General features: G+C 42.5%; 1 protein-coding gene across 1 annotated transcript; it reads right to left on the minus strand.

Moving 5' to 3' along the window:
- Positions 1-20,250: 20,250 nt before the first annotated feature.
- On the minus strand, positions 20,251-47,724 carry KIAA1210 (KIAA1210 ortholog). The gene is given in 11 exon segments (XM_057495384.1): positions 20,251-21,100; positions 21,103-21,435; positions 22,054-22,577; positions 22,579-23,628; positions 23,630-23,798; positions 25,541-25,649; positions 30,764-30,919; positions 32,472-32,540; positions 35,096-35,209; positions 35,497-35,623; positions 47,690-47,724. Coding segments are annotated over 11 exon segments (2,895 nt in total). The 3' UTR covers positions 20,251-20,891.
- Positions 47,725-72,089: the final 24,365 nt, after the last annotated feature.

The following is a 72,089-nucleotide window of genomic DNA, read 5'->3' on the forward strand; positions in this document are numbered from 1 at the left end:
AGTCAAGGGGTTTAAAGGACTTTAGGCCTCTATTGCTAGGTCACAGGCTAGGTGAGTATTGGGTACAGCCATGTGGTTTCCAGCTTAAGACTCCACCAGCAGCTTGAGCTCTGATCGTTCCATATACTCACCAGTAGTTGGGATAATCAGATTTCTTAACATTGCCATTTTAGTGCGTGTAAAATCACACGGGGGTGGGGCAAAGGTCCTCTTTTGCATTTCTCCGAAGGCTAATGGGATTGAGCTCCTTTTTACGCTGATGGGCCATTTCAGTGTGCCTCTGCATGACGTACCTACGTGGGTGTCATGACCATTTTACAGTTGGGCAGGGTGAACTTCCTCACACCTTTGTGGAAGCGTTTCATATATTCCAGATATCAGTGTTTATGACACCATTCTCCTTTGCCTTTTTATTTTCACTATTCTGTTTTTTTCTTCCCTTTTTTATTAAAGTATCGTTGATATACAATCTTATGGTGGTTTCACATACACAACACAGTGGTTCAACATTCACCCAAAGTATCAAGTCCTCACCCCTTCCATTGTGGTCACTGTCTATCAACTAGCAAGATGTTACAGAGTCACTAATTGCATTGTCCGTGCTGTACTGCCATCCCTGTGACCTACCTACATTGTGATTGCTAACTGTAGTGCCCCTTAATCCCCTTCTCCTTCCCCACCCACCCTCCCCAACCCCTCCCCTTTGGTAACCACTAGTCCTTTCTCAGTATCTGTGAGCCTACTGGTACTTTGTTCCTTCTGTTTTGTTTTGTTTTCATACTCCACAAATGAGGGAAGTCATTTGGTATCTGTCTTTCTCTGCGTGGCTTTTTTCACTGAGCATAATACCCTCTAGATCCATCCATGTTGCTGCAAATGGCAGGATTTCTTTTCTTTTTATGGCTGAATAATATTCCATTGTGCACATGTACCACGTCTTCCTTATCCATTCATCTATTGATGGACACTTAGGTTGTTGCTTCCATATCTTGGCTATTGCAAATAGTGCAGCAATAAACATACAGGTGCATATGTCTTTTCGAGTCAGGAATCTTGTTTCCTTTGTGTAAACTCTTAGGAGTGGAATTACTGGGTCAAATGGTATTTCCATTTTCAGTTTTTTTGAGGAACCTCCATACTGCTTTCCACAATGGTTGAACCAATTTACATTGCCACCAACAGCGTAAGGGGCATTCCCTTTCTCCACATCCTTACCACCATTTGTTGTTTCTTGTCTTTTGGAGAGTGTCCATCCTAACAGGTGTGAGGTGATATCTCATTGTGGTTTTAATTAGCATTTCCCTGGTGATTAGCATCAGTAGGACCATGATGTGGAGCATCTTTTCCTGAGCCTGTTGGCCATCCCCATTTTTTCTTTGGAGAAGTGTCTGTTTGGGTATTCCGCCCATTTTTTAATCGGGTTATTTGTTTTTTGGGTGTTGAGGCCTGTGAGTTCTTTATGTATTTTGGATGTCAACCCCTTATCGGATATGTCATTTAAGAATATATTCTCTCATACTGTAGGATGCCTTTTTGTTCTACTGATGATGTCCTTTGCTGTACAGAAGGTTTTCAGTTTGGTGTAGTCCCGCTTGTTCATATTTTTTTTTTGTTTTCCTTGCCCGAGGAAACGTGTGTTCAGGAAAGAGTTTCTCATGTTTATATTCCAAGAGATTTTTGCCTGTGTTTTCTTCTGAGAGTTCTATGGTTTCATGACTTACATTCAGGTCTTTGATCCATTTCAAGCTTACTTTTCTGTATGGAGTTAGACAATAATCAGTTTCGTTCTCTTACACATAGTTGTCCAGTTTTGCCAGCACCAGTTGTTCAAGAGGCTGTCTTTTCCCCATTGCATGTCCATGGCTCCTTTATCACATATTAATCGACCATATATGTGTGTGTTTTTATTTGGGCTCTCTAGTCTGTTCCATTGATCTATGGGTCTGTTCCTGTGCCAGCACCAAATTGTCTTGATTACTGTGGCTTTGTAGTAAAGCTTGAAGTCGGGGAGCATAATCCCCCCAGCTTTATTCTTCCTTCTCAGGATTGCTTTGGCTATTCAGGATCTTTTGTGGTTCCATATGAATTTTAGAACTATTTTCTCTACTTCGTTGAATAATGCTGTTGGTATTTTGATATGGATTGCATTGAATCTGTAGATTTCTTTAGGCAGGATGGCCATTCTGACAATATTAATTCTTCCTATCCATGAGCATGGGATAGATTTCCATTTGTTGTTGCCTTCTTTAATTTATCTCATGAGTTTCAGAGTAAAGGTCTTTCATTTCCTCGGATAGGTTTATTCGTAGGTATCTTATTCTTTTCGATGCAATTGTAAATTGAGTTGTGTTCTTGATTTCTCTTTCTGCTAATTCGTTGTTAGCATATATATAGGAATGCAACAGATTTCTGTGCATTAATTTTGCATCCTGCAACTTTGCTGAATTCACTTATTAGTTCCAATAGTTTTTCGGTGGAGTCTTTAGGATTTTCTATGTATAATATCATGTTGTCTGCAAATACTGACAGTTTAACTTCTTCCTTACCAATGTGGATGCCTTTTATCTCTTTGTGTTGTCCAATTGCCATGACTAGGACCTCCAGTACTGTGTTGAATAAGAGTGGTGAGAGTGGGTATCCTTGCCTTGTTCCTGATGCCTTTGCCTTTTTATTGCAATAAAATAAGTAATGCAAAGATTACCTTTTTAACCATTTTTAGGCATACAATGCAGTGGCATTCCAGTACATTCCCACCATTGTGCAGCCATCACTACCATCCATCTCTAGAACTTTTTCATCTTTTGAAACTGAACCTCTGTACCCCCATTATATGCTTGTTCCCCATTCCTTCCTCCTCCCAACCCCTGGCAGCCACCCTTTTGCTCTCAGTCTCTGTGAACTTGACTACCTCTGCATGCCTCATATATACACTCTTTGTCCTTTAATGACGAGCATATTTCACAGAGCATGATGTCTTCAAGATTCATCTGTAGTGCAGTCTGTGTCAGAATGTCCTTCCTTTTCTTTTTTTTTTATTTTTTATTTTTCTTTTTATTTTTTATTTTTACTTTTTTATTGAAGGGTAGTTGACAACAGTATTACATTACATTAGTTTCAGGTGTACAACACAGTGATTCAACATTTATATACATGATAATTCTAGGTACCAGCTATCACCATACCAAGTTGTTACAATATTTTGACTATATTCCTTATGCTATACATTACATCCCGGTTACTTATTTATTTTACAATTGCAAGTGTGTTTATATATATATATATGTATATATATATTTTGTGAGGGCATCTCTCATATTTATTGATCAAATAGTTGTTAACCACAATAAATTTCTGTATAGGGGGGTCAATACTCAATGCACAATCATTAATCCACCCCAAGCCTAATTTTCGTCAGTCTCCAATCTTCTGATGCATAACGAACAAATTCTTACATGGAGCACAAATTCTTACATAGTGAATAAGTTACATGGTGAACAGTGCAAGGGCAGTCATCACAGAAGCTTTCGGTTTTGTTCATGCATTATGAACTATACACAGTCAGTTCAAATATGAATATTCATTTGATTTTTAAACTTGATTCATATGTGGATACCACATTTCTCTATTATTATTATTTTTAATAAAATGCTGAAGTGGTAGGTAGATACGAGATAAAGGTAGAAAACCGAGTTTAGTGTTGTAAGAGAGCAAATGTAGATGATCAGGTGTGTGCCTGTAGACTATGTGTTAATCCGAGCTAGACGAGGGCAATAAACATCTATGTATGCAGAAGATTTCTCTCAGAACATGAGGGGGGAGGTTCTAAGCCTCACCTCTGCTGCTCCCCATTTTCTCACCAGATGGCCCCCTGCGACTGTGCCTGTCTTAGGTTGTTCCTCCCTTGAGGAATCTTACCCGTCTCTGGCTAACCAGTCATCTTCCGGGGCCATACAGGGAAATGTGAAGTTGGTAAGTGAGAGAGAAGCCTTATTGTTTGAAAAGGTTAGCTTTTTACTTCTTTGCATATTTATGTCCTGTGGCTTCTATGCCCAGCATTTGTCTTGAGGTGTCTTTACCACTTGGAAGAATTATGATACTCGGTAAATTCGACATGTGGCACGAGTTCTATTTAAAGGTTGTGATTAGGTAGGAAGAAGAAAAGCTATAGAAGTAGCAGGCAGAAGAAAACCTGGGAAGATTGATTATTTCTTTGACATATCTTCTTGTAGAGTAACTTCAGCATGGATAGGTTTTAAACTACTAATTAAATTGTGCACACACATTAACATAATAGGAATATAGTTACCTAACCAAAGCATACCTGTAATTACCAGCCATCTCCAGTGAAACCAAGAAAACCAGTTAGGCACCTTAGGCATTTGTGAAAACTTATCTATGATATGGTGGATATTGTCCGACTGAACTTAAACAGTCTGAGAGAATTCAGATAAACTAGAACAACCCATTCCTGGGGACTGTTCATATCCCATATGTTCTTTTAACGATAAATAGTCTGTGGTTGTAAGATTTTGGAGTGCTACAATTTGCACTTCTCCTAATTCTTGGTTGAGTTCCAACAGTATAGATCCAGTCCAATTTGTTGTTTTACTGTATGCACAGGCCAGCTTAGATATCTCCTTCATCATTCCCATGGCAAGTCCAGGAACTGGTGGGATGAGTGCATCTACACCTGTGGCAGTGCGTGGATCTTTGTTGGAGTTTTTTTTTTGCTGATCATCTTCTGTCATGAGTCTTCCCGAGAGTGCTGGTGTTGGAAGTTCTTTTTCATATCGTATCTTAGTTCATTTTCGGGGTAGCCAAATTAGGCTTTGATCCTCTGTATAAACACAAACAGACCCTTTGCCTACACTTTTATATGCCCTTTATATCACTGTGTAGAACTCATTAGAGGTCACCACATAGGAACTGCTTTTTTTTTTTTTTAATCATTAATCTACACTTACATGACGAATACTTTGTTTACTAGGCTCTCCCCTATACCAGGTCCCCCCTATATACTCCTTTACAGTCACTGTCCATCAGCGTAGCAAACTGTTGTAGAATCACTACTTGTCTTCTCTGTGTTGTACAGCCCTCCCCTTTCTCCCACCCCGCTATGGATGCTAATCTTAATACCCCTCTTTTTCTGCCCCCCCTTATCCCTCCCTACCCACCCATCCTCCCCAGTCCCTTTCCCTTTGGTACCTGTTAGTCCATTCTTGAGTTCTGTGATTCTGCTGCTGTTTTGTTCCTTCAGTTTTTCCTTTGTTCTTATATTCCACAGATGAGTGAAATCATTTGGTATTTCTCTTTCTCTGCTTGGCTTGTTTCACTGAGCATAATACCCTCCAGCTCCATCCATGTTGCTGCAAATGGTTGGATTTGCCCTTTTCTTATGGCTGAGTAGTATTCCATTGTGTATATGTACCACATCTTCTTTATCCATTCATCTATCGATGGACATTTAGGTTGCTTCCAATTCTTGGCTATTGTAAATAGTGCTGCGATAAACATAGGGGTACATTGGTCTTTCTCATACTTGATTGCTGCATTCTTAGGGTAAATTCCTAGGAGTGCAATTCCTGGGTCAAATGGTATGTCTGTTTTGAGCATTTTGATGTACCTCCATACTGCTTTCCACAATGGTTGAACAAGTTTACATTCCCACCAGCAGTGTAGGAGGGTTCCCCTTTCTCCACAGCCTCGCCAACATTTGTTGTTGTTTGTCTTTTGGATGGCAGCCATCCTTACTGGTGTGAGGTGATACCTCATTGTAGTTTTAATTTGCATTTCTCTGATAATTAGCGATGTGGAGCATCTTTTCATGTGTCTGTTGGCCATCTGTATTTCTTTTTTGGAGAACCGTCTGTTCAGTTCCTTTGCCCATTTTTTAATTGGGTTATTTGTTTTTTGTTTGTTGAGGCGTGTGAGCTCTTTATATATTCTGGAGGTCAAGCCTTTATCGGATGTGTCATTTTCAAAGATATTCTCCCATACTGTAGGGTTCCTTTTTGTTCTATTGATGGTGTCTTTTGCTGTACAGAAGCTTTTCAGCTTAATATAGTCCCACTTGTTCATTTTTGCTGTTGTTTTCCTTGCCCGGGGAGATATGTTCAAGAAGAGGTCACTCATGTTTATGTCTAAGAGGTTTGTGCCTATGTTTTCTTCCAAGAGTTTAATGGTTTCGTGACTTACATTCAGGTCTTTGATCCATTTTGAGTTTACTTTTGTATATGGGGTTAGACAATGGTCCAGTTTCATTCTCCTACATGTAGCTGTCCAGTTTTGCCAGCACCATCTGTTGAAGAGACTGTCATTTCGCCATTGTATGTCCATGGCTCCTTTATCAAATATTAATTGACCATATATGTCTGGGTTAATGTCTGGATTGTCTAGTCTGTTCCATTGGTCTGTGGCTCTGTTCTTGTGCCAGTACCATATTGTCTTGATTACTATGGCTTTATAATAGAGCTTGAAGTTGGGAAGTGAGATCCCCCCTACTTTATTCTTCTTTCTCAGGATTGCTTTGGCTATTCGGGGTCTTTGGTGGTTCCATATGAATTTTTGAATTATTTGTTCCAGTTCATTGAAGAATGTTGCTGGTAGTTTCATAGGGATTGCATCAAATCTGTATATTGCTTTGGGCAGGATGGCCATTTTGACAATATTAATTCTTCCTAGCCATGAGCATGGGATGCGTTTCCATCTGTTAGTGTCCCCTTTAATTTCTTTTAAGAGTGACTTGTAGTTTTCAGAATATAAGTCTTTCACTTCTTTGGTTAGGTTTATTCCTAGGTATTTTATTTTTTTTGATGCAATTGTGAATGGAGTTGTTTTCCTGATTTCTCTTTCTGTTGGTTCATTGTTGGTATATAGGAAAGCCACAGATTTCTGTGTGTTGATTTTGTATCCTGCAACTTTGCTGTATTCCGATATCAGTTCTAGTAGTTCTGGGGTGAAGTCTTTAGGGTTTTTTATGTACAGTATCATGTCATCTGCAAATAGTGAGAATGTCCTTCCTTTTCAAGAGACAAGTAATAATCCCCTGTAGGCATATACCATGTTTGTGGTGGTGGAGTGGGTGGGAGGGATGTTGGCTTTTTGTTTTTTGTGTTCTTTTCCATGTTTTTGTTTTGCCCAGTCATCTGTTGACAGACACTTGGATTGCTTCTGCTTTGACCTATTGCAAATAATGCTGCTTGAACACAGGCATGCAGACATCTGTTTGACTCTCTATATCTGTTGAACTCTCTTTTGTCACTTCTTTTGGGTAGATACCTGGAAGTGGAATTGCTGGATCCGATGGTAGTTCTAGTTTTAAGTTTTTTGACGACTCTTATACAGTTCTCCATAGTGGCTCTACCAGTTTACAATCCCTCCAACAGTGCACAGGAGGGACCTTTTCTCACATCCATGCCAACACTTGTTATTGTGGGCTTTCTGATTGCAGCCATCCTAATGAGCTTCAAATGGTATGTCACTGTGGTTTTGATTTGCATATCCCTGATGGTTAGTCATGTTGAGCCTCTTTTCCTGTGCTTCCTCACCATTTGTATACTGCTTTGGAGAAATATCCATTTAAGTCCATTGCCAATTGTTCAATCAGGTTGTTTACTTCTTGTTCGAAATGGTGGTTGGGGTTGATTTGTAGGGGTTCTGTATATGCTCAGGATTTTGATCACATAACAGATAGGTTAATTGCAATTATTCTCCTCCATTCCAAGGATTTCCTGTTCTCTCTGCAGATAATGTCCTTTCATGCACAAAAGTTTTCAGTTTTGATGTAATCCAATTTATCTTTTCATTTTTTTCCATTTTTCTTTTCTTGCCTCCAGGACCTTTCAAAATAAAGAGGTATAAACCCTAAGGTTTTCTTGTTTTTATTTTTGTATTAAGGTATTATTAATATACACTCTTACAAAGGTTTTGCATGAAAAAACAATGTGGTTACTACACTCACCCATATCATCAAGTCCCCCCCATAGCCCATTGCAGTCACTGTCCATCAGTGTAGTAAGATACCACAGAGTTATTACTTGTCTTCTCTGTGTCTTCCCCATGATCCCCCACCCACCATGTGTGCCAATCATAATACCCCTCAATACCCTTCTCCCTCCCTCCCCACCTGCGCTCCCATCTCCCTTCCCTTTGGTAACCACTAGTCCCTTCTTGGAGTCTTTGAGTCTGTTGCTGTTTGGTCCTCCAGTTTTGCTTTGCTGTTACACTCCACAAATGAGGGAAATCATTTGGTACTTGTCTTTCTCCACCTGGCTTATTTCACTGAGCATAATATCTTCCAGCTCCATCCGTGTTGTTGCAAATGGTAGGATTTGTTTCTTTCCTATGGCTGAATAGTATTCCATTGTGTATATGTACCACATCTTCTTTGCCCACTCATCTACTGATGGACACTTAGGTTGCTTCCATATCTTGGCTATTGTAAATAGTGCTGCAGTAAACATAAGGGTGCATATGTCTTTTTGAATCTGATAAATTATGTTCTTTGAGTAAATTCCTAAGAGTGGAATTCCTGGGTCAAATTATATTTCTATTTTTAGTTTTTTGAGGAACCTCCACATTGCTTTCCACAATGGCTGAACTAGCTTACATTCCCACCAGCAGTGTAGGAGGGTTCCTCTTTCTCTGCATCCTCGTCAGCATTTGTTGTTCCCATTCTTTTCCATACTGGCCATCCTAACTGGTGTGAGGTGATATCTCATTGTGGTTTTTATTTGCATTTCCCTGAGAATTAGTGAAGTGGAGCATCTTTTCATGTGTCTGTTGGCCATCTGAATTTCTTCTTTGGAGAAATGTCTGTTCATATCTTCTACCCATTTTTTAATCAGGTTATTTGCTTTTTGGTTGTTGAGGCATGTGAGTTCTTTTTATATTTTGGATGTTAACCCCTTGTTGGATATGTCACTTACAAATATATTCTCCCATAATGTAGGATGCCTTTTTGTTCTGTTAATGGTGTCCTTTGCTGTACTGAAGCTTTTTGGTTTGATGCAGTCCCATGTGTTCATTTTTGCTTTTGTTTCCCCTGCTTGAGGAGATGCATTCAGGAAAAGGTTGCTCATGTTTATATTCAGGAGATTTTTGCCTATTTTGTCTTCTAAGAATTTTATGGTTTCATGACTTACATTCAGGTCTTTGATCTATTTTGAGTTTACTTTTGTGTATGGGGTGAGACTATAATCCAGTTTCATTCTCTTGCATGTAGCTGTCCAGTTTTGACAACACCAGCTGTTGAAGAGGCTGACATTTCCCCACTGTATGTCCATGGCTCCTTTATCATGTATTAATTGACCATATATGGTTGGGCTTATACCTGGGCTCTCTATTCTGTTCCATTGGTCTATTGTTCTGTTCTTGTGCCAAGAATTATCTTGATTACTGTGGCTTTGTAGTATAGCTGGAAGTTGGGGAGTGTAATCCCCCCACCTTTATTCTTCCTTCTCAGGATTGCATTGGCTATTTGGGGTCTTTTGTGGTTCCATATGAATTTCAGAACGATTTGCTCTAGTTTGTTGAAGAATGCTGTTGTATGTTGATAGGGATTGCATTGAATCTGTAGATTGCTTTAGGCAGGATGGCCATTCTGTTTACATTTATTCTTCCTAGCCATGAGCACAGGATGTGTTTCCATTTATTGGTGTCTTCTTTAATTTCTCTCATGAGTGTCTTGTAGTATTCAGAGTATAAGTCTTTTACTTCCTTGGTTAGGTTTATTCCTAGATATTTTATTCTTCTTGATGCAATTGTGAATGGAATCATTTTCCTGATTTCTCTTTCTGTTAGTTCATTGTTAAAGTATAGAAATGCAACAGATTTCTGTGTATTAATTTTGTATCCTGCAGGTTTGCTGAGTTCAGTTATTACATCTAGTACTTTTGGAGTGGATTCTTTAGGGTTTTTTATGTACAATATCATGTCATCTGCAAAGAGTGACAGTTTAACTTCCTCTCTACCAATCTGGATGCCTTTTATTTCTTTGTTTTGTCTGATTGCCATGGAGAGGACCTCCAGAAGTATGTTGAATAAAAGTGGAGAGAGTGGGCATCCTTGTCTTGTTCCCGATCTTAAAGGAAAGCCTTTCAGCTTCTCGCTGTTAAATATGATGTTGGCTGTGGGTTTGTCATATAATGCCTTTATTATGTTAACCCTAATGTTTTCGTAAAAAATTTCCCCTCTATCTTCTTATAATGGTTTGAATATGTTATTTTGCAATTTTGAATTTCGTTCATGTGGAGTTGTCTTTTGTTCTTGCTCTCAGATATAGATCCAGTTGTGCTTTCCTCCCATGGAGAAAAATTACTGTACCATCCTCATTCAGTGAATGGAGTACAGCTCCCCCACTACCAGCTATGCCAAGTCTGTCATAGATCAAGTAGCTCTATGTCCCCCATTCTGCTTCTGTAGCCTATTCCACCAGTCAACTTATTTACCCTGTGCCAAAACCACAGCCTGTAATAGAATGAAGATTGCAAGTCAGATCTGTCAAACTCTGAATCCTCAGACGTTAGCCTACACTATGATGCCTAAGACCCCTCAGTGACCACAATGGAAGGGGTGAGGACTTGATAATATGAGTTTCCTCAAGTGCACTACTGCTGTTTCATGCCACTGAGCCTTTGAACAAGCTCAGCCGACTTCTCCGTTCAACTCTTGGTTGGCACTCTTTCCTTTGCCTACCACTGTGACTTGTGCAACCCCTCTCCTCTCACGGCGCTGTATTAACCAATCATCTGTGTACTAATGGGACTGTACTATTTCGCCCCAGTTTGACCAGGCTGGAAACCCGTATAATTCTACAAAGCAGATTTAGAATTCATAATTCAAAGTGATCAGTGTGTACGCCTGCTTCTTTATAATTTAAGAGACTGGGGATCAAAGGGTGCAAATGTTTACCCAAGCTCACAGAGCTCCCCAGTAGATCAAGGGTCAGACCTCTGGCATTTTGACCCATTGCTCTCCCCTGTCACTGTTCTGTCTTACTTGGCTGCTTAGGAAATAAAGCGCATCTTCAGCTGTGAATCATGATCTCTAGTGGTGTTTGCATCTTCCAGTAACGCAGAGAATGCTTCATAGAGTGTGATGTAGACACTGAAGTCTCTTGTAAAGTTGTCGTTTCCACTGTAAATTTCCAAACCAGCTACCCAAGGAAGGTACTACCTTTGCCATTCTGGAGTGCAACTAAACGTTACGAAACGATGGAAGTTATGAAGCCCATGGAAGAGTTTGTGCAGACCAGGCCAGATGAACAGTAAAAGGAGCCGTCCTCGATAGAGTACAGATCAGTAGTTTGACAACCTGAAAGAAGCATGCATCCGAATTTTCAGGAATATTCTGATTCTTTATGTCTGGAGTGAGGACAGGGATCTGGATTTGTAAGAAGCTCCCACCAGGGATTTGGGTAATTAATAAAGGCAATGTGTAAGGTGCGTGCCGTGGCAGGTCCTGTATCTACCTAACCATTCTGTCCCTCCCCCTTCCATCCTTACTGACAAAGCCTTGATCCCTTTGCACAGAGAGGTGGGCACGTGACCCAGTTCAGCCCCTGGGATGGCCATGATACATGTCCCAGATGATGCTGGTGGCATTTCTGGGTAAGCTTCATGAACTGACTCCCCCCTTTGAACTTTCCCCTTTGTCCTGCCGGAATACAGATACAACGGTTGTGACCTTGGAGGCAAGAGCCACGTTTAGGGATGGAGAGGCAAGAAGGGGAGAACTTGGCTCCGTGAGCTGTAGTATCAGCTCTGAATTGTCTCTTCTGCCCATGTGTTAACTGGAATACATGAAACCCCTGTTTGTCTAAGCCTCTATGCGAAGTGCAATCAAATGCAATTCATAATAATATAGCAGAGCATAACCGAAATTTATTTTCACCCGGCTTGCTTCAAGTATGTTGGACTATCACTGTAACGTTTAAACCCAAACATGTTTAATGAATCAAAACTCGTTCATTTATTTCTCCTGCAACACTACCGGGAAAGTGAACAGGTCCTCTTAGTGGGCTTTATCCATGCACTCCGACAGGCAGGGACCCCGGCTGTTGGAAACTCTGCCACCTCCAACGTGGGTCTTCCACAGGAGCCCTGAAGGTGGCCTGCCTTGCAGTTTGGTGGAAGGAGGAAAGAGCACGGAGGTGCACTAGGTGCGAGGGGTTTAATGACCTTGGCCTGGCAGTGGCACACGTCATTTCCGCTGATATCCCATTGTCTAGGTTTCAGTCACATGGTCACACCTAACAGCAAGGAAAGCTGGGAAATGATGCCTAGATGGGGGCCCAGGAAGGAGAGGTGAACAAGGATTTAAGTGAGGAGCTAGGAGTCCCTGGGATCTATGCCTTTCCAAAATTAATGTAAAATTAGACTTTGGCGGTGGGTCTTTTTAAAGAGAAACTCACAAAGATGCTCTAAGCATGAACTGAAAATCCAGCAAGAAATTAAACAAGGTCTTGCCACTAATTAACTGTGAGATGTTGAGTGAATTGCTTGACTTCTCTAAGCAGCTTTCTTGCTATCTTAAAGGCGTAATTACAGTATTTGTCTCATAATGTTTTGGATGAAATGAAGTGAAATAACACATAAAAGCTCTTATAGGCACTCAATAATGTAGAGCCAGCATTCAGTCATTAATAATAGTACAATTATATTAATGTTTATGCTTAATCACATCAAATCATAGGCATGATTATACTATAATAATTATTGTATGGTCATTCTTATGGCCACTGTTTTAGCCACTGATGTACAATTTCCTGAATACCAAGTACAGAATGCAAACTAGGGCCTCCTGTACATGTGACAGCATGAAAAACTAGTGTTTCAATCACTAGGAACTACATACAATATTTTATTAATAAATGTGTATTTGGGATAGGACATGTAACATATCTTTCAAATGTAAGATTTACTTAGAATATGTCACATTTCACAAGGCATTCTTATTCTTTAAGGCAATATTTCTTCAATAGAAAATGACAGATATTTGAACAAAAGGAAGACACTGTGTGAAGTCTGGTTGACCACTCTCTCTTGTTTTTCTTTCCCCTCCCTCTGTCCATCTATCTTCCTTTGGCTTCCATAACTGCCTATTTCTCCTGCTATCCTCTTCCGTTCTGGCAACTTCTCAGTACCTTTGCTTGCTTCTTCTCATCAAATGAACCCTCACATGATGGCTTTCCTCAGGACTTGGTTCTCTTCTCAGTTTTCACCCTTTCCCTAAACATTTCCATATAAGCCCATGGTTTCAATTAGCACTTACATCACAGTTTCTCAACGTGTGGCGCTTGGTTCCACACACTTTATCAGGAACACGGGAAGGGGAGTGTTAAAATCCAGATTCCTTGGCTCTATCCAAGTCCTGCCCAATCAGCTCAGTGGGTAGGCCCTGGGAATGTGCACTGATAATTAAATAAATCCTCCAGGTTACTCTCAACCCCACTAAAGTTGGAACCACTGCATCTGTCAAGGAGGGCCTGGCTGACATTAACAATGGCAGCTCAACATTGCCATCTGGTGGCTTCCTGGCACCATTGCCTTAGTTTTGCAAGCGCAGCCCATGGATGTTGGGAAACTACTAAAAACCCGAAAAAAAAGGAAAGAAATAGGGACCAAGGACATTAATGGAATATCTGATCCAGGAATAACCAAGATTGAGTTATAACACCTTTTGACTTTTCTAACACCAAAGTTGAACTTGTCTGTATTAAACTTTTAAGGGGGAATCAAATTGACACCTTTCGATTCTCATCCAACTGCCTGAAAACCCAGGTGTTGGATGACAACTGTCTGTAGATGATTACACCATGCTTTGATTTCTCACAGTGGTACCAAGAGGACTTAAATGAATTTTCAAGCTGTCCTTCCAGAGGCTAGCCAATGAGGAGCATTCCACTTTCCAAAAATAGTTTAATATGGAGCATTCTTAGTTAACTTAAATTCTACTGTTAAGTCTCTCATTTAGTCATAAAAGTGATAAATGCCCACAGCGAAATAATTTTTATAAAAAAATATTTTTGCAGGAGATGAAACCCATGCTTCATTCCACTACTCAGACATGCTGTACAATTTGACATGGGGGAGGAATATCCTTCTCCCTCCCTCTCTCTCCCTCCCCCGTACATTATTTTTAAATTTTTGATATTTCAGGTTTTTGTACCTGCCTTAATTTGCTGCCAGCTCTACAATATTCTTTCCCCTGTTTTTACTCACGCATTTTGCTTCTTTCAGCCAGGACTTGGGAGCAAAGCTTCAATATTTCATTCAGTCTGATCACACTTTCACACTGCCTACTTCAAGTAATAAGTTAATGCTAAGCCAACAGTTGGTGTTTTACTTCCAATTCTCTTCCTTGTAATGCTCAACATATCATTGGCTCTTGCAAGCACACCAACATATTTGGGTGATGGGTGATGGATGATGACCACTCAGTGGGGTAAGAACAGTCTCTTCGACAAGAGCCTCTGGGACAACTGTACATCCACACGCAAATGAATAATGTGGGACACCAGGGTCACACCATACACAAAAAGTCACTCACTCAAAATGGATCCAAACACCTAAATGTAAGAGCTAAAATTCTAAAACTGCTGGAAGGAAACATAGGAGAAAAGCTCCATGGACCTTGAACTGGGCAATGATTTCTTAAATATTAGCCCAAAAGCAAAAGCAACAAAAGAAAAAATTAGACAAATTGGCCTTGGTCATGCAAAATGAAAATCTTTTTTGCATTACAAGGCACAACCAAGGGCCAAGGGGGAGGAAAGGTCTCCCACAAAGTGGGAGAAAACATTGGCAAATTGTATATCCAGTGAGAGTCTAGTACCCAGGATATATATTAAGAGGCCTTACAACTCCAAACAAGTGACCAAAACACCCAGTAAAAATCGATAAATGACCTGATTGTACATTTCTCCAAGGAAGATAAACAAATAGGCATCAATCACATGATAATATGCTCAACACCATTAGCCATTAAGAAATGCAAATCAAAACCACAATAATAGGTGTTAACACCCATGAGGATGTCTAAAACTTTTAAAAAGGAAAATAACACATTGTTATTGAGAATGCGGAGGAATCAGAAGCCATTTTTATATGTTGCTGGTGGGGATATTAAGTTGGACACAAGACTGTTGAAAACAGTTTGGTGGATCCTCAAACACATGAGCCTAAAATTAGCATAGGATGCAGCAATTCTGCTCCTGGAGATATACGCCTCCAAATTTAAAACAGGCATGCAAACAACACATGAACATGCAGGTTCACAGTAACGCTATTCAAAACAGCCACAGGTGGAAGCAACCCAATTTTCTATCAACAGATGAGTGGATAAAAATAAGGTGGAATACCCATGAGATGGAATACTACACAGGCAGGAACAGGAATGCTACAACGTGGATGAACTTTGAAGTCATAATTCTAAGTGAAATAGGCCAGACACAAAAGGTTACATATGGTGCGATTCCCTCCATATGAAATGTTCAGAGCAAGCCAACCCAGAAAGACAGAAGATAGATTAGGGGTTGCAAGGTAGATGGGAATGAGGAGTGACTTCTTAGTGGGTATAAAATTTCCTTTAGAACTTATGGAAATGTTTTGCAAGAAGATAAAGGTGGTAGTTTCACAATATTGTGAATTTACTTGATGCCACTGAATGGCATGCTTTAAAATGTTCAATTTTATGGATGTGAATCTCAATTCAATAAAGCTTTTTTAAATAAAAAAAGAATGACACTTGTTGGACCACTGTAATAAAATATTCAAGTATTTTGAAAAAAATGGAACACATAATTTAAATGTATTTATTTAAAACAATACTAAGCCCATTGTTGCTTACATGTAAACAAGCTTTGTGAAAAAATTGTGATATTTTTTAAAACAAAGGGTATTGAAAGTGTGGCACAGTTTTACATTTTTAAAAACCTATTCCATAGCCACAGGAACAGGAAAGATCTGAATTTTCTTACCTGCTTCTCCATTCCACCTCTTACCATCTGTTGTTTCAATGGAAGGGAACCAAGCAATCCGGATTCGCTGATACTGAGTAGAGGAAAGGAAGCCATCACTGGTCCCCCAACAGGTTCTCAGGGACCACCTACCCACCCAGGGTTCCCGGAATGACCACTGGGCACTGCTGAAGTCCAGTGTTCTTCCATGACACTCTCAAATCAACCCACTGAGAGCAGAGACACTGTTGATCGATCTAACAAAAATGGAGACGAAGCAACAGGGACCTCAGGGCACAGTGTGAAAGGCACACAGCTGAGGAGAGGCAGAGTCGAGACTCAAGCCCACATCCGTCTTTCAGAAAGCCTCTCTGATTTGAAAAGATCAACCATGAATGCACCCCACTATTTGCCCTCCCCAGAAACTACATAGGCTAGATGATGGGTCTTGATACCTCTCTCCCTTCCCTCCACCCTGAGAACCTGTTGAAAGGGGTTGGAAGGTAGGTGGGAATGAGGAGGCACACAGTTGGCACACAGTTACAGAAAAATCCAGCTTGTCCTTCTCTTGTGGATTACATGCAGAATGGGAAGGCTCTGTCTTGCTCTAGAATCTGGGGTCCAGGGCTGTGCTGGGTCTGGCTGAAACCATCACCTCATGAGAGATGGTTTGGGGCATCACTTGCCAAACCAGCATCCAGTGACATCGTGTTGGTGGCTTGAAATTGGCCATGACAGGGGTATTTACATCGTGGAAATAAGAAATCCCTGGAAATCAGAACTGCGCTGTCCCCTCCCGAGGCCCTGTTTCCCAGTACATCATGGCCCAAGGCTGACCACAGAAGGCCCTCCTGGAGCTCATTAAACAGGAGGAAGAGCTGCATCACAGGGCAGCTCTGTCCCCTAAATGTGGATGACTATGAGAGAGGAGGTGTGTTCTGTGTGACCTCACAATAGAGCATAGAGTTTCTCTGAGCATAGACTTCATTAGCAGTGTGGTCCTGCCACAGACTGGATTTCTGGTTTGCCTTCCTCTGACATCTATGTGCTTTGTCCTCACAACTTTTCCCTTCTCTGGGTCATTGTAAATTGAGAGAACCTAGCACAAATGCACCTGGCCTCATGTGTCCTGGCAGGTTGAAAGGAGGAGGCACTTAACAGGACCTGGCCTCTGGGAGAGAGAGAGAGAGAGAGAGAGAGAGAGAGTGCTCTCAAGGGAGAATAGAAGCTGTTATCTTTTTACTTTATTTCCTCCATAATCCACTTTGTGAAAACTCCCCTGCCCCCAATGCCTATTCTATGAGAACATTGGGTATTGTCTCTAATATTTCACTCATTCATCCATCAAATTGGCCGGGGTGTAAATGACTGAGTGAGAGATCAATGCTGTGCATCTGAGGATGTATTAGTATTTCCTGGTTTCCATAGAAAGCTAACATCAGGGAGAATGTTTTGATGACATTCTGGTTTCCATGAAAACTGGGGTAAGCCATTCTTTCCTGGAGGCAGAAACACTTAACAAGGATACTTACAGACTAGAGAGATGGAGTAACTGTAGAAACTCGAGACTAGTCGGTGACTGCTATCAGTGTGAGTTTGTGCGCGTGTATGTGGTATGTTGTGCTGCAGTGTGTGGTCTTTGGCTGGACATTAAGAGCTCTGGTCCTTCTTGTTTTATAAGGAAGGATGGCAGCTTCTCCTGTGGGGGGCTGAGATGGTTGAATAGTCTTTCATACCAGCGCTGTTGCAGTGTCCTGAGGTGGCCACTGTTGCGTGAGGGCATACTCACCTGAGTCCTTGAAAGCGGAGATCCCCAGGTATTTCTCACTGCATACCTCTGCTTACGATGAGGTGCTGAACCCTTAATGATGTAAGTCTACTCAGTTACTCCTACTTATAGTGAAGTTACTATGTGTACGATTTGGTGGAGAAAATTTGAAATCAGCAAATGAGATAAATGGGTGGGATTGGAAGATCTAATGTTACTTTGTGTAACCCAGGTAATGATAGAGTGCTCACCCTGAGTAGCTGACAGACAGGAACTAAGGAACATCTCTAAAAGACAAATTCTCTGTTGTCACATCACTAATTACAGTTAGGTGAACGGAATGCGAGTCAGTAAGTGGCTCCTCCTTTATTATGGTAGCATAAATAATGACTTACTTCTCAAAGGTTCTGGGTTTTTTGGTTGTATGTTTGGAGTTGAATGCCACTGGTGGTACAGTATTTGTGTGCTTATTGTGTTTCTAAAGAAAAAGACAGTGTTTATAGGACGTACTGTTGTATTCTTCATCAGGGACGTGCCTTCAGAAGAAGCAGGTTCTAGGTGAAGGAGAGCCACAGGATGGTGCTGAGACCCGGCTGTACCAATACCATTCTCCATCTACCATCTGACTGCCTGTGAGGCTCAGTCAGTGGGGTCTCCAGAAGGTGACAGGAGGTCTGGAAGTGAGACCGCTGGCTGTACCTTCCTCTCTGTCCGTGCTCCTTTCAGGCTCTCCCCAGTAGTAGTGCCCCACCCAACATGTGACTTCATCAGGGATAGTCGGTCCTTAAAGTGAATTTCCTCCAAACTCCAAGGGCCCTCTCCATCAGTACCTGCAGAAAGACCAGCGGCAGCAGACTGGTGAACTCTCTCCTAAGAGATCAGAGTCCCAGGCTGCCGGGGACCTCCTCTCAGATCCTGACACTGTGGCATGCGAGCTCCACAGTTTTCCCCATCCTGACTGGGAGGGGTCTCGGGTTTCATGGATCCCTCCCCTGCCCTCCTTTACGAGCTGCATAGTGCTGGGCAGCCCCCTTTCCTCAGAAGCCAGAGCCCAAGCTCTGAGGTCTCCTCCTCCCAGGAGGTCATGGGTTCTCAGCACCACTATATGTTCCCTGGGTGGTCTTTCCAGAATTACAAGTGCATGCTCTTCCTACCGTGGTGCCCTTCTTCTTGTGTCATTGCTCCCTTTTTGCCTTTTTCTGGTCTCTGAATAATTCTATCAAGACCTCTCTAATTAAAATATCAAGAGGACACTGCCTAATAATCATGGTGTTTTTCTGTCTTTGCTTTTAAGGTCCTTCCTTTCACGTTGGTTTCTAGAAGTTTTATTGTATGAGTGTAGGCTTGCTTGTATTTGTGTTTCCATGTCTGTGTGCATATGTGTGTGTGTGTGTGTGTGTGTGTGAGAAGAGAGAAAGAAGAGAGAGGAGAAGACAGGGGAGAGAGAGAGAGAACTATGCTTGTGCTTTGGCACATCAAATATACCACCTGATATTTTTCTTTGTTTTGGACAATTGTTTGGTATTGTTACTTCATGTGTTCTGCATCTGCTCTCTCTCTTCTTGGATGGCAATTGAGTATCTCTTGTGCAGTTAGGTACATACATTTCAATACTTTGACCAATACAAGATACACCTCGAAGACTTTTAAAACATTTCCGATACATCCTCACTGCATTCTGTGCAATGGTATGTTACCATTTTGCTCCACGTGCTTTCTTTTGGTTCACTTACATCCAATATTTCATTTCATACCTCCTTAGCGTCTCTTCGAAGTAAGGTTTGGGTGCACGTGGATGTATGAATGTGCTCTCCCTGTAGTGTTTAACAACATGACTTGAAAAATAACGTCTACCTTCACCACCCACTTCCATCCTTGTTCTCTTTTTTCACCCATCCATTTTTCTCTTCTCAATGAAACCATGTCATGACATTTCTGTTTACCCTTCTAGACTTTCTCCCTGCCGTTTACATGCTTTTTGTAACCTAAGATAAAATATGTGGTCTTGTTCTCCATGTGAATGTGGGCCTTATGTAAAGCATTTTATTTGTACTTAATTGGTCTCTAGCCAGACTTTTTTGCCTGAGTTTTTTCCATGTCAGTGCATGAGGGTCTTCATCAGTCTTTGTGCTCAATACATAACATGCCCTCCTTAGTCTTTGCCCCATGGGTAGCAAGGGCCTGACCTAGGCCCACGGCTGTTGTGGTGACCTACAGGGTGATAACCTATCTTGTGATCAAGGGCACCTCTTTCTCCTTGTGCACCAGGGAAACCAATAGGTTCTGAAATACACATCTCGTTCACTCTCCTGGATGTTAGTGATTACGGAGGTCTCACCTGCAGGAAGGGGGAGGCTGCCCTTGTCTTTTACCCCTAACAGCATGGGTGACTCCATTAGTGTTGTGGAGGATACTGGAGGTCTCCCTGTGGCAGGTAATAGGGACTGGAGGGGTAACAGCATCTTGGAAGGAAAAGTTGGCCTGCTGGACAGAAGGAACCACCTGGGTTTGCAAAAGGAACAGGAGAGAATTCGAAGCAGTTTGTACTGCGGAAGTACAAACGTTCACAGTAACTTAAGATTTCAAGCCGAGAGGCTGAACATAGTGCTTTATTAATGAGTTGGCTTTGAAAGTATACTTGGTGTTGGGGGAAGCATAATACATGAAAAATACAGTTGAGAAAAGCATAAAATCCCATCTAAATGTAAGGTATACAGAGGGTGGGAGTTGAGTGAATGGGGAGATGGTCCTGTGCCCATTGCAGAATATGGATAGATGTCCAGAGGAGACCCCCTTGAGAAGTGGAAGACTCAAAATTAACCACCTCCAAATCCACTAATCTAGAATGAACCACTATGCTGCCCCTAAATCCACAAGCCAGCCCTATCAAAGCAACAGCTCAGCAGGCAAGGCTAGGACAGACTGCCTCTCATTCAAGACTGATTTCCAGTTTTCCCTCCACTTGGTGCCTACTTGCCATCTGCAAAGATAAAGTCTTTCCTGGGATCTGGTAAGCAGGCTGCTTCTTGGCCATGCTTTCAGATCTGGACCTGCTGTGTTGCTACTCTGCAAGGCCAGATATCATGGGGCAATCCTCTGTGGTGCTCAGGAGCCCCTGCGAAGCACTTCTTCTGATTTGCTGTTCACTACCTAAGGAGAATGACTTCAGGCCCAAGGAGAATGAAGGAAATTCGGTAAATTTTTTCTTGTTTCATCTTGTTTCTCACACCTGTACCTCTGCGAGGAAGGGACGTTTCTCAATTGGGCTCCAAAAAGGTTTTCAATATCAGAACAATTGGTAGATAAGCTTGAGTGGCTGTTATCTTGATCACTACTCTCAACAACGTCCTTCTGAGAGTCAGTGCCCACAGAAGTGGACTTTGCCAGGCAGGGGTGGTGGTGAACGATTCGGTAGCAGAAGCTGGGATGTTCTCAGTGAGCTCTCTGAAGCCTTGGCTGTGTTTCTTGGTTCTGTCTGGAGAAGCTGGGCCTCTTGGTAGGGGCCAGCTGCTGGGATTGCTCTCAAAAATGGTTCCCTCAGCAGCAGCAGTCACAGACCTTGAATAAACCTGTTGCTGATATTCAGGGTCTGCCAAAGCCTGAAAAGGGTGTCTGGGAGGCAGACGCTCCTTAGAACTGCTCCACTTTACAGGTGCACTCGCTGAGCTTGTTGAGGAAATCTGTGGCTGGAAGTTAGCCCCATCCCTGGCTTAGAAAGGGTCTCTGGAAGGCAGCTGCTCTTCAGAACTCCTCCACTCTTAAGGAGAGCTATCAGAAAGCGAGGGGGCTTCTTGCTGGTACTCATGCTTCCCCAGGGCCTGGGAAAGGTGTCTGGGAGGCAGTTACTCTTCAGATCTCCTCTGCTTCACAGGAGCACTCTCTCACTGTGAGAAGACTTCTTGCGGGCCTTCAGGCCACTGCAGGGACTGGGAAGGGCATTTTGTAGGCAGCAGCTTCAAAGAAATGCCTCCCTCCATACTGGCACTCTCCCCACCTGCAAAAACTTGGTGCTCAGCTTTAGGCTTGGACAAAGATTTGGGAGGTTGATTTGAAGACAGAGGATCTGCATAAGTTCCTCCCTCAGTAGCAGGTTTCTCTGAGATCTGTTGTGCCATAAACTTCACGAACCACTGGGAAGGAGCCCTGGAAACTAGCAGTTTCTTAGGCATGCCTCTTTCCGCAGCAGTGTTCTCTAGACATGAGGACATTTCCTGAACCTTAGGTCCCATTGAGAACTGGATAGGACATTTGGGAAGAGGTGGCTTCCCAGAAACGCCCGCCTCAACAGCAGCACTCTAAAAACTAGAGCACAGTTGCTGGACTTTACACCTCACAGTGGTTGGGGAAAGCTCTTTAGAAGCACCCTCCTCAATGGCGACACTCTCTGGACCTGCAGAGGTTGGTTGGTGGACTACTGGTTCCATCCGTGACTGAGAAGGCATTCTGGGAGGCCTCTGCTCCATAGAAATGCTCCTCTTAGCCGCGATGCTCTCTGGACCCACAAAGGCTAGGCGCTCAAAGTGGCAGCTCCCCCAGGGCTGGAAAGCATATGTGCGAGGCCTGCGCTCCACAGGACCATGCCATTCTGCAGGAGCACTCACTGGACATGAATAGACTCCCTGCTTGGCTACTGGTCTCATGAGGGGCTGAGAAGGCTCTCTGGGTGGCAGCGGTTCCACAGAAATGCACCACTCCATGGCGGCACTCTCTGGACCTACAGAGACTTGTTGCTCCAATATAGGGCTCTCCCAGGCCTGGAAAGGGCATCTAGGAGGCTGCACCTCCACAGAAATGCTCTCCTCAGCCTTGGCATTCTCTGGAGCAGCAGAGGCTTGTTGCTCAACTTTGGGGCTGGAAGGTGTATCTGGGATGCACTGGCTCCACAGGACCACTCCATCTGACTGAAGCACTCACTGAGTCAAGGGTCCTAGTCTGTGGCTGGAATTTAGGCCTAACCAAGGGCTGGGAAGGGCATCTGGGAGTCAGCTGCTCATCAGAACTCAATTCCACAAAACGTTTTGATTTTGTGAAGACTTCTTGACCATCTTCAGGCTTCACCAAGGACTAGAAAGAGTCTCTGGGAGCCGCATCCTCTTCTGATGCACTCTCTGAACCTGAGGAGACTTCTTGTTCCTCTCCAGGGTCCTCCAAGGACTGGAAAGAGTCTCTGGGAGCCATCTGCTGCTCAGAAACACTCCCTGCCTCTGACATGCTCTCTGAACCTGAGGCGACTTCAGCTTTGGACTTTTCCAAAGACCGAGAAAGGCTTCTGGGAGGCAGCCTCTCTGCAGAAATGCCTCCCTCCACCAAAACATTTGCCATACCTGAAATGCTTGCAGTAAAGTCTTGGAGAACATGCCCAGGAGGCTGTTCTTTGCAGCCAGTTGGGATGTCTTAAACCGACTCCACTTTCAACTGGACACTTGCTGAATCAAGGCAGGAAGCTCCTTCCTCTTCTGCCTGACTACGAGAAGGATCCATAAACCCCTGAGCCCCCACTGCCACCGGAAAAACAACATCTTCCTGGGTTGTAGAAGGGCTTTCCACCACTGGTAAAAGAGAAGTTCTGGCTTCTGTCTTCTCGGCCCCAGAAGCCCCATCTTCGTGGTATGGTGATGGGCCACTAGCCAGGGATTCTTCTATGTCTGCAGGTATGGCTTGTGATGCTGATGCTTCTCTGGCTTCAAAATCAGTACCAGCATCTCTCCTTCCCATGTTGTCTTTATCTGAAAGCAAATGCTGGGGAACAGCGGTTTCTGTTTGTGGAGTTGTGGGCTGCCCCACAACTTGCTCCTCCAAGGGCTGGTGATAGAAAAAGCACTTCTGGGCAGTCTTTTCAGAAGATAGGGACCCAGCTCCCTCAACCAGGCCAAACCCTGGGCTGCACTGCTTAAAACTCCTTCTGCTGGCCACTCATTCCTGAAGTGCTCCATCCTTTCCTTCCACGTCGTTTTCTGTATGTTGCACAGAGTGGGTAGCCCCGGCTGCCGGCAGCATCTGTGCTCGCAGCCTGAGCTGTTGTCTTCTTATCACAAATCTCAGTTTTGTTGTTCTCCTCGGGGCTTGAAGGACCTATACCAAATAGAAATAAGGAAGTGTGTGCTTTTGACTTCCTAAAATAAGAATACTCTGTCCTGGCCCAAAGAGTACCAGTTTGCTCTCAAATTCTCTAGTACATTGAAGTAGCTATTCAGAAGCTAGGAACTTGGTCACCATTAGCCTTCTGCAGCTGGATATTTTTAAATCAAAGTGAAATCCCAGCTTTATGAACTGATTCCAAGGTTGGCTCATCACCATTGTTATCAATGGTCTGGTCCACAGTTGGATGTGAGACATGTCAAAAGGCACTTTCTGAACTTGTAATGATTACCTTTTAGGAAACTGACTGGGGCAGGGTAAAGGGAAATTTTGCTTTCTACTTCATATGCATATTTTTCTACTTCATTCTACTTAATTTTCATATGTGCAGAAATTTTTTATTTGTTAGAAAAATGTCAACGGGGGTTATCTGGGAGGTAGGGACCCAGATATATCTGGGCTATCTGGAACCCCTTTTCTTCTGCCTTTTACTCTCTTGTATTAAAATAATCTGATGAAATACACATGCAAAGCCATTCTTGGAAGGCCTTAACAATTGCCATCAGTCTATGGCCTTCATTCAGGTCAAGCACAAGGCAGCAGTTGTACGGATAGCTCCTCTTCTCTCTAGTACTTTTACTAAGGAACTCAGTTTGATTCCAGGTGGGAGGGCCCTCGCTGCCTTTCCTCCCTTATCATCCACTGCACCCCTAACTCCACCTAGTGGTTTCATATCCAGCATTCAGCACTGAGTATAGCTGCCTGCACCCCAAACCACTCCCATTATATGGAAAACCAATCAAAGTATCTGAACCAGTCTTATCATCTGTCCAAAAAAGGGACAACTATTAAAAGTAAATATGAAAAAAGATTAAGTAAATTAGTATTATCCATTTCCTTCCTTTCTTTTTATAGAACAGTTGTGTGGTTTGGTTAGATTTCATAGAAAACTGTGTTTAGGAATACCCGGTCTTTGGACCCATGTGAGAAATCCTTTGTGGGCAAAAACGTGAAGTAACTATTCGATTTAATGTGTAGAATACAGGAATTTTGTTTTATCATGTATTGCTTGGAATTAGGTTGCCATCAGCTGGAGCCAACATCCGCATCCACACACGCACATGCACATGCACATGCACAGATTTTTGCTCCAGTGGTATTTGTGATTTAGGGATTGGATGCTGTTGGCTGCCAAGGACAACTGTCTGCAGCTGCCCAAGTCCTCTTTGTCCATGGGTATGGGAACTGGTCTCACTGTAACACAAGACCTTTCCTTTCTATATAAAGCAACTATAAAAAAACTAGCTTTGGCCAATTCTGTTATTATAGTCTGGTTCTATTGCTAAGGGACAATGTTGAAGGGGAAATCCCTGGCTGCGCTCAAATATCTGGGCTCATTGAGGAGCTCAACATGTACATTAGCCTTAAAGAGGATCGAAGAAACTTAAAACCAGACAAGCACAAAAATCTCTCTCTGGTTGGGAATTCAGTTAGAGAAAACAGGGATCCAAGTGTGAGTGATCCTTTTCCCAAATCCCACACAAGTGGCGATTGTATAAAATAGGCAGTTTATATGGAGAAACCTGGACCACGATAGTGTGCATCTTCAACTGAAAGCTCCCTGAGGACCAAAGACAGCAGGCCTGGGTAATTCTCCTTACACAGCTCCTATCACACAGCACTGTGCAATTAGCTCCTAATAACGTGTTTCTGGAGGAGGGTGCAGCTGTGCCAACCTGTGCTGCCTATTTTCAGCTTCTTTTGGTCAGCTTGTTTTCCTTTGGTTATACTCTTCTTTTCTTCAGAAACCCATGGAAAGCTTGGTTCCCCCTGCTTTGGTTCCACCTGAAAGAGGAAAAGAAAGCCCTTGAATCAGACTGACGTGCTCTCTACCCAGCCCTGCATTGTTGCCAAAGAGAAAAGCACCAACAAAAAAGTCCTTGATATCCAAATGGCATGCACTGGGAGCGTAACAGTACCATTAGCGATGATAATTATGTCCGAAGGCATCGGTCACCTGGTGATCATTTCATCTACTGGAAGTGGTTCACCTAGATTTGAAGTTGCTGATCTCTGAGTGATTTGCTACAGGGACTCTCTGAAACATGCTGAAAGCCAGTGAACCACACTGCAAGCTCATAAACCTGAAATTGGGGTTGTTAGGCCTGACAGTAGTCATGTTCTTGGCAGCGCTGGAATTTCCAAACTTGTTTCACTAGACTTGGGAGCTGAACTAAAATCCTGTTTGGCTTCTTTGCAGGGATTCTAGTGGAAGCATGAATTATGCCTTTCCAGCCCCAAAGAAGAAAGACAGTGGGGTTTTGGCGGGGGTTGGGGACAGAGAGAAAAAGATGAAGGGTTCAGCCCTTACATTGAAAGGGTTGAAAGTGGTTTAGTGTAAACAAGGTTTGCAGATCATTACAGTGCAGCTTTGGAAATGTCAGAGTAGCACTGGACTGAATAGTGTCCAGAATATGCTTAGTGCAAGCCTTTATGACATGCATCCAAAGGTAAATATACAACTCTTTATGCTCATACATTGGTGTGGATAAAATGAGAGTTCCTGTGGCCAGGATTCTCACCTGGCCCTGGTTGACTAGCTCACTGCACACCTGTGGGAAATACATGGCTGTTGACTCTATATAAAGAGCTCCACCCAGTGCTCTAGGCATGACATGGTGGCAGGGCTACAAGGCTGCAGGAGAGCAGAGCAGAGGCTGGAGTGGTGGCAGTGCTGAGGACAGAGGCCCAGAGGCCCAGAGGACGGCCGTGCAGGACGACTGTGCAGAGAGGCCCAGAGGACAACTGTGCAGACAGAGGGGCCTAGAGGCAAGGGGAGAGGCCAGTTTCCTGCATGCAGACTCGCTCTGAGTGAATGGGATTTTAGTGACTGACCTGGCACCTGGAAATAAAGTTGGGTATAACCCTTTCATCCCAAGAACGTTTTGCTCTCAATTTCTTTGGTCACATTGAATCCATAGCGAACTTGCCTGGGGCTGAAACCCATTGGCACGACAATTGGTTTCAAGTATACAGCGTAGTGATTCAACAGGTAAGTACATTTTTTAAAATTTTGTTATCATTAATCTACAATTACATGCAGAACATTATGTTTACTAGGCACCCCCTTCACCAAGTACCCCCCACAATCCCCATTACAGTCACTGACCATCAGCATAGTAAGATGCTGTAGAATCACTACTTGTCTTCTCTGTGTTGTACAGCCCTCCCCATGCTCCCCAACATTATACATGCTAATCGTGATGCCCCCTTTCTTTTTTCCCACCCTTATCCCTCCCTTCCCACCCATCCTCCCCAGTCCCTTTCCCTTTGGTAACTGTTAGTCCATTCTTGGGTATGTACATTATTAAATCCTCCCCCAAACTCGTGAGGTTACTATCTGTGAACATAGAAATGTTACAGAACTACAGACTATATTCACCATGCTGCACTTCCTTCCCCATGACTAATTTCCATTATGATTGAGATTTTGTGCCTCTTTATTCCCTGCACCTATTTCTCCCACCCTCCCCAACCCACCCTCCAGTCACTTCTCAGTGTCTATGGGTCTACTGCTGTTTTGTTGGTTTTGTTTTGCTTTTGTCTTAGATTCCACATGTAAGTCAGTCATGTGGTATTTGTCTTTCTCCACCTGGCTTATTTCACTTAGCATGGTACCCTCTAGGTCCATCCATGTTGTTGCAAATGGCAGGATTCCTTTCTTTTTTGTGGCTGAATAATATTCCATTGTGTGTGTGTGCCTCTTCTTCTTTATCCATTCGTCTGTTGATGGACACTTTGGTTGCTTCCATACTGTGGCTACTGTAAATAACGCAGCAGTAAGCATAGGGGTGCATATATCTTTTCCAATCAGAGTCAAAATGATTTATTTTTCAAGTGAATGAGGTCAGATAGATCTGGGTTCAAATCCCTGCTCCATCACTCACTTACCATGTGACCTTGGGCAAGTTATTCTCTCATTCTCCACATCCACTTCTATAAATTAGGGATAAGGTGAAATCTCCTAGGACTTGCAGACCTAAGAAAATCCAAAGCAGGGACCAAGTGGCAGCAGCCCATGTCACAAATGATTCTGGACCCTTTTCTATTCATCCGTGTGTCAGAGAGAGAGAGTCACAATGTGAAAAAAAGTGATTAAAAGATTGTCAAAAAATTTAAATTCGAAGTAATCCTCATAAATTGATTAGCGCTAATAAACAAATTAACCAAGTTGAGAGAGATGCAAGATCAACACATGTAAATCAGTTGCATTTCTATGTACTTGGATTGAACAATCCAAAAAAGCAGTTAAGAAAACACACCCATTCACAATAGCATCAAAATGAATAAAATACTTGCAAATAAATTTAATCAAGAAGGTGCAAGACTTGCACACTGTAAACTACAAAACATGACTGAGAGGAATTAAAGACCTAATTTGAAGACCTAAATTGAAGAAATAAATGGAAAGACAGTCCATGTTCATGTATTGGAAAACCTAATGCTAAAATGTGACACTCCACAGTGATCTACACATACAATGAAATCCCTAGCAAAATCCCAATGTGCGTCTTGAAGATATGGAAAAACTGATTGTAAAATCCATATGGAATTGCAAGGGACCCCAAATAGCCAAAACAATCTTGGAAAAGAAGACCAAATTGGTGGGCTCACACTTCCTGATTTCAAACCCTATTGCAGAGCTACAGTCATCAGAGCAGTGTCGTACTGGTGTAAGGACAGACATATATAGATCAGTGGAATAAAACGGAGCATCCAGAAATAAACCCACAGATGGCTAGTTGATTTACAACAAGGATGACAAGACCATTAAATGGAGGAAAGTCTTTGCAACAAATGGGACTGGGATAACTGGATAGTGATTTGCAAAAGAATGGACTTAGACCCTTGCCTCACAGCATATATGAAAATTAACTCAAAAGGGATCAAAGGCCTAAATATAAGAGCTAAAACATTTAGAAGAAAACATAGGGATAAGTGCTCATGTTCTTATATTTGGTTCCTTAGGTATGACACTAAAAGCACAAGTACCAAAAGAAAAAAAATCAATAAATTGGATTTCACCAAAATTTTTTAAATTTCCATCAGTTTTGTTCTCTTGCTAGAGTTTAAAGACAACCAACCAAATGGAGAAAACATCTATAAATCGTGTATCTGATAAGGATCTGGCATCTGGAATATATAAAGAACTCTTACAACTCAACAAAATAAACCCAAACAACTCAATTTAAAAGGGTACAGAGGACTTGAACAGACATTTCTCCAAAGAAGATATGGCCAATGAGCACATGCAAAGATGCTTTAACATCATTAGTCACTAGGAAAGTGCAAATCAAAACCACGGTGAGATGCCACTTCACACCCACCAGAATGACTACGTTTTCTAAAAGTAGAAAACAACAAATGTTGGCCAGAATGTGGAGATACTGGAACCCTCATACATAGCTGGTGGGAATGTAAAAGGGAGTAGCTGCTGGGGAAAACAGTTTGGTGGTTCCTCAGAGAGCTAAACGTAGAATTACCATATGACCCAGCAATTCCACTCCCAGGTATACACCCAAAAGAACAGAAAACAGGTGCTCAAACAAAGACTTGTATATGAATGTCCACAGCAGCACTTTTCACAATAGCCAATAGGTGGATAGGACCCAAATGCCCATCAATGGATGAATAGTTAAGCCAACGATGGTACATCCTACAGTGGAGTATTATTCAGCCATTAGAAAGGATTGGAGTACTGATATGTGCTGCAATACAGATGAACTTCAAAAACATTTTTTTAAGTGAAAGGCAGACCCAAAAGGCCACAGAGCACTTGATTATATGTGTATGAAGTACCCAGAATAGGCAAATCCAGCAGTAGAAAGTGGATTAGTGGTTGCCAAGGGCTGAGAGGTGTTAGGAATAATGAGTGATTCCTTAACGGGTATGGGGATTCTGTCTGTGGGAACCAAAACTGTTTCTGGAACTAGGTAGTACTGATGGTTGCACAACACTGTGAATGTACCTAAGGCCACTGAATTGCATGTTTTCACTAAATGTTACGTTATATGTATCTTACAACAGTGAAAAGCGTTATCTAATTCAATCCTTCCACCAACTCAGACTCTGTCCTAATTCATCCTACTTAGTGGTATCCCACAGAAAATACTTGGTCATAGCCTAAATCCATAAACCAGTGAGCATCGGTAGCCACCCACCACCAGCCTGTGCTTTAACTTTGGTGCTAACCTAATTGCTTTCGTTTTTGGCTAACATACCTAACTGAAGGCCACTTCCCTCCATAGGATCTTTTAACATCAAAACAGAGCTTTGTGCTCACTGGCTAATTATCTTCATTATCAACTGCTTTTGTTTAATTTTTAGTTCCCAAGGTTAATTGTTCCAGTCTGTGCTTTACTCTAAAAAGCCCTCTCAGTATTCAACAGCGACCCATCAGATTAACCACACATTAGTTTGAGAATGGATATGTTATTCTGGGAGACAATCTACTAGTTTTCCAGTTGCTGATGGATGTTATTTGGTTGACAAACCTACATGTATGAAATACACATACATGCCCTCTCATGTGTCAAGTCATTTTTCATGTGGGTAGGTGTCTAGCCAACGATACTACACACCTTAACCTTTGAGATTTTGGCATTTGAAACTGCAGAGGCTTTATTCCCATGAAAGTCTCTACTCTTTTCTTCCTGAAATAACGGAAAACATCTGCAGATGACTATTTTTTTTGTGAAATACCGTCTTCCATCGCTTATAAATGAAAGTGCTGATTATTCGGTGTGTAAAATGGGACACAGCCTGTAAACTGCTATGCAAATCAAAAGGCAAGAATGGCAGTTCCTTCCCCTATTATGGAGCTATATCAGGAGAAAAAGAGAGTGCAAAAAGAAATTACACCTCTAACCTGTGCCACTTAGGACGCAGCTAACACTCACCTTCTTCACAGTTGAGAACTTGTGTGGTGAAGCCTTCTTTTGTGGGCTCTTCCATGACTTATCACCAATTGAGAGTTCTTCAAAAACCTTGGAGACTGAATCAAATCGGATACGAGGTGGGCTGATGCTAGGTGGGCGTGGGCGCCGTGGTGGGATCTGTCAATGAGGAGGACGGAAGGAAAAACGGTAAAACTCGTGTGCTTTCCTCAAATTACTGGTGTTCTCTTGTTGCTTTAATGGTCGAAGGACTAGGAATCCGAAGTGAAAAAATGTGAAGGGAGGAAAGACTCTCCTACCTCCCTGCCTTCCCTTCTAGTACCTACTCAAACCAAAGACCAACAGCTTTGTTTCACACTCTGGGCTGCTGCACACCTTTGCCAATCCCCAAAGACAGAAACTTCAGATTGTTTGTTTGATTAGAGCCAGGTTTCTGGTGTTACTCCCTGCTGGTGTTAACTATATGTCTTCCTTGAGTCTGATCTTTATTTTGATTTTGGCTCTGCCTTTGAAAGTCCAGTTCTAGTGGGGCTGGGGGGAGTCTTTGGGTTCTGATCTGGGCGTGGCATCCAAAGTACAATCCTTGCTCCTGTCATTACAGGAATTGGCTGGATCGGGTCTTGTCTAACCAACTGTGTTGGTTGCTTATCTTAATCCTGTTCAGACCGATTTTCTTGGATTTTTAGAAAATCTGCAGAACTAGTCCTGGTTAGAACTGCTTTACTAGTCCTGAAGGGATGAAACTGATCATTTGTGTTTTCCTTGGGCTTCAGTAGACTAGTTTAGTTCATTCCCGTGGGAAGCTCATGGTACACTTGAATTTGAGGCACTTGTCCCTGCCCTGGTCCTCTTGGTGAAGATCAGAATCCCTGATTTGATCTTTAACTAGTACTAGCTAACCATCTACAATGTGCCACCTCATTCTTGGCACTGGGCCTACAGCACTGAACAAAACAAAGTCCGTGCTGTCATGGAGCTCACGTGTTTGCTCCTGTCATAGGCTCTGCTCCTCCTCAGGACAGATGGCCTTCAAACTCTCAGAGCCAACAACGAGAGGCCGCAATGAGGATTTGCCAAGGTTCTACCCCTGGGGTACCCCTGGCCAGTGTCTAAGGAGCCCCCTTAGTACTACCAAGCACCACTGGGGGCTCTTGAGAATAGGCCCTGGGGATTCAGCATCCCCAAGGCCAATTCTAATACTAATAGCTACAGTACTGCCAACTGAGTGACTGAAGGCTTCACTCTGTTTTAATCTGTATTATGTCCTTCTTCATGCTACCTTTGGGTTTAGTTTGCTCTTCTCTTTCTAGTTCCCTATGGTGGAGAGTTAGGTGATTGATTTGAAATCTTTCTCCTTGCCAGGCAGGGAGTGCTCTCCATAGATATATTTCATTTGGACCTTACAGCAATTCATTGAAGCATTTGATCTTGGGGTCTCCATGTCACAGAGGGGAGAAACTGTGTCTGACAGGTGACATGACTGTCCCTAATTGTCACAGTGACAGAGCAAGCATTGGAAAGTTCTGCTTGTCCTTATAGCCTATGTGCTTTTTAAATATTTCTCTCCTCACGTAAGCACCTCATCAACAACCTGTTCTTTAATCCTCACCTCACCTCTCTGCTCCCTCAGTAAAACACGTCTGGGTGAAGAAATAACAGATTTGGAGTCTGAAGACTGTTAGACTATCTCTTAGGAAGGGGTCCCAGGTACCTTCAGCAGATGCCTCTGAAGAACATCTGAAGTATCTGAAGGGCTGTCACTTAGGCTACCTGTGTGTTCCTGCAACATAGGACTGGGCCAATCAGTAGGAGCTCCAGGAAGCAGATTTGAAGTGTCCTAACAGCTGCCTTGCAAGACAGCACTTGTCCCAGAGATTTCAAGAGCTTGCTTGAGCACTGGCTCCTGAGTGTTTTAAAATATATATATGGATACTTGGGCCCTATTCCAGAGCCACAGTCTCAGATTCGGAGAGCTGCAGGCAAGAGATCACAGAAAATTGTGTGAGAGAACAGATACTCAAGGCCATTCTCTCACACTTACTAAAAGAGTTGCTAGAACTCAGAGCTTTGCTTTTCTCACTGCTAAAATGGAGCTAATGACACCAACTCTACAGAGTTGCTAGAAGAAGTGATCCTCAGTTCTATGTGCTCAACAAGTGTTCATTTTTTAAATAGCTAACTCAATCAATGGAATTCACATTTAGGCACTACTAGAATAAGTCAGAAGGCTGACGACACCTGTAGACTTAACAAGGGCCCCCAAGAAAAGTGGTCCTATATCTGTCTAAATCAATAGCAGCTAAAGAGTGGATTTTTCTTTCTTTATTCCAATTCATGTTTGTTTATTTTCCAATTTGTCACATCTCTTCACTTTATTTATTTTTATTTAAAAAGTGTTTTACATTGAGGTACTTTATAGCCCACGTTCTTAAACATTGTGCACGCCTGTCTCCTAACTACAAGGGCCAGGAAGTGGATGCCCCATACTCAAGTTCAGGAAGTTTAAAGGCAACCACCAGACGAGATGGTGTGCCTGCTTCCTTAAGAAGGGCTGCAAAGGGGCAGTCGGGCCTGTGATCAGTGAGAAAAACTCCTTTGCCTCGGTTTCTTAAGTTACTGAATTCACTTTGATTCAACAAAATGCTAAGAATCTGCTATTACATCTTTGTATCTACTTGTCCTCAAATAGAACATGAAATTCTGTGGAGAGTAATCTAGGCACCCACACCCCTAACACTTGCAATAGGACATCAGATCAAAGTTTGGCAGTGGTAAAAACTGGTTCAGTCTTGGCACTTCTAATAGAAAACTGTATCCTGAATTTCTGCTCCCGCAGTCTCCCAGTTGCTCCGAATGTCATTTAATCCGTTAAGAATCCTGTCCTTTCAAGGGACCCAACCACTGGCCAATTCCATACATGCCCAGGTTGTGTGCAGCTCTGGGTATCAGGACCCTTGACTTAATGCTGTCAACTACCCTGTTATTTAGGGTTGTCACTTTGGCACTTAAGGTTTCCCATGCGAAGATTAATCTGTTGTTGATGATTCAGGTTCTGCTAACACCCAACACTCTCTTCAGCCCTGTTTCCCAGGGGAGGGAATAATGGAGCAGGCCAAAGGTGTGAGGTATGGGCCCAAACCAGACGTTGAAGAAAACTGGCCTTTAGGCTATTGTAGCTTTCCCCATCCCCTTCATTGTGAGAGGAAGTGCCCCTAGAATTTTTACCTTTAATTTTCGCAAAAAAAAAAAATAGCCTTAAAAAAAATAGGACTGTGCTGTAAGAATATCTCTGTTGCTGGGACTAAGATAGGAGGAAACGAGGGAGGAGTCCAGGAAACAAGTTTCCCCTTTCTGAAAATAAGAAATAACCCTGTGCATGTGGTCATGTGTACCTGGATTTTTGCCACTAGGTGGCAAGGGAGTATAGCTGTGGAGACAAGTGACAACTGGACTTGATACTTAAAATCGAAGACTGAAAAGTTCACAGAAATGACTTTTCTTGCTGTGGTGCAAGAGGGCAGAGAATGCTGACCTAGGGGCTGCTTTAAAACCGTAAGGTCAGCACCACTGGTGACCGTCTCAGTGTTCACTTCTCCACCCTTCGTGGCTACTGTACCCAGCAGAACTTCCACACACAGTACGGAAACTAGAGTAAGAGATGTGGTCTGAAGCAGTCATGTCAGAAATAAGTGCCAATTACATTTTGCTAAGGGCAAAATAGCTCCCCAGTGGAGAAAGGGTCTCCTCCTTATGTGGCCTTCCCAGTTGCACAGGGATCTTTGGGTATAATCCCACCCACAGACTGAAAGGAGGAAAGTAGCCACTAAGGGTTATCTCCCTGGCAGTATCTCCAGGTCCCCGTGGAGTTTTCCTAGATCAGAGCTCCAGGAGAGTCTAACTGAGCAATGGTTAAGAGTAGCTGGAGGTAAGAGACTGTCCGATGTACTATATTTTATGGAGACCAAAAGGATACCCTTCTCCCTGTTGAGGCAGGTACGAAGAAGCTGAGCATCTTACAGACTGCAATAATGGAAAAGCCGTGGGCTTTGCGGTCAGACAACACATCTGGGTCAGATTTCCAGGGTCTACCACTTGCTATCTGGATGAGCTCAAGCCATTCCTTTAATGTCTCTGAGTCTTTATTTAATCCTCAAAAGAAACCCTTTGAAGTAGATATGAATATTATGGCCACTGTAGATGGGAAAGGAAGATTCAAAGAGAGTAAGCAATCAACTCAAGGTCACAGAGCCAGTAAGTAGCAGAGAAAGAATTCAAGCACAGCTTTGCGTGTTGTCTGACTCAGCTGCCATACTTTGAACAATACCACTCTGTTACCCCAGAGAACTTGGAGCCTGCAATCCAGATTCCACTTCCAGGCACGTATCGGGTCATAGCTCCAGGTGCTCTACTAGTCTCAGCTGCAGACCAAGTTCTGGAAAGATGCGATCTCTGTAGAAGAAGAAAAAAACATGGGAGTTGGAATGCCTGCACATTAACAGTGGAATATCAGTGTCATAAAGTGAATATGGTAATACTGGCCAAAACTGTATGCTGGACACTAGATTAGCACATCATATATTCATACATTCCCTTATCTAATGTTTACAAGAGCCCTGTCAGGTGGAATCAGCTGAGAAGCAGAGCCAAATCCCTCCACCTTGTCTTCTGGCAGGGTAGGAGTAGGGAATGGAAGTGTAGTAGTCCATTTACGCTCTGACGCTGGAGTTCTCTGTTACCTGCAGAGGCCTGTCTCTCTGGGGCTTCAGAGAGGAGTGTATTTTACTTGCTGATCTTTCAGGCTGAGGCTCCACCATGAAAAAGCTGTCAGAGGACAGGACTCTGTTCCCCATGCTGCTCTTGGGCCTGGACAGGAAGGAAAAGGTCTTATAAAAGCAGCCAAGGGCCATAGGAACCAAAGACACATATATAATCCATAGTATGACCGACCATAGACATTCCAGAAGGAGGGCAGGGATGCATATGCACTGGCATAGAAAATTGTCCACGACATAGTAAATGATAAAATAAAGAATGGTATGGTCCATATATATATGCATATTACATACGTACACAGTTTACGTCCATAGAAAAAAGTCTGGAGGGATAACCACCAAATTGTTAGTGGTGGTTTCCACTGAAGAATGGCACTAGGGACAGAACGGGGGCTTTCATATTCCACTTTATGTACTTCTGTAGGATTTTAATTTTTTAAATGATCAACACGTCTTTTTTATATAATAGTTTCACCGAGGTATGGCTTACATACCATACAATTCACCCATTTAACATGTACAATTCAACAATGGCAACCCTGTAGAATGGGAGGGAAGCCCTTGAGTCTTTCTATTATTAAGGTGAGAGTCATAAAATATCTTTCACACCCAAATTTCTCTCTAGTGTCTTTGTTCTGATTTACAATATCAACTATATGCCCAGATCCTGGAGACCTTCATTCACCAGGTCCTTTCCTCTTTCATACAAGGATTCTGTGATACATCTGTCCTAATTTCAAAATCATCTTATGCACCCATCCCACTCCACCCCCACCCCCAGCTTGGTAAACACAGATGGAAATACCTTCTGATCGGGAATGGAGCCAGGTTGATGACAATCAATTAAGACAAATCAGGGGAAAGTTAGAAACAAACGAAAGGCTAGAAACACAAAAGACTCCTTTGGGGATGTGGCAATATATGTTACCTTTCAAAAACGTCAACCAAACATGTCACAAGAAAAGAAACTTACAGACCAGTGTCTCATACGAATATAAATACAAAGTTCTTCAATAAAATACTAGCAATCCAAACCCAGCAATGTATAAAAAGAATTATATGCTACGGCCAAGGAGGACTTGCAAGGAATGGTAGGTTACTGTAACACATGAAAATCAATTAACGTAACATACCATATCAATAAAGACAAAAACCACATGGTCATTTCAATAGATGCAGAAAAAGCACTTGTAACATCTAACATCCTCTCTGATAAACACACTCAACCTTGACAGAGGACATCTCTGACACACCAAGAGCTAATATCATACTTAATGATGAAAGACTGGATGCTTTCTCCCTCAGATTAGGACCAAGACAAGGATGTCTGCTCTTGCCACTTCTATTCAACATTGTGCTGGGGGTGCTAACCAAGGAAATTAGGTAAGAAAATGAAATAGAAGGCATCCTGTTGAACACGAAAAAGTGAAATTATCTCTAATCACAGATGATATGATCTTCTGTATAAAACTCTGAAAGAATCCATTAAAAACTACTAGAACTGGAGGGGATTAAAGATGGCGGCATGAGAGGTACAATAGAAACCTCCTCCCAAAACCACATATAATATAGCAAATTCATCAAATCCTGAAAAAGCAACAGGAAAGATGGATGTGGCAGACTGTCTACACCTCAGGAAACAAGCAGACCTCAAGAAAAGGGTAATGTACCAAAGCTGTGATCCATAGGGAACCAAAGCCCTTCCCCCACCCCAGCTCACCAGAGGGAGGAAGAGAAACAGAGCAGGGAAGGGGTGGAGGCCTAGGACTGCTGAACACCCAGCCCTGGAGATCTGCTCTGCGAGCATGAACCTACATTACATGGTGCTCTGGAGATTAGTGGGGTTGGAAAGCTAAGACAGGCAGAATACTTGGAGAGACTGAGATTCCAGCTGCTTGTGGAAAACAGGGATCCACATCTGGCTGCTCTGGGATAAAAGAAAGGTGGGCAGTCTGAGAGACTTCCTAACAGCGAGAGGGCTGCTGAAGGGGCAACGACTGCACAGAGCTTACTGCTCAGGAGAAATGACAGGTGGACAAAATTGCCTGGGTCCACTCTTCCCAGCCATTTGGGATCTTTCAGGAGCTTCAGGTGCTCCATGCACCTGACTGGCCAAGCAAATCTGAGGCCCCCCCACCATGATACCCAGCCTGCTGCACCTTCCTCCCAGCCAGCAACAGCTTGCAAACTGGCTACCCCCACCATTGTGCCAGGCCAGCCAGAGGGCAACCCCACCTATGGTAGCTAGAAGTGCAAAGCACAGAGGCTTCTCCCTGCATGCTCAGCCCACTGGCCCTGGCAGTGGAGATAGGCACTGCAGCTGAGAAGCAGGAAAGACCTCTTTCCTCCCAAAAGATACCAACACTACTCCCCTGTGACCCCACCATCCCTCTAGGAGCTGAGCAGCTCCACAGAGTAGAGATTTCGAATATGAAACGTCAAAGGAACTTGGTTCAAACCAAAATCCCACAAAAAATAGAAAGAGGGCCAAGTGAAACTGAACTCATCGATCTTCCTGAGAGAGATTTCAAAATAAAAATCATAAATGTGCTCATGGCACTACAGAAAAATATTCAAGAACTCAGGGAGGAATTCAGAAATGAGATACAAACATTGAAGAATACAGTATCTGAAATGAAACATACAGCAGAGGGATTTAAAAGCACATTAGATGAAGCGCAGGAGACATTAAATGAAATAGAAATTAGGGAACAAGAACACAAAGAAGCTGAGGCAGAGAAAGAAAAAAGGACCTCTAGGAATGAAAGAATATTGAGAGAACTGTGTGACCAATCCAAATGGAACAATGTTCACATTATAGGGGTACCAGAAGAAGAAGAGAGAAAAGAGGTATAAAGTGTCTTTGAGGAAGTAATTGCTGAAAACTTCCCCAGTCTGTGGAAGAAGATAGTCTCTCAGGCCATGGAGGTGCACAGATCACCCACCACAAGGGACCCAAGGAAGACAACATCAAGACACATAATAATTAAAATGGCAAAGATCAAGGATAAAGACAGAGTTTTAAAAGCAGCCAGAGAGAGAAAAAAGATTACCTACAAAGGAAAACCCATCAAGCTATCATCAGACTTCTCAACAGAAACCTTACAGGCCAGAAGGGAGTGGCATGATATATTTAATGCAATGAAGCAGAAGGGCCTCAAACCAAGAATACTCTACCCAGCAGGATTATCATTTAAATTTGAGGGAGGGATTAAACAATTTCAGATGAGCAAAAGCTGAGATAATTTATGTCCCCAAAACAGTCTCTACAGTGTATTTTAGAGGGACTACTATAGGTGGAAGCATTCCTAAGCCTAAATAGCTATCACCTGAAGAAATAGAACCACAGTAAAGAAAGTAGACCAATTAATTACTAAGCAGATGCAAAATCAAATCAACCACCCCCAAAGACAGTCAAGGGATAGACAAAGAGTACAGATTATGATATCTAATATATAAAAATGGAGAAGGAAGAAAAAGGAGAAAAAAAGAACCTTTAGATTCTGTTGGTAATAGTATACTAAGTGAGTTAAATTTGACTGTTAGATAGTAAGGAACGTACCCTTCAACCTTTGGTAACCACAATCTAAAGCCTGCAATGGCAATAAGTACATACCTATTGATAATCACCCTAAATGTAAATGGTCTGAATGCACCAATCAAAAGACACAGAGTTACAGAATGGACAAAAAAAACAAGAACCTTCTATATGCTGCCTACAAGAGACTCACTTCAAACCCAAAGGCATACACAGACTAAAAGTGAAGGGATGGAAAAAGATATTTCATGCAACTGATAGGGGAAAAAAAGCAGGAGTTGCGCTACTTGTATCAGAAAAAATAGACTTCAAAACAAAGAAAGTAACAAGAGACAGAGAAAAACATTACATAATGATAAAGGGGTCAGTCCAACAAGAGGTAATGAGCATTATAAATATTTATGCACCCAGCACAGGAGCACCTATATATGTGAAACAAATACTACCAGAATTAAAGGGGGAAATAGACTGCAATGCATTCATTTTAGGAGACTTCAACACACCACTCACTCCAAAGGACAGATCAACTGGACAGAAAATGAGTAAGGAGACAGAGGCACTGAACAGCACATTTGAATAGATGGACCTAACAGACATCTATAGAACATTCCACCCAAAATCAGCAGGGTACACATTCTTCTCAAGTACACATGGAACATTTTCAAGAATAAATCATATACCAGGCCACGAAAAGAGCCTCAGTAAATTCAAAAAGATGGATATTGTACCAACCAGCTTCTCAGACCACAAAGGTATGAAACAGGAAATAAATTACACAAAGAAAACAAAAAATCCCACAAACACTTGGAGGCTTAACAACATGCTCCTACATAACCAATGGATCAATGACCACATAAAAGCAGAGATCAAGTAATATATGGAGATGAATTAAAACAATAATTCAACACTGCAAAACCTGTGGGACACAGCAAAGGCCATGCTAAGAAGGAAGTATATTGCAACACAGGCTTACTTCAGGAAAGAAGAATAACCCCATATGAACAGTCTAAACCCACAATTAATGAAACTAGAAAAAGAAGAACACATGAGGCCCAAAGTCAGGAGAAGGAGAGACATAACAAAGATGAGAGCAGAAATAAATAAAATCGAGAAGAATAAAACAATAGAAAGAATCAATGAAAGCAGGAGCTGATTCTTTGAGAAAATAAACAAAATAGGTAAGCCCCTGGCCAAACTTACCAAGAAAAAGAGAGAGTCTACATACAGAAACAGATTCAGAAATGAGAAAGGAAAAATCACTACGGACACCACTGAAATACAAAGAATTATTAGAGAATACTATGAAAAATTATATGCTAACAAACTGGATAACCTAGAAGAAATGGACAGCTTTCTCGAAAAATACAACCTTCCAAGGCTGACCCATGAAGAAACAGAAAATCTGAACAGAACAATTTTGAATACCAGCAACAAAATTAAATTGGTAATAAAAAAATTACCTAAGAACAAAACTCCTGGACCAAATGGCTTCTGCGCTGAATTTTACCAAACATTTAGTGAAGAATAATACCCATCCTCCTCAAAGTTCTCCAAAAAGTAGAAGAGAAAGAAATCCTTCCAAACTCATTCTATGAGGCCAGCATCACTCTAATACCAAAACCAGACAAAGACACCACAAAAAAAAGAAAATTACAGACCAATATTCCTGATGATAATATATGCAAAAATATTCAACAAAACATTAGCAAACCGAATTCAAAACTACATCAAAAAGATCATCAATTATGATCAAGTAGGATTTATTGGAGGGATGCAAGGATGGTGCAATATTAGAAAGCCCATCAACATCATCCACCACATCAACAAAAAAGGACAAAAACCACATGATCATCTCCATAGATGCTGAAAAAGCATTCGACAAACTTCAACATCCGTTCATGATAAAAAATCTCAACAAAATGGGTATAGAGGGAAAGTACCTCAACATAATAAAGGCCATATATGACAAACCCACAGCCAACATCATACTTAACAGCGAGAAGCTGAAAGATTTTCCTTTAAGATATGGAACAAGACAAGGATGTCCCCTCTCCCCACTTTTATTCAACATAGTTCTGGAGGTCCTAGCCATGGCAATCAGACAAGACAAAGAAATAAAAGGCATCCAGATTGGTAAGGAAGAAGTTAAACTATCACTGTTTTCAGATGACATGATATACGTAGAAAACCCTAAAGAATCCACCTCAAAGCAATGAGAACTAATAAATGAATTCAGCAAAGTTGCAGGATACAAAATTAATACACAGAAATCTGTTCAATTCCTATATACTAACAATGAACTAGCAGAAATAGAAATCAGGAAAACAATTCCATTTACAATTGCATCAGAAAGAATAAAAAACCTAGAAATAAACCTAAGGAAGTGAAAGACCTATACCCTGAAAACTACAAGACACTCATGAAAGAAATTAAAGAAGATACCAATAAATGGAAATACATCCTATGCTCATGAATAGGAAAAATTAATATTGTCAAAATGGCCATCCTGCCTAAAGCAATCTTCAGATTCAGTGCAATCCCTATCAAAATACCAATGGCATTCTTCAATGAACTAGAGAAAATAGTTCTAAAATTCATATGGAACCACTAAAGAACTTGAAGAGTCAAAGCAATCCTGAGAAGGAAGAATAAAGCTGGGAGGATCACGCTACTCGACTTCAAGCTCTACTACAAAGCCACAGTAATCAAGACAATTTGGTACTGGCACAAGAACAGACCCATAGATCAATGGAACACAATACAGAGCCCAGATATAAACACAATCATATATGGTCAATTAATATACTATAGAGGAGCCATGGACACACAATGGGGAAATGACAGCCTCTTCAACAACTGTTGTAGGCAAAACTGGACAGCTACATGTAAGAGAATGAAACTGGATTATTGTCTAACTCCATACACAAAAGTAAACTAGAAATGGATCAAAGACCTGAATGTAAGTCATGAAGACATAAAACTCTTAGAAGACAACATAGACGAAACTCTTTTGAATATAAACATGAGCAACTTTTTCCTGAACACATCTCCTCAGGCAAGGGAAACAAAAGCAAAAATGAACATATGGGACTACACCAAACTAAAATGTGTCTCTACAGCAAAGGACACCATCAGCAGAACAAAATGGCATCCTATAGTATGGGGAATATATTTGTAAATGACATATCCGACAAGGGGTTAGCATCCAAATATATAAAGAACTCACATGCCTCAACACCCAAAAAGGAAAATAACCCCATTAAAAAATGGGTGGAGGATATGCACAGACAATTCTCCACAGAAGAAATTCAGATGGCCAACAGGCACATGAAAAGATGCTCCACATGGCTAATTATCAGGGAAATGCAAATATAAACCACAATGAGATATCACCTCATTTCAGTTAGAATAGCCAACATCAAAAAGACTAGGAACAACAAATGCTAGTGAGGATGTGGAGAAAGGAGAACCCTCCTACACTGCTGGTGGGAATGTAAACTAGTTCAACCATTGTGGAAAGCAATATGGATGTTCCTCAAGAAACTAAAAATAGAAATACCATTCGACCCGGGAATTCCACTCCTAGGAATTTACCCAAAGAAAACATGTTCTCAGATTCAAAAAGACATATACACCCCTATGTTTATTGCAGCACTATTTGCAATAGCCAAGGTATGGAAGCAACCTAAGTGTCCATCAGTAAATGAGTGGATGAAGAAGATGTGGTACATATACACAATGGAATACTATTCAGCCATAAGAAGAAAACAAATCCTACCATTTGCAACAACATGGATGGAGCTAGAGGGTATTATGCTCAGTGAAATAAGCCAGGTGAAGAAAGACAAATACCAAATGATTTCCCTCATTTGTGGAGTATAACAATGAAGCAAAACTGAAGGAACAAAACAGCAGCAGACTCACAGACTCCAAGAAGGGACTAAAGGAAGGGACTCCAAAGGAGAGGGGTGGGGGAGGGCGGGTGGGGAGGGAGGGAGAAGGGGATTGAGGGATATTAGGTTTAGTACACATGGTGTGTGGAGGAGTCATGGGGAAAACAGTGTAGCACAGAGAAGACAAGTAGTGACTCTGTGGCATCTTACTACACTAATGGACAGTGACTGCAATGGGGTATGGGGTGGACTCAATTATATGGGTGAATGTAGTAACCACATTGGTTTTCATGTGAAACCTTCATAAGAGTGCATATCAATGATACCTTAATAAAAATAAAAAATGACAAAAACCCACTAGAACTAATAAACAAGCTCAGCAAGGTTTCAAGGTACAAGATCAATATGCAAAAATTGATTCTTTCTATATACTTGCAATGAACAATCCAACAAGTAAATTACAAAAAACTCTCCACCTACAATGGCATTGAAAAGAATAAAATACTTAGGAATAAATTTAATAAAAGGTGTATAATACATATATTCCAAAAGCTCTAAGGCACAAGTGAAAGAAATTAAAGAAGACCTCAGTAAATGTTAAGACAGTCCATGTTCATGGCTTACAAGACTTAATCCTGTCAACATCCCAATACTCCTCAAATTGATCTACTGATTTAACGCAATCCCTATGGAAATCCCAGCTGTCTTTAGTTTTTATTTTTTTCCAGAATCTTACAACTTTTTGCTGATTTCCAACTTTGTAGTGAAGAGCAAGGGATCACAAACAGCCAAAAAATCTTGAAAAAGAATGACAAAGTTGAGGACTCACACCTGAGAATTTCAAAGCTTACTACAAAGCGACAGTAATCAAGACAGTGTAGTACTGGCATGAGGATAGATAAGTAGATCAATGGAATAGAATCGAAAGTCCACCAGTAAACCCATTCATCTATGGTTACTTGATTGGCAACAAATGTGCCAAGATCATTCAATGGGGGTAAGAATACTTTTTACAACAATAATGTAGGGGCAACTGGATAGCTAAATGCAAAAGAATGAAGTTAGACTCTTAGCTCACACCACATATAAAAATAAGTTCAAAATGGATGAAAGACCTAATAGAAGAGCTAAAATTCTTAGGAGAAAACAGGGGGATATTGTCATGACCTAGACTTACATATGACACCAAAAGCTTAAACAATGAAAGAAGAAAAAAGAGAGGAATAGATTTCATCAAAATTAAAAACTCTTCTGCTTCAAAGGATACTGGCAAGAAAATGAAAAGACAGCCCACATAATGAGAGAAAATATTTGTAAATTGTATATCTGACAAGGGACTTGTATCTAGAATACATAAGGAACTCTAATAATTCAATAATAAAAAGACAAATAACTCACTTAAAAATGGGCAAAAGATCTCAGTAGATGTTTCTCCAAGGTAGATATGCAAATGACCAACAGCACAAAAAGATTGCACCATCATTAGGAGGGAGTTACAAATGCAAACCATGAGATGCCACTTCACACCCACCAGAATAGATAGAAACAAAAAGTTAGGTAATAACAAGTGTCAACAAGGTTATGGAGAAACTGGAATCCCCATACACTACTGGTGGGAATGTAAAAGGGTCTGCACACTTGAGAAAACAGTCTGGTGGTTCCTCGAAAAGTCAACATTAAATTACCATATGACCCAGCAACTTCACTCCTACGTATATACCCAAAAGAAATAAAAACATATATCCACCCAAAAACTTTACACAAATGTATACATTCTTCATAATAGCCAAGAGGTGGAAACCCAAATATCTGTCAACTGATGAACAGATAAAATGTGGTCTCTCCATGCCATGGAGTGGTACACACTCAGTAGTATAAAGGAGGAAAGTTACTGACACATGCTACAACATGGACAACCCTTGAAAACATGCTGAGGAAAACAAGCCAGTCACAAAAGGCCGCATACTGTGTGATTCCATTTACATGAAATATCCATAATAAGCAAATTTACAGAGACAGAAAGTAGATAAGTGGTGACCTAAGGCTAGGGGGCAGGTAGGGGTACATGGAGAGTGATTGCTCATGGATACAGGGTTTCTTGTAAAGGATCGAAATGCTTTTAAATAAGATGAGATTATTTTTAATTTCAAGTACTTTTTCTGCACTTATTGCCTTTATTACAAAGCAGTGCATGTAAGCTGGCACTTTGAAAACATCTTTAAATTGTAACTAGAGGAGCAGCTTGGGCACTGTAGAGCTAGCAACCACCCTGTCATTGTGAGCCTGTCTGGCTGCGGGACATGCACATGTGTTATGGGGATTAACATGGCACCCATACTAAAGTGACTTGTAGGCCAGAAAGAGAGGAGAGGAAGCAAATGCCTGCCACTTTGTAGTAAACTCCTGCCCACCTTTTCCCCATAAAAGTCTGCTGCCCGGCAGCCCTGCTGGTGAAGGCAACATGCTCTGCTTTCTTTAAACAGCAGTCCAGCAGAAACTTAATGTGACTCTAGATAAACAGCTAATGGGCATACATGATTAAAGCAGCACTGAGAGAGCAACGTTTCCAGACATCTCCATACACACGCATTTGCTCACTGTGCACACATACATGCTTTCATTCACTGCTTCTCTATGACCTGCTGGTCCAAATCAGACTTGGGACCAGCGTAGCATCTGTTACTCCCTTGGCTCCCAGCTTTGTGCAGAAAAACTGCAATAAAATCTTAGACCACGAGTGGGCTTAGAAACTCTGTCGTCATTTCCACGCTGTGCATCAGCCAGGTTGCAGCTGTTGAATTGGCTCTCTAATGCCGAGCCCTCCTGATCAAAGGATTACGGTAGCACCAGCTGTGACCAAGTTTGTCAGAAACCAAACCTCCTGTCCACTGAATGTATCTACCACTTACTGATCTACTCCCTGGAGGCAGAAAGAAGAAAACACATCCCGAGCTCCAAACAGAATCTAGGCCTTAATTAAAGGCAACAAAGCACATTGCATCAGCACCCATGAAAGAATCAAATGAAGGAATGGAATTTGTCCTACCAGGTACAGCTTAATACAGTCTTGGAGATAGACACTAGTCCTATTGTACAGACCAGGGGAGGGCTGGCTGTAAGTTTTGTTGTGATCGATTGCTTCAGTGGAGGAAGAGAGCTGATCTCCCTTCTTAACTCCTGAGTGACACCCTCAAGGGTTTCTCCCCTAGCACATTAAGCAAGAGACTGGAGTCAGAGGTGGTCTTCCGGCTTCCTAAGTAATACTCTTAATTACTTGCAATAAAAACGTCTATCTCAGGTCCTTAGAAGAGCACACTTCCTCATATATGGACTAGCTCACGCACTTAGACACCCACCCTCTCCCTCTCTCCCCTCCCGCTGCCCCTCCCTCCCTCCCTTTCCACCACTCACCTCAGAGAGGTGTGCATGCACACACTTTCTTAGTATGGAGAGTGCACTGGACTAAATGGACCATTTTGGAAGGGGAGGGACAAGTAAGAAGAGGAAATGTAGAACTTTCTGAAAGACAGTCCTTGCCAATTTGTAGCGACAAAGCAGAGTAAACCCCATTTCCCCTTCCCTATCCCACACTGGGTTTTTAGCAGGGCTAGATTTTGTCTTAGAGCTATGAGGCAATGGTCTGTGGTGGTATGATTTGTGAGCTATGAAACAAGGCCCTCTGCCCTCCTCTTACCCCCGCTAGCAAAGCTACCTGAAATTCCTCAAATTCAATACGTGTATTGAAATTCCTTAGTGCATGTATTAAGGTCCTTTTTAAGGAGGCCTGTTAGGGAGCAGTATAGGACATGTTTGCTACCTTTCCCATTTCTACCAACAAAGCCTTGAGCAGCACAGGTGAGCTCTGTGGGGAGTCTGGGTAAATCTGGAGTTTAAGGCCAGGGGAACAGGCCCAAATAGAACTCTATAGAAGGGGATCTGATTGATCCAGGAACAGCTGGGGGTACTGGATGTCCAGATTTTCCACAATAGGATGTGGAAGTTGGGGCATCACAGATGAAAGTTTGAATAGGGTGGCAGCATTACTAAAAAAAAACAACGTCTTCTCCATACCTTCTGTGACCAATCACAGCATTTCCCCCAGTCTCCAGAGATTGAGGGACAAAGAGCTTTGGGCTCTTTCTTTGTCTGCCTGCTCATTTGTTTTCACATTAACCCAGTGATTTCATGCTTATGCCCTAACCGAGAGAGATGGCTTCACTACGTGAGACTTTAATCACACATTACCAGATCTAGCTTCCCTCACCAGATAATCATAAATCTGTAGTCGGAGCACTGGGCAAGCAAGCCACACCAAGCTTCCTGAATGATGGAGGCCATCCATCCTTACCCTGTGAAACAGAGGCCTCCAGCTCCTCACTAGAGGTAGGCCCCATGTCTCAAGTTATTGTAGCTATGACAGGGAAGGGCTTCCCTGATCTATCTGCACACCCTCACCCACTGCTTCTGGAGAATGGAGTGTGCGTTTGCCATGCTCCAGCCCACTGAACCTTGCAACCCAGACAACAACCATGCATATGGGCACAGAGAAAGGTCCCCGGGACGTGGCTGCATTGGCAATGGCTGCAGCCCCAGCAACCACAGGCAGGGAGGCTGAGAGTCCCTGGGACCAAATGCTCATTGGCATTTTGGCTGCCAAAGGGGAACCTAGTTCTAGCTGTCTGCCCCTTGCCCTGTCCCCAGCACCCTCCACCCCACCTGAGCTTACCTGGACTCAAGTGGCTTTAGAGAAGCGATATCCATATGGCCGCTGGACAAGCTTGTTTTCATCATCCTCCCTCCCTGTGAGTCATCAGGCTCTCTTTTCTTTTTCTTGCCAAAAAAGCTCTTAAAGTCTTTAAATTTGAATTTCTTCTTTCCTGGAAGTTAGACATGAAAGTGAGGCAGGGTGTGATGGTGGAAGGGAAGACAAGAGAGGAAACAGGAGCTTTATGACACGTATGAAGACTGTGACCCCAGGTGACTTGCAGGTCTTGGACCTCAGCCTCACTGCCCACAGCACCATTCACTGGTTTATTCTCTCCTTAACAACCCAGTCACAGAGTGATTTTCTGGTGAAAACAGAAGCTCACACCCCAGCTCATGGTCTTTGGGCAGCCTCTCTTCAGGCCTAACTCACTGGGCACTCACCTGCCGCTCTATTTCCACTACCAACATGCCCCTCTTTCCTGGCCCTAAGAAGTTCACTTATATGTAGCAATTATTGAGCCAAAGTAAGTATTTGTGACCCTCCTGACTTCACCCTGGTGCTAGAATCATTGCAATTACATGGGGGGGAGCCAAGATTCACATGTGAAAAACAATTCAGCACCCTTGGAAATCTATGTGAGAGTTGGTACCGTGCACTGAAAGGATGCAGACCCAAGGAGTGAGTGCAGTCAGGTTGGAGCACATAGAGGAAGATGTCCCCAGAGAAGGAATTTATGAGCAAGGGAGAAGGCTGGGAAACTGGAAAGAAAGGAGTGCTGGGCAAAGAAGCTGCCTATGCAAAAAGCATGACAAAATCCGTTTGCAAAGGGTTTTTCAAGGTGTGTGTGTGTGTGTGTGTGTGTGTGTGTGTGTGTGTGTGTGTGTTATATGCATTGCATGTGCTCTTTGATTATTGCCAAATGGTTTGGATTATCTAGAGAGCTGCTGCCCTATGCATATGCAGATAATTGAAAGGTTGCTCTACCTATGGTAACTACCAGGACAGTAATGTGGGATGTAGGTGCTCCTAAGGCTCTGTTTGGGCTTTCTTTAGCTTCCTAGGAAGCATGTGTATCTTTTATCGGGACTCAGCATAAGAGGGGAAAGGGGAGGGGAGTTCATGCTACTTTCTTCAGAGGGCAGGAATCAGCTCTTACTGCTTTCACATGCAATCATTTACCAACTCTGGTTTCTCACTGCAATTCCCAATAGTCTTGTCTCTGGAAGGCTTCTTGCCAGCACAGTGATGCTGTACTGGCAGTGAAGGGCCCAGGCAAGGGAGTTGCTGAGGGGGCTGACATTAGAAAGTCTCAGTAGTATACTGAATAGCACCACCCAAGGACCAGAAAACTCTGGAATCCTTGTCTTGGCTCTGCTATGAGTTAGCTCTGTGGGCTTGGGTAAGTCACTCACACTCTCTGAGGCTCAGCAGGAAAATGAGGGGACCACACTAATTAGCATCTCCCAAAACGTATTCAGAGGGGTACTTTTGCATGAAGAAAGGATCTGAAGTCTAGTCAATCCGGGAAATGCTGCATTAGACAAAGTTTAGGGGTCTAATTTCCAACAAGATTTTCCTGAAACATCAACATGCCTATGTATAGGGTGAAGCTCCAAGAAACAGGGCAACACTATCGTCTCCCAAGCACTCACTATGTTTTGGGTATCAATGAGAAAGGAATAAGGTATAGTTCTGTCTCTTAGCTACTGTCCCCCACATCAAGGCTATAGGCAGGCCCTCGTTAGCATCCCCTTTAGCAACCGTCACAGTGCAAGGCATGCAGTAACACACCAGAAAAAACCGAGTCCATGGAGGGGTGCAGAATACCAACACAGCTTGTCACACCCCTTAAACTGAGACCACCGAGCAGAGTCATCCTTCAGCATCCTATAATTTAAACACTGGTCCTTATTGCGGTTGATGGAAACTGTAAATAATGTAGGTAAATTTCTTAGCATAGGATCTGGCATGTAGCAAGTGCTAATAAGTGTGAGCTAGTATTGGGGAAATAATAATTACTTGTTTTACTAAGACCAGATTTAATTCTATTTGTAGAACTGATCTATCAGTTCTTTCTGTCTATCTATATAGATAAAAAGAAGCAGTCCTGTATCTAAAACTCAATAGTGAACTCTAAAATATACAAGAGTAAAAGCAGGAGCCAGAATGGGGTGGACAGAAAGAAGACTGTACGACTGTTTGATAGAAAATAACTGCCTTAGCAATTTCAGTTTCGGATGATGTGGGCAATTTCTGGTCTACTACGATGGACCCATATAGGGTCATGGTTGGGACAAACACAGCAATTCCACCTAGAGATAGAAAGAATAAAGCATAAAGATGCAACGGGAAACATACCTTTCCCCATGTTCCCACCTTTCATTTTTTTAAACTAATTTCTACGATCTAAAGTATTTAAAATGATGTTTGACTTCATGCAACTATTATGGGACTCAATGTGGAAGTTCTAGAAAGTATATAATACACAGTAGGCTGGCATTATGATCTATACTTTGCCCTCAGGCCTCTCTCAGTCTCCCCACCCCAAAATGATTTCTAAAATCTATGAATTAGTGAGACTTGTGTAATGTAAAATCCTCATTACTATACTATGCTAATTACTGTAATCAGTGTTTTGCTGGAAAACATTTACCAACTGGGTCTCTGGAGGAAATGCCCTTATGTGCAGTATTTCCCAATTTTGTAGTGTAAATAGTCTCACCACAGTCAGTTTCAAGCTATCAGCATGACATTTGGGAAGAGATGGACACAATCTCCCAAGCTGGTATGAGCCAGCTCCAACTGGCTGAATAATTCCTGCCCAGTGAGGACCTCTCACAAGTAGGAAGAAGCATGCTACATTTAGACATTGCAGGCATTGCCATTTTTTTCACAGAAGGAACAAGATTTATTGATTCTTGGCACATGGATCTTCTTCAGGCCCTTGGAAAGGGCAACAACTTTATGCTCAGAGTGTTTAGAAACATAGTGATTGTCACCCCTCTTGCTTCCAGATCCTAGATTGCAAGGGAGGAGGGCAAACCTGCTTCTCCCAGACCAGAAAAGACATAGAGGAAAAAATCAACAGCTGGTAGCTCCATTTGTGGCACAATCTACAAACACTTAATAACTGAATAAAAACACTTCTGATAAACTCTGCAAGCTATAAAACTAAAAATAATCCTTATATGATCAAGCAAAATTATGCACGAACACGTGCTTATGTTCCTAAATTAACAAGTGACTAGTGACTTTAGAACTCTAACAGGTGCTAAAGATTAACTATGCATATTTCCCATTTCCCCCCAATTTTCCATTTTTTCTGAGCAAAAACAACAAATGATTTCCCCAAGAAGATTCAAAATACCATAAGCAGTGTGTGTCTCTTTCATCCATTGGCACTAGAAGGAAAAGAATGTTTCCATTCCTCCCTGGAGGGTAACTCTGAGTATGCAGATGGTATAATTTTGTTGGTGGAGAGTTGAGAGGCACCAAGAGATGTTAACCACCATACATGGTGGGTTGGCTCCAATTGACCTAGAGGCAGAGACTTGGAAGTGGGACATGGCCTTACTGAGCAATCCATTGCCAAACAATCAATGTCAGCTGTAAGAGTCCACATCTTAGGCTTAGGAGACCTGCCCATCCCCAACCACACCAGACCCCAGGTATGGAGATGAACCCTGGGAATGAGATATAAACCTGAGAACTGTCCACGTGCTATGTTACTTGTGAAACCTTAATGGAACCTGATACAGTTGCCATATATTCAAGTATATAAATTGGCCTTTCAAGCTTTCTTCTGTAAAGGGTTTCCTTAAATTGCCAGCTGCTGAGCCCTGCACAGTCTGGTTTTCAAAAGCAAGGAAAAGTGCAACAGATAGATAGACCTAGACAGCAGGTACAGGTCAAAACCCACCTTGGTATCCATCAATCTTTATGTAGGTCACCTATGCACTGGGTAACTTGTGCCCCACAAGGTACAGCAGTGGTGGCCAGTGAGGTGATATCTGGGAGCTGACAGCTGTCTGGACTTCTCCTATAACAAAGCCATTGATTTCCCTGCCCAAGCCCAGCAACTGTGTATTCCTAAACAAGCAGTAGCTTTCAACATCCTCATCCAAGGAGGGCCTGCATTGTGTCACATGCCAGAAAAAAGCCCATGGAAAGCAGTGTTTCCCTCCTGAGAAGAAAAAGTGTTTTTTCCTTTCTAAATCCAATGAAGAAATCATAGTTTCCGGGTTGTATATTTGCTTATCCACCAAGCACACAGGCAGCCATCTGGGTTGAACTTACTGAGCTTTAGAAATGCATCACATATGGCAGGGTGGAGATAAAGATAACAGAGTAGGAAGACAAGGTGGAAACCTCCTCCCAAAAACACGTAAAACATGAAAATACAGCAAATACAACTAAACCTGAAAATGACCTGAAGACTGCAGGACCGACTACCTACATCTGCGGAAGAAGAGAAAACCTCACAGAAAAGGTTAAAGTGGCAAAGCCAGACTGAGCAGGACCCAAGCCCTCCTCCAACCCCAGCCCACAGGCAAGAGAAAGAGGAACAGAGCAGAGAGGGAGTAGGAGAACAGGATCACTGAACACCTGGCCCTTGAGATCTGCTCCAGGAGCATGAGCCCACATTACATGGTATTCTGGTGATTAGTAAGGCTGGACAAAAAATGCAGGCAGAACACTAAGGGAGAATGAGAACCTGGCTGCTTGGGGAGAACAGGCACACTACACCTGTCCACCTGACACAGAAGCAAGGCAGACAGTTTGAAAGACTTCCCAACACTGGGACGGGTGCCAGAGGGGCGAGTGTCGGACAGAGCTCACTTCCCAGGGGGAAGCTCAGGGGCACAGTACCTCCCCAGACAGCCCCCAGCCCCACATATCATGAACTCCCAGGAGCCTTAGATGCTTCATCCCAGTTGCTGGCCATAGAGAAGTGAGGGTCCTCCCTGCATGCATGGCCACCAGACAACCCACCTGGCCCAGCAATAATGTCAGATTTTGCTGCCAGGTAGGCAGAGGGAGACCCTCCCAGCTTTCTCAGGTCTGTTTCAGCCCAACCAGGGAGGTGCCTACAGGAGTGAGCCCCAAGAGCTCCTTCCTCCCCATGGGTGTCCAATCTGGGTGCTGCATATTGGGCCTGGGCAAAGCCACACATCAGCCCACCTATTCCTTTAACCCTTCAGGCCTCACCACTGCTGCAGGCCAAGCATAGGGCAGCCCTGCCCACAGCAACTCCAGCAGAGACTTCTGCGCTGATAACAAAGGTGTGGCCAAAGCAAAGTGCCCACCTAGAATCAGGCCACTACCAGCCAGACAGAAAGGTGGGCCCTCCCACTGCATGCCATCAGCAGGGCTCTCACACTGAACAGTAAAAAAAGGAGTCTCTATCTTCTGGGCTCTAGAGGGCACCTCCTTCATAAAGCTATTACTCCATAGGTCAGGAAGCAGCAGAGCCATCTAATACAAAGGAAGAAACACAGGAACCCTGACAAAATGAGGAGGCAGAGGAGCATGTTCCAAACAAAGCTACAATACAAGACACCAGAAAGAGAGCTAAGTGAAACAGAAATCACCACTTTATCTTCTCGATAAAGATTTCAAAAAAAAAAGTCATAAACATGCTCATGGATCTACAGAAAAATATTCAAGGTCTCAGGGAGGACTGCAACAAAAAGGTAGAAGGCCTGCAAAAGAGCCACTGAGAGCTGAAAAATACAGTAATCTGAAATGAAACATACAATGGAGGGATTTAACAGCAGATTATCACAGCTTGAAGAAGCTGTACATGAAATGGAAATTAGGGAACAGGAAAACAATGAAGCTGAAAAAACAGACAGAAAAAAGGCTCTCTAGGAATGAAAAAATAATAAGAGACCTGTGTGACTAGTCCAAACAACAATATTCACATAGTAGGGGTACCAGAAGGGGAAGAGGGAGACAAAGGGATAGAAAGTCTCTTTGAGGAAATAATAGTTGAAAACTTCCCCAATCGGAGAAAGGAACAAACATTCAATGTCATTGAAGGACAGAGAGCCCTGAACAAAAGGAACCCCAGGAAGACAATACCAAGACATATAGTAATTAAAATGGCACAGATCAAGGATAAGGAGAGACTGTTGAAAAGAGCCAGAGAGAGAAAAGAGATTACTTATAAAGGAAATCCCATCAGGCTATCAGAAGACTTCTCAGCAGAAACTTTACAGGCCAGAAGGGAGTGGCATGATATATTTAAAGTAATGAAACAGAAGGAACACCAACCAAGAATTCTCTATCCAGAAAGATTATCATTTAAATTTGAAGAAGGGATTAAACCATTTTCAGATAAACAAAAGTTGAAGGAAATCACTAACACTAAGCGAGTCGAGAGGATATGTTAAACAGGGCTGCTATTAATGGAAATATTCCAAAGGCTAAATAGCATCCACCAGTGAAAATAAACTGACAGTAAAGGTGGTAGACCAATTAATTACCAAGCAAGTACAAAATTAAAATGAAAGAAGCAAAATCAACTACTCAAAAATCAGTCCAGAGATACATAACAAGTGCAGATTCAGACATCTAATATGTAAAGTGTGGAAGACAAAGAAGAAAAAATCTACATTTAGATTGCATTTGAAATATAGTAGTCAGCAATTTAAGATAGGCTGTTATAGAGTAAGGAAGCTATCCTTGAACCTTTGGTAACCACAGAACTAAAGCCCACAGTAGATACACAAAAAAGATGAAAGAAGAAAGAAACAAAGAAAGAGAGAAAGAAAGGGAAGGAGGAAGGAAGGAAAGAAGGAATGAATGAAGGAAGAAAAAGATACAATGACAACACTAATTAAATCCATCAAATACCAAGAGAAGACTATGAGAGATGAAAAATGAAACAGAGAGGAGATATGAAAACAACCACAAAACAATTAATAAAATGGCAATAAGTACATATGAATCAATAATCACCTTAAATGTAAATGAACTGAATGCACCAGTCAAAAGACATAGAGTGGCAGAATGGATAAAAGGAGCAAGACCCATCTAAATGCTGCATACAAGAGAATCATCTCAGACCCAAAGACATATACAGACTAAAAGTGAAGAGATGGAAAAAGGTACCTCATGCAAATAATAGGGAGAAAAAGCTGGAGTAGCAGTACTCATATCAGACAAATAGATTTCAAAACAAAGACCGTAACAAGAGACAAAGAAAAATGTTACATAATGATAAAGGGGTCAGTCCAACAACAGGATATAACCATTATAAATATCTATGCACCCAATATAGGAGCACCTAAATATGTAAAGCAAATACTAACAGAATTAAAGGGGGAAATAGACTGCAACATATTCATTTCAGAAGATTTTAACATGACACTCAGATCAATAGACAGATCAACCAGACAGAAAATAACTAAGAAAAGAGAGGCACTGAACAATACACTAGATCAGATGGACTTAACAGATATACACAGGGCATTCCACCCAAAAGCAGCAGGATGCACATTCTTCTTAAGTGTACATGGAACATTTTCCAGAATAGATCACATATGAGGCCACAGAAAGAGCCTCAATCAATTAAAAAAGATTGAAATTGTTTCAAGCAGCTTCTCAGAGCACAATGGTATGAAACTAAAAATAAATTACACAAAGAAATTAGTTCAACCATTGTGGAAAGCAGTATGGAGGTTCCTCAAAATGCTCAAAATAGAAATACCATTTGACCCAGGAATTCCACTTCTAGGAATTTACCCTAAGAATGCAGCACTCCAGTTTGAAAAAGACAGATGCACCCCTGTGTTTATAGCTGCACTATTTACAATAGCCAAGATATGGAAGCAACCTAAATGTCCATCGGTAGATGAATGGATAAAGAATATGTGGTACATAACACAATGGAATATTACTCAGCTATAAGAAAAAAACAGATCCTACCATTTGCAACAACATGGATGGAGCTAGAGGGTATTATGCTCAGTGAAATAAGCCAGGCGGAGAAAGACAAGTACCAAATGATTTCACTCATCTGTGAAGTATAAGAACAAAAGAAAACTGAAGGAACAAAACAGCAGCAGAAGCACAGAACCCAAGAATGGACTAACAGTTACCAAAGGGAAAGGGACTGGGGACGATGGGTGGGAAGGGAGGGATAAGGGCGGGAAAAAAGAAAGGGGGCATTATGATTAACATGTATAGTGTGGGGGGCATGGGGAGGGCTGTGCAACACAGAGAAGACAAGTAGTGATTTTACAGCATCTTACTATGTTGATGCACAGTGACTGTGAACGGGTACGTGGGGGGGACTTGGTGAGGGAGGGAGCCTAGTGAATATAATGTCCTTCATGTAATTGTAAATTAATGATACCAAAATAAAATTTAAAAATAAATAAATAAATAAATTACACAAAGAAAATGAAAAATCCTATAAACACACAGAGGCTGAGCAACATGCTTCTAAATAAGCAATGGATCAACAACCAAAATTAAAACAGAAATCGAGCAAATCATGGAGACAAATAAAAATAAAAACTCAACAGCCCCAAACCTGTGGAAGGCAGTGAAGGCAGTTCTAAGAGGAAATACATAGCAATATAGGCTTACCTCAAAAAACAAGAACAATCTCAAATAAATAGTCTAGCCTCACAAGTAAAGAAACTAGAAAAAGAAGAACAAATGAAGCCAAAGTTACTAGAAGGAGGGACATAATAAGGTCAGAGCAGAAATAAAGAAAATAGAGAAGAATAAAACAATAGAGAAACATCAGTAAAACCAGGAGCTGGTTCACTGAGAAAATAAACAAAATAGATTAACTTCTAGCCAGACTTATCAAGAAAAAAAGAGAGTGTACACACATAAACAAAATCAGAAATGAAGAAGGAATAATCACAATGGACACCACAGAAAGACAAAGAATTGTTAGAGAATACTACAGAACACTATATGCCAATAAAGTGGACAACCTAGAAGAAATGGATGACTTTCTAGAAAAATACAACCTTCCAAGACTGGCCCAGAAAGAAACAGAAAACCTGAACAGACCAAGTACCAGCAATGAAATTGAATTGGTAAACAAAAAACGATGTAAAAACAAAACACCAGGTTGACATGGCTTCACAGCCAAATTCTAACAAACATTTAAAGAAGAGCTGATGCTCATCCTTCTTAAAGCATTCCAAAAGGTAGAAGTGGGACTACTTCCAAACTCATTCTATGAGGCCCGCATCACTCTTATAGCAAAACCAGGTAAAGACACCACAAAAAAGGAAAATCATAGACCAATATCCCTGATGAACACAGATGCAAAAATCCTCAACAAAATATTAGCAAACCAAATTCAAAAATACATAAAAAGATCATCCATCATCAACAAGTAGGATTTATTCCAGGGATGCAAAGAAGGTACAATATTCATAAATCAATCAATATCATACTGTACATTAATAAAAAGCAGGATAAAAATCACATGATCATGTCAATAGATGCTGGAAAAGCATTTGACAAAATTCGACATCCATTCATGATAAAAACCTCAACAAAATGGGTATTGAGGGAATGTACCTCAACATAATAAAGGCCGTATATGACAAACCCATATGTACTTAATAGCAAAAAGCAGAAAGTTTTTCCTCTAAGATCAGGAACAAGACAAGGATGCCCACTCTCCTCACTTTTATTCAACATAGTACTGGATGTCCTAGCCATGGCAATCAGAGAACACAAAGAGAAAAAAGGCATCCAAATTGGTAAGAAAGCAGTTAAACTGTCACTTTATGTACATGACATGATAGTGTACATAGAAAACCCTAAAGAATCCACTAAAAAACTACTAGAACTAATAACTGAATTCTGAAACATTACAGGATACAAAATTAATACACAGAAATCTCCTATATACTATATATACTCCTATATACTAAAAATGAACTAGCAGAAAGAGAAATCAGGAAAACAATTCCATTTACAATTGAATCAAAAAAATAAAATACCTAGGAATAAACCTAACCAAGGAGGTGAAACATTCCCTATCAAAATACCAACAGCATTTCTCAATGAACCAGACCAAATAGTTCTAAAATCCATATGGAACCACAAAAGACCCCAAATAGCCAAAGCAATCCTGACAAAGAAGAACAAAGCTGGGAGGATTATGCTCCCTGACTCCATATTCTGCTACACAGCTACAGTGATCGAAACAGTTTGGCACTGGCACAAGAACAGACCCATAGATCAATGGAACCGAATAGAGGGCCCAGATACAGACACACACATATATGGTCAATTAATATATGATAAAGGAACCATGACATACAATGGGGAAAAGATAGCCTCTTCAACAACGGTGTTGGCAAAACTGGACAGCTACATGCAAGAGAATGAAACTGGATTATTGTTTAACCTCATACACAAAAGTAAACTCAAAATGGATCAAAGACCTGAATGTAAGTCATGAAAGCATAAAACTCTTAGAAGAAAACATGGGCAAAAATCTCTCAAATATGAGCATGAGCAATTTGTTCCTGGACATATCCCCTTGTGCAAGGGAAATAAAATAAAAAATGAACAAGTGGGACTACATCAAACTAAAATGTGTCTCTACAGCAGAAGACAACATCAGCAGAACAAAAAGGCATCCCCCAGTATGGAAGAATATATTTGTAAATGACTCATCTGGTAAAGGGTTAACATCCAAAATATATAATGAACTCATATGCCTCCCCACCCAAAAAACAAATAACCTGATTTAAAAAATGGGTGGAGTGCCTGAACAGACATTTCTCCAAAGAAGAAATACAAGTGGCCAACAGGCAAATGAAAAGATTCTCCACATGTAATGTAAATTAAATGTAAATTAAAACTACAATGATATATCACCTCGCACCAGTTAGGGTGCCTACTATTCAAAAGACAAGAAAAAACATGCTGGTGAGGATGTGGAGAAATGGGAACCCTCCTACAGCGTTGGTGGGACTGTAAATTGGGACAGCCGTTGTGGAAAGCAGTTCTTCAAAAAATGAAAAATAGAAATACCATTTGACCCACAAATTCCACTCCTAGGAGTGTATCAGAAAAAAAAAATCCCTGAATCAAAAAGGCATATGCACCCCTATGTGTATCACTGTACTATTTGCAATAGTCAACATATGGAAGCAACCTAAGTGTCCATCGATAGATGAATAGATAAAGTAGATGTTGTACATAGACACCATGGAACATTATTCAGCCGTAAATAGAAAAGAAATCCTCCCATTTGCCACAACATAAATGGATCTAGAGGGTATAATGCTTAGTGAAATAAGCCAGGTGGAGAAAGATAAATACCATAAGATTTCAATTATTTGTGGAGTATAAAAACAAAGCAAAACACATGGAACAAAATAGCAGTGGACCCATAGACTCTGAGAAGAGACTAGTGGTTACCAAGGTGGAGGGGCTAGGGAGGGTTGGGGGTGTGGGGAAGGGGATAAAGGGGCCCGATAATATGTAATCACAATATAAGCTGGTCATGGGGATGATAGTACAGCATGGAGAATACAGTTAACAATTCTGTAACATCTTACTATGTTGATAGATAGTAACCGTACTAGAGGGATTGAGTATTTCCTTATATGGGTAACTGTTGTGCCACCGTGTTGTATATTTGAAACCAACATAAGATTGTATATCAACAATACTTTAACAAAAAAAAGTCACCATCCCGACTTCCAAGAAAAGATTTTCTTTTGTTTGTTCCATCAAGGTGTTCATGATTTTGTATAGAATCTTCTATAGAATTTATGGCTCTTAACCTTTCTTATAGGCCACTAATACTTTGATAATTTAATTCTCCCTCACAAATATGCACATATGTATATATACAGAAAGTCCCATATAGTTTAGGAGATATTCATGGTTTCTGCCCACTGTGGTGTGGATGGGTATAAATAATATTAATAATAATCAAGATTTTCTGAGTCTTTACTATGTGGCAAACACTCTTCTTAACTCATCAAATTATTTCCCTTTGCTTGGATTCCATACTTAGTAAGTAACTTTGGATTAAAATGTGGATTCCTATAATGGTCTGCATATAGTGAGAGAAAGCACTGGTCACAAGAACCTCAAGTGTAGTTCCATTTTTCATTATCACTAAACTGGCCCTCTATAATCTTTCCAAAAAAATGTATCTCATAATGATGACTTTGTTCTCTTGTACTGTTGCTTAGAAAGAAAACATTTCTCACTAGTCTTTCTTCCCTTTAACATCCAAACAGTCTCCTTGTTCTGGAACTATCAGTGACGAGTTCTACAAATGTACCCATATGTTTGGTCTTTAAAAAAAACCTTGAGAGCACAGAAAAGGCATTTCCTCACATCTGCTCTTCATCAAAATGCACTGTATTGTCACCTTCTTTTGTAGACATCTGTCTAGCTCCTATCCAAAAAGATAGGTCGATGATTTGGTCATTGGGGCTGCCTGGAGGAGAAGGCCTATCATTCATTTATTTCACAATTCACTGATGAGATATTCTTGAGTTAAGTAATTCCTCTTTCTGAGACTCAATACTGAACAATAGTGACACAGGAGTAAAATCCAAGCCATGCCCTCAAGGACCCATGCACCAGGCTCAGTATCCCCTGTCCCAAATCATCCGTGAAGTCAGGCCTCCAGGAGCCCACAAAGTGTTTCCCCTCTCTTGGTCCTTGCAGACCAAGTCTTCTGCACCATACACTCCTAAGGAAAACTGAGCAAAAACTAAAGACTAACCCAGTGAACTGTTAAAGGTACTTCTGTCTTTAAATTCAATTTCCCATTTTATATCTTATGATTTTTGCTGTGTGTGTGTGAGTAAAGCATATCATTGTTTAGTGACTTTTGCTTCTTTTTCTATTATTCCACTCATGGTCACCTATCACACATAGGTGGCACCACAGTTTAGGGAATGGATACACATATGAATAAATTTTGCAAAGAGAAATTTTGTAAATTGAATCCTACTTAACAGAAGCCGCTGGTGGAATCTTATTTTTACCCCCTCTTTACTCGTCAAATTACAAATTTGTCTGTTGGTTAAATCTGCATTCCTATCTATGGTCAAACCGCAGCTGAATCTCTCAGATCATGGTCTGCTCTGATTTTTTTTCTGATTAAGCAGAAATACTTCCCCTGCCTTAGTGAGTAAAACCTGGTAACCATCCCCCAAAAAAGGCTGCAGGCCCTCAGACAAACCTTTTAACTATCAGAGTTGGAGATGAAAGAGAAGAGATTAGAGGAATGAAAAATAAATATGGACTGAGTCTGATGTTATTAGACATTTGTTGCAAACGTGTTTGCTTTTGGCTAGACCCTTTTCCCCAGGAGTTCAACATGGTACCCAGGTTAAGCTGTAATTAGCAAGATTTAGTGGGTTACTTACCCTCATCACTGGACTCCAGAACTTTCAGACTGCCAGAAACTTGACTTAGTGATTCAGACATGTCAGGATCACTAAAGTAGAATATAGAGTGGAAAATCAGAAGATATCATTGGTATCCAAGACATAACACAATCATTTTACCCTACCTCTTACCCTCCAGTGAGATTCTAAAACTGTTCAAGAAAAGATATCCAAAGGGAATTGCCGTTAGAGAGAGTTACCCTTCCTCAACAAAACATATGACTCCATGATGTGAAATGTCTAGAACAGGCAAATACGTACACAGCAAGTGCTGCTTAGGGCAAAGAGCATGAGCTTTTGTTTGTTTTTTAGTCATAGAATACAGATGATGAAAGTGGTCTGAATTAACTGTGGTGATGATTGCACAAATCCTTGAAAATGTTAACAAGTATTGAATTGTACACTTTCAATGTGTAAAGGGTATAGCATGTGAATTATATCTCCATGAGGCTGTTACCAAAGAAATTGAAGACAAATGTAAAACACCGGATCTATTGTTTTGTGTTGGGGCCCATTAGCTTGGAGGTCCATTCCTAGTCATGGGTATGCCTGGAGAGGAAAAATTCTGTTGGTAAGCCATTAAGGAAAAGATTGAGGTATCTGACGATATAAAAGTGTAAAACTTTTAAGCAAAACAAGAGTCAACAGAAGAATAACAAACTAAGAAACAATATTTGCAACAAATATACATACAGAGCCAATTTTTTTCATTTGTCAAGAGTGCGCCTAAGTCAGTAAAAGACAAGCCACTTGATATAAAAGGGTGTAAAGAACATGACAGGCAGTTTACAGGAAAAGAAATGCAAATAGCTAATAACTACATAAAGAAAGGTTCAGTCCCACTCATAATTAAAGAACTGTAAGTCAAAATATCAGGTTAACATTTTCAGTTAGCAGATTGTCAAAGAAGTTTTAATTTTGGTGATGTGCCATTGCCCACAAGCATGGGAAAAATAGACACTCTCATACATTATGAAGTGTAAATTGGAAGAGCAATTTTGCAGTATCAAAATTCTTAAAAATGCACATACCTTTTGATCCAGTAGCATCACTGCTAGAACATTACCCTGTAGTTATACTCAGTTATACACAAAATACACATGTAAGAATGTTTATCACAGCATTATTTTAAATAGCCCCAAAATGGGAAACAACCAGAGTGACCATCAAAAAGTTAGTGCTCCCGTGATTCTGATTCTGTATCATGGGAGAAGTATCTGTCCTCACGCTCTTTGCCATTAGTGCACATAATCAGTTCAGAGTCAACTGTAAATTTTCCGTTCAGTCTAGCCTTGTAAGGAAAAGCTACGGTGACAGATCTAAGGAAGCATGTCAGTTGATAATCAAACCTTTATAAGTCAATGGTACCATTTTTAATGGGAGTTTGGGGGGCGGGGGAGGCGGATCTGATCAGCAGCATAACCCAGAGAAAGGGTGCTTTATTCAGACAGAGCAGCAGGGCTGTAGAGAGGCAAGCAGAGACTGCCCTCATAATAGTTTCTTTTTGGGGGGGTCTTGATGTGACTGACTGAAGTACCATCAAGTAGGGAAAAGTGGGTTCTGTAACCCCCCTTCCCTCCTCAGATCTGCTCCGCTCCCAGACATAGCCAAGCTGCCATTCCTGCTTCATGGATGGGCTCCAGGCACATCCAGTCCTGCCCTCTAGCTGTAAGCCCCTGCTATATCTCCAGAAAGAGAGAGGGGTGACCACAGGCCCTGAGGTTAAGGCAAACTTGTGAGGTCACCCGATGAGAGTGGCCGAGGCCTTAGAAAGCCAAAGCTTCCAAACCACAGTGAGGGCTGACAGGGCCCTGGTGTCTATATGGCTTCAGACCCTCTCACTGAGACATCCTGTTGTTCCCCGTGGTGTGTTTTTCTCTCACTGCAATGAGCAATAAGCCTAATTTGTTCGATGACAGATGTGTTCCTGGTGGGCTGTAGCTGACCGTTATTGACACTTTGCTCAAGTCACTCAAACTCTATGCCTGAAATTGACTTAACCCCACAGGGCTCACTAACTATCACACACTCCCATTCCACCTAGAGAGTTGGAAGGAGCAAAGGAGCAAGGAAATTCAGAAGCTCCTCAGGAATTCAGAGGGAGACCAGAAGAATTCCTTGGGTTAGAGGCAATTCGCATCGCTGGGAAGTTCCTGGGCCATCTTTTTAAACACGTCGGCACCCCCGCCCCTGCCACAAAGGCTTTTTAGACACCGAGGAAATAAATTGCCCATTTCCCAAAATACCAGGTTACAGTAGACTAATACTATCCTTGACCCACCCCTTTCAGGGGTAGAAGAAGAAAGGGAAACAGCCAAAAGAGAAAAATACGCAAGACAAAAGGGAGAACAAAATAAGAGGGCATCTTGGCAGCAAGAACAAAATAAGAGGGCATCTTGGCAGCGTGTGCATCCATAAAGCACTAAGAGAATCAATCAAGTTAACTAACTCTTGAGTTCAGACTGTCTCAAATTCTTTCTGGCATACTTGCCTTATTTCCCCAAAGAAATCCCAAGGGCCCTGATGATAGCACCACTAGCAGCCGAGCTGTCTCCCTTCCAAACAAACCAACAACCACAACAAAACACACAAGCTCCCCTTGACTCAAAATCCCCTTCCTGTTATTAGCCCATTTCTCTGCATTTCTTTAGAGCAAAACTCAAGAGTTATCTGCACCTACTGTACTTCTGGCTTCTCTTCAGATTCTCTTGAACTCTCTCCAGCCAGGCTTCCACACCAAACTGCTTCCAAACCACTCCACCAAAACTGCTCTCGTTAAATCCAACCACCAGTTACTTGAGCTCCAACCAGCATCTGACACTCCTGCCTTTTTATATAAATGAATAATGTTATCACTTGCCTTTCGGAACACCACAGTCCCCTGATTTTCCTCCTACCTCATTGGCTGTTCTTCCTCCAACTCCTTTACTGGACAGTTCTCCACTCCCTGAATTTGAAATATTGTGATTTCCAAGGGATCTGTCCTTGGCTCTCTTTATCTACAATCACTGCCTAGACCAGCACATGTAGTAGAAATGCTAATATGAGCCTGAGTTGCAAGCTCTGCTTGTGATTTTAAATTTTCTAGTAGCCACATTTCAAAATGCAAAAACAGATAGGTGAAGTTACCTTTAAAAATATTTTTTATTTAACACAATAGAATCAAAATATTATCATTTCAACATGTAACCACTAGAAAAATAATATTGGTGAGATCCTCTACATTCTTTTTCTTCACACTAAATCTTTGACATCTGCATTGTGTTTTACACATACAGCACATCTCAGGTCGAACTACCACATTTCAGGTGCTCAATGGTCACATGTGGCTCATGGCTACCATATCCTAGATGATCTTGGTCAGATTCTAAGTACCATATATACACTGGGCTCCAAAATTTCCATCTTTACTGGACCTCTTCCCTGGACTCCATAGTCCTAATACCAACTACCCAGCCAGTATCTCCTCTTCACAGTGCATATCACTCCCCCCCACAGTTTTCTCTGTCTCAGGAAAGGCCACTAACCAAGTGTGCAGACTGAAATTTAGGACTCACTGACTCCTCACTTTCCTTCACGGGCCACATCCACTGCACCAGTAAATCCTCTCACTCTGCCTGCAACATATTTCTGTAACCCCGTGTGGGGAATTTGGGGTTCCTATGGCCAGGATCCTCACTGAACTTAAACCACCTGATGAAGTAACTGGCCTGTTGATAGGCTACCACTTCCACACCTTTAGGCAATAAGCCATTATTGTGCTATATAGAGAGCTCGGCCCAGTGCTCTGAGCAGAGGAAGAGATGCTAGTGCTCAACCTACCTACCGCCGGGAGAACAAGCTGGGTAATAAACCCTTTCACCCCAAAGAACGTTCTGTTGTCAATTTTTTGGTCACATTGAATCCATAGCAAACTTGCCTGGGGCTGAAACCCATTGGCAAGACAATTGGCGTAATCGGCAGGGTTCATTGTTAACCAAGGAAAAAGACAAGCTGCCCTTATGGGAGGGGTGCTTCAGCAGGCTGCCCTGTGAATGGGGAAACAGTGGATCATCCCCCAATGGGTATGTGGTCTGAGGTGGCTTGCCTCCTAGGGGACTGGGCCCCACCCCAGGACTGGAGGCAAGTGGAGGTGACACCTGAAGCAGTAGGGGTGGCCCTTGGTATAGTAAGTAGATCCTTTGAGAAGCAGAGTGCATGTGAGGCAGCAGGGACTGTGGGTTGGCTGCTTCTCACAGACTTCTGCATCTACCCCCAAAAGTCTACAGAGGAGACCCAAGAAATGGTGGTGCGAGAATGCAAGCTACAAACTTCTGTGGATTCCCTGAAGAAGGAAATTGCCTTGATGCAAGAGGAGGTGGCAATAGAACGCCAGCAGCAAGGTTCCATTGGAGAGGTAAACAATTCCTTACTGGACGAGATGGCAGCGCTGCCAGGTGTTCTGAAGGAGGAAGATGCCATCAAGGAAAAAGACAAACTCCTGAGGGAAGCACAGGTGGAGGTGGCAGGAGAACATAAGCTGCGAAGCATTGAGCTGAAGGGCAGCCCATAAGCAAGGTGACACGTACAGTAGCAGACTTAGGAGAGGCTGAAGCAACAAGAATTAGGAGAGGCTGAAGCAACGAGAATCCAGAAAGAAATAAGACCTGTTACTCACAAGAAGAATTTACAGGGCCCCATGAAGGTTACGAAGACCCAGATGTGGGTTGATTTAATGCGGGCAGGAGCAGATGGAAGGAAATTGGATGGGAAGTCAAATAGGATCTTACTAGAGCTATGGAAACAGCTGAAACCAGAGCAGCAGTTCCAGCCATTAAGACCAAAGAGGCAGTGGTCAGAGACAGAGCCATGAGTCTAGCCTGTGTGTTTGAAAGACTTCCTGCTGGAAAGCGAGCCAACCTCACTTGAGCCCACACAGGAAGGTGACTGGGGAACACGGTTTGACTGAGGGGAAGGTCAAGGTATCTGCCCCAAGGGACCAGGGGGGTACTGGAGACCACATGTTGAAATAGCTATCCATTGGTCCTCAGTGAACATACAATGTGTCCTGGCTCTGGTGGACACTGGGGCTGAATGTTCACTGATTCATGGTAACCCTAAGTGGTTCCCCTGGACCCCCACTATCATAGATGGATACAGGGGTAAGAGTGAAAAAAGCCCAAATCCCTTTGGGAATAGGGCATCTATCCCCAAAAGAGTATACCATATATGTGTCTCCCATCCCTGAGTATATTTTGGGGATAGATATCCTGCAGAGTCTATGGTTGCAGAACACTGCAGATGAGTTCAGACCTAGAGTATGTGTGGTGAAGGCAGTTCTGAGGGGGCATGCTAGGCACCCGCCCATAGCTTTGCCTGTGCCTTGGTGGGTGACTAATACCAAACAATATAAACTTTCTGGGGGGCATAAAGAAATCGTAGAAACTCTCCATGAGCTGGAAAAGGTGAGTATTATAAAGCCCACCCATAGTCCTTTCAATTCCCCAGTGTGGCCAGTAAAAAAGCCAGATGGCTCCTGGCATATGACTGTGGATCACATAGAGCTGAATAAGGCCATACCCCCTATGCATGCTGCTGTCCCCTCTATAGCAGGCTTGATGGATACCCTCAGCCATGAACTAGGAACATACCATTATGTAGTAGATCTTGCTAATGCCTTCTTTTCCATTGACATTGAGTAGGAAAGTCAGGAACAGTTTGCCTTCACATGGGAAGGATGGCAATGGACTTTCACCATCCTCCCACAGGGATACCTCCACAGCCCCACCATCTGTCATGGACTTGTAGCCCAGGACTTGGCTACATGGGAGAAACTGCCAACGTTGCAGCTGTACCATTATATTGATGATGTCATGCTCACGTCCGATTCTCTTTCAGATCTAGAAGGTGCAGCACCTAGACTGCTGCAACATTTACAGGAGAAAGGATGGGCTGTGAACAGCACCAAGGTTCAGGGACCTAGTTTGTCTGTCAAATTCTTGCGGGTCGTCTGGTTGGTTAAAACCAAAGTGATACCAGAAGCAGTTATAAAGTCCAGGCCTTTCCTACTCCCACAACTGTAGCATTGCTACATGAGTTTCTGGGTCTTCTAGGCTACTAGAGAGTGTTTATCCTGCACTTGGCACAAATTTTGAAGCCCTTATACTGGTTGGTACAAAAGGGCATCAGGTGGGACTGGGATGAGACATGTGCATCTGCCTTTACTACAGCAAAATGGGCAGTCACGGCCATGCAGGCCTTGAGTGTGATAGACCCATCAAGGCCCTATGAGATGGACATTCATGTCACTGAAGATGGTTACAGCTGGGGTCTCTGATAGCGGCTTGAATGAACTCACCAACCCATTGGATTCTGCTCACAACTCTGGAAAGGGGCAGAGGTATGATACACTTTAATAGAAAAACAACTGGCTGCTGTGTATCACGCCTTGCTGGCTACCGAACCCATCACTGGAATGGCCCCGATAAAGGTAATAACCACCTATCCCATCTTGGGGTGGGTACGAGACTGGACCCAAAAGCCAAGGAGTGGTGTGGCACAAACACCTACACTGGCCAAGTGGGATGCTTACCTAAAGCAGCATAGTGCCCTCTCTAGTACTCCCTTGAGTGAAGAACTCCAATGTTTGTTGGGGCCGGTGACATATACTAGTGAAAAGCAGGAAGAACTTGCTTTTGAACCATTAGTAGCAGAGAGTCCCAATCGGGAGGGAAGAGCCCCTATACCCAAAGATGCATGGTACACAGATGGCTCAAGCCATGGGCAGCCCCCAAAATGGAGGGCCATAGCTTTCCATCCTAAGACTGAGAAAATATGGATAGAATATGGTGAGGGGAAGAGAAGCTGATGAGCAGAGTTGCGGGCTGTGTGGCTTGTGATTGCCAGGAGCCCTCCCCTATAGTTGTCTGCACTGACAGCTGGGCTGTCTATCAGGACTTCACCCTGTAGCTACCAACCTGATACCATGCCAACTGGCTGGTTGGTCACCGACCCCTTTGGGGGCAAGAATTGTGGCAAGACTTATGGGCCTGTGGTCAGACTAAATAATTACAGTATACCATGTGACAGACAGGTCATTTGCCACTGGCATCCCCAGGAAATAATGAAGAAGATAAATTGGCCCAGATACATTGGTTAGAAGGAAAGCCTGCCTCTGATGTAGCCCAATGGTTACATCAGGATTTGTTGCATGAGGGGCAAAAGACAATGTGGGCTGTAGCCCATCAGTGGGGCTTGCCTTTGACCTTCGAAGAAGTTAGTAGAGCCCAGTAGGAGTGTGTCGTGTGCTCCAAATAGGACTTACACTGAGTTCCACAACAACATGGGACAATAGCTAAGGGGCCTATACCCCTAGTCAGGTGGCAGATAGACTATATTGGGCCTCTACCTGTGTCAGAAGGATATCGGTATGTGATGGCTTATGTGGACACAGCTACTGGACTTCTGGTTGCTTTTCCTACCTGTTGTGCAGACCAGCAGACGACCAAAAGAGGCCTGGAGCATTTCTTTGCTGCCTATGGCCGACCACAGGTAATTGAGAGTGATCAGGGCACCCATTTTACTGGACATACACTGCAAGAATGGGTGCGACAGCTGGGAATCAAATGGAAGTTTCATGTGTCATATAATCCTACTGCAGCAGGCATGATAGAGAGGCACAATAGCTTGTTAAAATCCGGGCTAAAGTCAGACACCAATAGTCTGCAGGGATGGTCACTCCACTTATGGACTCTGCTATGGCATTTGAATGAGAGACCCCAAAAGGGAGCTCTGAGCCCCGTAGACATGTTAACACATATGGCTGCCTCCCCTGTACAAATGCAAGTACAAAACAAGAAAGAATCACTGAAGCCGAGGTTCGGCCACCAGCATAACATCTTGCTGCCAGCACCAACTGTACTGAACCCCAGAGACTCTATTGAGTGGATGTGGCCTTGGATCTTTCAACACATGGACCAATGAGGTCTGGCTCTCCTGGCACCTTGGGGACAAGGCCTGGAAGCTGGCCTCTTGTGTATTCCTGGAATAACAGCAGAGCGGCCGCTAAAGGTCACAGTAGTATACCCTGAATGGCCCAAAGGTAGGAGCATCTTACCAAGGAGTTTTGTTTTATCATTATGGCCAGTGCATGCACCTCCAGTAGCACTATATGTAGACCCTTCAGTAACCCCCATGGGGAAAGGAGTAAAAGTATGGTAGACTAGACCTGGAAGGGACCCCCTTCCTGCTACAGTCCTATCACAGGACCACTCTCCTGCATGCATCCTACCTGATGGACAAGATTTGCCTATATTGGTGTCATTAAAACGTATGTCTTATGGCCCCTAAGGTCTTTGTGGATTAGGAGCTTCCTCTGGCTTGAGGATTATTATAATTTTTGTTATTATCTCGAAGCTCTTGTTATCCTCTGTTCCTATTGTGGAATCCGATTACAGTGCTCCAGCTTTCTCGCACAGGGACCATTGCGGAAGATTAAAAGTGTGTAGATTGTAAGGCAAGAATCCTGGAGGGGTCAAGTGTGGGGAAGGTGGGGTTCCTTTGGCCAGGATACTCACTGAACTTAAGCCACCTGATGATGTAACTGGCCTGTTGCTAGGCTACCGCTTCCACAATTTTAGACAATAAGCCATTATTGTGCTATATAGAGAGCTCCGCCCAGTGCTCTGAGCAGAGGCAGGGATGCTACTGCTCGACCTACTGCCACGAGAACAAGCCGGGTAATAAACCCTTTCACCCCAAAGAATGTTCTGTTGTCAATTTCTTTGGTTACATTGAATCCATAGCAAACTTGCCCGGGGCTGAAACCCATTGGCAAGACACCCCGCCATTTCTTCCTTCATCCGAACCACCATTATCCTGTGGCTGGACCACTGCAATAAGCTAACTGGCCTCCCAGCTTCCATCTTTGCCTCGCTATTCTCCACACGGCAGCCACATCAGTCACGTCTGTGGCCTGCTCCAACTCCCCCACCCACGAGGCCTGCCATCGCATGCAGAGCAACCCCCCAATTTTCTACCCTGGGCCTTATGTGATCTGGCCCCATGCCCATATCCCCCTGACTGCCAATCCTGCTACCCTCCCACTTTCTCCATCCCCTGCAGCCTCAGTAACCTTTTTGATGATCCTTAACACCCAGCCCCTTTCAATCTCAGGATGTTTGCATTTGCTGCTTGCTCTGCATGGGGGGCTCCTTTCCCAGTTGTTGTGAGGCTAACTCCTTCGTAGCATTAAAGCCAGCTCAAATGTTACCTACCACAGAGGGCCTCCATGATCATCCTGGTTAAAGCCTACTGTCTTTCTCCATCACATTATCCTTCATTAACATCTTCATAGCACTAACTGCTACCTGAAATCATTTTCTATATCAATTGTCTTGTTTCTTGTCTGTCCCCCCCACTAGTGTGTAAATTCCAAAAGGACAGGAGCCTTGTCTATTTTGTTCATCACTGGATCTCCTAGCACATAGAATGGTACCTGGCACATAGCAAGCACTCCATAAATGTTTTATTGAATGAACGCCTACATTTAATAAAAGAAGGAAAACGAATGTAAGAGCTATCTCTGTGGCCAGAGGTTTCACAGAAGTACAGGCATGCTACAGGAGGCAGAGGAAGAGTGGTCATGGGGGGGAAAACTATTTGTTTCCCAAGTTAGCAGGCCCTGCCTTCCCTCCCAGCAAAGAGGGTCCACCTGTGCAGAGCCAGGCACCATTGGGCCCTCTTGTCCTTGGGAGAGAGCCCATTAACAGGCATTCCAGCAATAAGGACCCTGGGTGTGGAGCCATATTCAGCTGGTTAGGTCCAGACTCTCATGGAGAAATCTTCAGGAACAGACACCCTGCCTCCTCCCACTTTACCGCCACCACCACTGGCAAAACTTCTTTCCCTTTGCCCTGACCTTACGAACCAGACCTTTGCTTCCCAAGTACCACCCCTAGAAGGCATCACTGTACTTCTTTCATGTATCTCACTATGGCCACTTTAATTTAAAGTGAATTTCTTCCTTAAGTTTACCAGGCTCTTTAATGGTGGCCTTGGAGTTGCCTCCTCTGGTCTATACTTTTATTTATGATATTCAGCAAAAACCACTGTCACCTGGTATCCCTAAAAAAGTCACAATGTTTTCTCTAAAATACCCATGTGACCATGAGCATTGCCTGCTTCAACTTGCTCACCAGCTCCCTGCTGCCTGCTGGATGAAAGCCAAGTTCTTAACACTAAAGGCCCTCTGCAAGCTCGTGTCCCCTTCCTCCCTGCCTTGTACAGGCAATCAGCCCCCACTCACACCCTCATGTTCTGGTTTCCCACAGTTACTACCTATTCCCTAAAAACACCATGTTCTTTAGCATTCTTTGTGCTCTGACAGAATGTCTGCTTGCCTGGAATACCACCTGCCTAGTGGCCCTTCCTTTAATTCCGCATATTCCTCAAGACCCAGCTCAAAGGTTACCCCTCACACCCCACGTTCTCAGACCTTTGCATATCTTTCTGTCACAGCTGATATCATCTTGAAGACAGGGACCACATTTTGTTTATCTGGATATAACCAGTGCCTAGCACAAGGTCAGGAACGTGGAAAATGCTATGTGTTTTTATGGATAGATGAAGGCAGGAGTTGGCTGGGGGGGTGGGAGGAGTGGCAGGGGGTGTTGCTGTGACAAAGCAGAATCAGGGGAGAAAACAGTCCCTTTTTTTAAACACAAGAGGACAGTTTGAGAAACACTTTTGGTAAAAGACCCCTCTGCATGAAATCCATGAAAAAGCTGGCAAGCTGAATAAGAAAAGTGGAAATAAGCCAAGTTTTTATTCACCAAATAAACAGAGGCCTTCAGAGCCACTTGCAAGGGGCAAAAATTCACATAATAGTGGTAATTAGGAAGGCTGGCCGAACAGAGATATAAAGTTTCATTATCAGTCATTATTTAAATGCAGGCTTGCTCTCTTGGCCAACCCTGTGGGCTTAAGCCCCAGGGATGCCCTTTCCTTCTCAGACCATCTGACTTGAG

Source organism: Manis pentadactyla, chromosome X (genome assembly GCF_030020395.1).
Source record: "Manis pentadactyla isolate mManPen7 chromosome X, mManPen7.hap1, whole genome shotgun sequence".
NCBI classification, from domain to species: domain Eukaryota; kingdom Metazoa; phylum Chordata; class Mammalia; order Pholidota; family Manidae; genus Manis; species Manis pentadactyla.